Consider the following 62,843-nt stretch of genomic DNA (forward strand, 5'->3'; position numbering starts at 1 on the left):
CAGTAGCTACATGTATGTTGCGATCATCTTTTTAAGGAAGACGCGGTATAATAGCGACTCTGTATAAATGGCTTTCTGTTGTAATCCAAGATTAAGATACTGTTATATGATGTTCTTCGGGGGGGGGGGGGGGGGGGGGGGGGGGGGGGGGGGGGGGGGGGGGGGGGGGGGGGGGGCCATTATCAATACTTTTTCTGATTTAGCTAATCTCTATATTACCTACCGTTATCCAATTCCAAAAAGCGACCAAACAACATCATAGAATATAACTGTTACCCCTACTTGGGCCAACCACTCACCACATATAGGAATACGAGTAGAATTCATGTTTTAAGTGGTTTTGGAAGATCATTCACTTCAAATCAAATAGTTGTTTGTCGAATAGCTCGAATTTGTTTCCATATAATATTCTGCATCCAATACACTACGTGTAGCTTAGGGTGGAGTGAGAAGGGGGGAGGGGAGGTAGGGAGGCTGTATGCTGCGTAAGGTGGTGGGGGGGGACGGGTGGTGCGGTGGGGGAAGGGGCGCGGGGGAGCGGGAGATGTATTGTATAGTCTAGATGGTGGGGGGGGGGGGAGTTGCGTTGTGTCATTGTGAGGGGGGGATAGGGGTGTAACATGGAGGCGGCGCTTTGTGGGTGTTTACTTTTTTAGTATGTGATAATTGTATGGTTTTCTATAATCTAAATGATATATGCAAGCTCTATCATCAGGTATATATACATTATCTTAATAAAACAGGGAGGAAAGGGTATATACAAAAAATCTCTAAGCGCGAGCACCGTGCACTCCAATGCGGGTGGGGAGAAACCTAACTTTTGTGTGTTTATGTCCCATGGTCATGGGGGAGGAATTTATGTGGTATATTTACTAAGCTTTGGAAGAGAACGTTAAACTAATTTTGTACTTTCTGTCGGATCTGTCCGTGACCCGCGCATAAGTCTAAAATGAAATTTTGTATATTTTAATATCTTTGGATCCTCTTTAATAAAAAACTTTCTAGAGACTCCCCCTTTAATTTTTGGGGAAAAGTTCATGCAGAACTTTTTATTTTAGGCGAGAATTATGACTTGACAAGAAAACCATACAAACACACCAATATCTTGTGTCATCTGGTTTGGTGTTAATAAACGATAAAAACGGGAGGACTTCTGAAAGATTTTTTAACGGAATCAATGCGCTTTTAAAAAAAGCCGCATCAATTCCGTATCTTTTCCAAGTGTCCTGTTACATCCAACAACAAAAGAAAATTTAAGGGTACATTTTATTAATAAAAATTAATCAAGCATTTCGCCCTCTAATTTACTTACAACACTAACCAAAAAGTCCCGACTTGCAAAAAAAATTAATATATTAAAAAGTACGAATAACCAGATAGTTTTTTGAAATAGTCATTATTCAAATCGTATACGATCACTTGACTTTCCCCAGACCAGACAAATGGCTTGCCAGTCAAAAAGAGTGTCGCTCATGTTAGCCAGGAACTTCTAATCTACTTCCTTTCTCTTTTCTGCTTTTTCTAATCTTAATCTATCTCTCCTTCTCTTCTTTTCTCTGTCTATCTTCTATTGATTCTTACAATCTCCCCCCTTCTACTTCTGTATTACTACTTTCTAAATCCAATTTTCTATAACGGGGAAGAACTGTTGTTACTTATTATTCAATGAACAAGTGAAATGTTTTTAGTTATTTAAGAGAAAAATGAATTAAAGAGGTCCCCCCCCCACCCCCCCAGAACAATATATATATATTAATCGTCGTGTAAACAATACTTCCCATTTGGGGGGGGTCATTATATATGGAGATGTTAACCCAATAACGGCGATCGTTGACGCTATGGGCTTTGCCTAATTTCCGGGGGCCACCGGAGGGGATTTTTTTGAGGGAATTTGGTATTTACAACTTTCGGTATAAAATACGTGTTTGTCGATAATATAAAAACCATAACATCGTACTAAGACAAGATAATAAATTGTAACAAAATGTACCAATATATATATAATGGTATTGATAAATAATGAAATAGACAAGAACACACGCTGGTTGTAAATCGTTTTCGTTAACGAGATTGATGAACAAATAATGTTTATATTACATGGTAATCTCTGGTGATAGGTTTTAAAATATATTTATGCAGACATGTATGTGTGAAGATTTGCCTGGATAACAATTTTAGGAATTGTTGTTTATAGGTACTATTGAAATTTTTTTGATAAATCTTTATAATTAGGACAAGAATGATTGTACTTGACATAATATGCATTTATGTTCAATATCATATGTGTATACATGTATACATATCTATTAGTTAAAAAATCACCATGTACCGCCATAAACGAGTATAAAACTTAATACATGTTATTGTATGTATATTTCTGATATTTATGTTGGAAAAGCTCCATGTTCGTTAAAAACATGATGATAAATTTCTGGTGAAACTATAAACATTTGGTTATATGATTTCAAGGATTACAGAAAATTAAAAAAAAATAAAAGAAAGAATGGGGTTGAGGTTGCAATAAGGCGGTTTAATGTGTGTTAAAAGTTCTGAATGTCTAACATGCAATTATGTATATATTTTCTGTGTAGATAATGAAGACAGCTCCCTTAGTTAAATTTGTGATGTACATGTACATGTACATGATAGCTTGTTAATGAACCATATAATATGATGTCCAGCCGTGAATTTGCCTCTGAATCAAATGAATCAGAAACATGTATAATGAAAGACCTAGGTGTTTCTTATACAATCATATTCATGCACAAATAGCACATTCATATACATTGTATAGTGTACATGTACACATATTGTACATGATTGAATTTGAAGTCAATAAAAAATGACTGGAGTTCAAAATAGCATCCAGTAGTAAATAAGCTGACTATAGCATGTGATTATAATGTCATCAGAGTAATTGCAGTAAAATTCATTTTTTAGTATGTATATAGTCTAACCTAGTGGAAAATCTAACTTTATTAGTTGTATTTTGTTAGTTTATTTTTATATATTCAAGCAATCCTAATTCCTTTAGTGTGATCTTGCTCCAAACACTAAGTGAAGTTGCTAAGAGCTTGTACATGTAGACCTTGATTGACCTGGACTAATTAGAAGTTATTGTCAGTCTATTCCTTTCTAATTCAATCAAAACTTTGCAACTTAAAATAGTCAATAATGAATAATGCAATTTAACAACATGCATCACAGGCTTCATTTTGTGATAAGAAATAAATAAATTTTGAAAATATCCTGGTCTTGATTTTCTGTTAATAGTAAAGAAATTATGCTAGGTTTGTTCTGTCCTTCCCTTCTTGACAATAATTTCTTTCTGGTTCATAATAGGTACATTACAAACAGGCTTTATTTTTTACTGTCAGTTTTGATCTCAGAGAAACATGTAGTTGTTTTTCCCTTTTATTTTTGGGCGAGCTGCCATCACATCTTGCACTTCTGTCATCTGGTTGAAGGTCCCATACATTCTATAAAGAAAATATGGAGTAAATGTCAGTTATGTACATAGATAAATAATGTATACATGCATGTACATTAGCTCTTTCAGTGTAAGCCTACATGTAAAACAAACTAGTTCCAATTGCTTTCTGTCAAACACAAATTTATAACAATTACACATTTTTTGAACACGTTTATCAAAATCAAACCTCACTAGATACTAGGTTAGTCATTTCTTGAATTACAGGGGTCTAGGCATTTTCATGTGAAGAATAATGGTACTAATTAGTGCCAGAATTTATGTAGCCTAAATGTATTGGACATAATATATAATACATGCTTTAAAAAGTCAATTACTATTCTTTACTTACACCACTTATGATGTATTGGTGTGAATTTTATATAATTAAGACCAGCAGATAGGATAACGAGTACGTGACTAAGTGACTGTAAGTCTAAAAAAAATACAATCTTACACACACGAGCACTGATGAAGTAAGTTTGAAAGTGGCTTCTTTAATACAGTAATATCCATAGCATACAGTAAAAGGATATATATCACTGATATACATAAATACACAAATAGATATCGGAAAAGATATCACACTCCTGACGCTGTAAGCCTGTAACAGTAGCTACATGTATGCGATCATCTTTTAAGGAAACGCGTATAATACGACTCTATTAATGCTTCTGTTGTAATCCAAGATTAAATCTGTTATATGTTTCCCAATTTATCAACACTTTTTCTGATTTCTAATCTCTATTTTACTATGGTACCAATTCCAAAAAGCGACCAAACACTTATAGAATATAAAGTTCTGTTACCCCTTTGGGGCCCCACTTACCTTATAGAGACGAAGAGAAGTCAGTTTATGTGGTTTTGGTAGATCATTCACAAATCATAGTTGTTGTCATAGCTCGAATTCGTTTCCATATAATATTCTCAGCAATTCACAACATTTCTTAGTTTAAATAACTTCCTTATTCACTTCGAATCAGCAGTTGATGCTAAGCCGGCGAGCTTTCACTGCAAAGCTCGCTCCATTGCGGTAAACAACTTTTATTTCCGGACATGCGCAAAGTAGCATTTCTAAGCTTTGGAGGCGTTAACTTTTGACTTTCTGTCGGACCGCGCATAAGTCTAAAATAAAATTTTGTATATTTATATCTTTGGACCTCTTAACTTTCTAGACTTGTAATTTGGGGAAAGTTCATAACTTTTTAGGGCTATTACACCATATCTTGTCATTGTTTTGTTTTACGGACCCTGAAAGATACGGATCATGCAAGTGAATGTTTTGTTATGTGATGAAGTTAATGAGGCTTTAAAGTAAACAATACTTCCATTTGTTGAGTGTTAACAATACGGCGATCGGTTGTCACTATGCTTTGCCTAATTTCCGGGGGCCACCGGAGGGATTTTTGTGGGAATGGTATTTAAACTTCGTATAAAATTACGTGTTGCGATACCATACATACGTACTAGACAAGATATAAATTGTACAAAAAATGTACCAGATATATTAAATAATGGTATTGATAAATAATGAAATAGACAAGACACATCGTACTAGGGAGACAAAAAATGGTTATCTACATGGAAATCTCTGGTGATATTTTTTAAAATAAATATCTCAGACGATATTTGACTTGCTTGGATAACCATATAACTTGTTTTATAAAGGTCCAAAATAAATATAATAATAAAATCAAGTAAATATGCACGGAGAGCAAACTTGACATAATATGCATTTATGTTCAATATCATTTGTGTATACATGTATACATATCTATTAGTTAAAAAATCACCATGTACCGCCATAAACGAGTTTTAAAACTTAATACACTGTTATTGTATGTATATTTCTGATATTTATGTTGGAAAAGCTCCATGTTCGTTAAAAACATGATGATAAATTTCTGGTGAAACTATAAACATTTGGTTCTTGATTTCAAGGATTACAGAAATTTAAAAAAAATAAAAGAAAGAATGGGGTTGAGGTTGCAATAAGGCGGTTTAATGTGTGTTTAAAGTTTCTGAATGTCTAACATGCAATTATGTATATATTTTCTGTGTAGATAATGAAGACAGCTCCCTTAGTTAAATTTGTGATGTACATGTACATGTACATGATAGCTTGTTAATGAACCATATAATATGATGTCCAGCCGTGAATTTGCCTCTGACTGAATCAGATAACATGTATGGTCGTGAATCTATGCTGATTTAAATAATCAGTTCACATGCTATAATGAATAGACCTAGGTGTTTTCTTATACAATCATATTCATTAGTTAAAATAGCACATTCATATACATTTGTATAGTGTACATGTACACATATTGTACATGATTGAATTTGATGTCAATAAAAAATGACTGGAGTTTCAAAAATAGCATCACTTATAAATAAGCTGTAGTTCTATATAGAATGTGATTATTAATGTCATATCAGAGTAATTGTGCAGTAAAAATTCATTTTTTGCAGTATGTATATAGTCTAACCCTAGTGGAAATCTAACTCTTATTCAGTTGTATTTGTTAGTTTTATTGGTTTTATATTCAAGCAATCCTAATTCCTTTAGTGTGATCTTGCTCCAAACACTAAGTGAAGTTGCTAATAGCTTGTACATGTAGACCTTGATTGAACTGGACTAATTAGAAGTTATTGTCAGTCTATATTCTAATTCAATCAAAACTTTGCAAATTAAAAATAGTCAATAAAAACCAGTGAATAATGCAATATGTTCATGGACAGGCTAATTTTCTCTTAGGGGGGGGGTATATTGGATATCCGTATATATATGTGCAATCTGTGTATTACAAAACAAAGTTTTTTTTATTACACATAGGGATTTATGTATATTATAACGTGAGCCAAAATCTTGTGATTTGTACACTGACTTTTGACCCAAATAACCTTTGATCTAGCTCCAGTCTTGTTTGCTATTTATTTCTAGTATTTGAACATTTCTAAAATGAAAACAACATAATTAAACAACTCAGTTTCTAATGACATATATTATTTTTATTGGTTTAATTTTCATAAATTGGAATGACACATCCTTGTTCCATATAAATTATTCAAAAGCTATTACATACTAGGTATGTAAAAACATGCAATATTCATTATTATTCCTTTTTTCATAGTGTGAAGAAATAAATATAGTGAATACTTTCCTGGTGATAATAGTAAAGAATTCATGCTGGGTTGTACTTGTCTTAATATTGACATTACCAATCAATTTGTCCTATCCTTGATAATAATTATTTTCTTCCGTTCTTAACTACTTACAAAACAGGCTTTATTTTTTACTGTCAGTTTTGATCTCAGTGTGGTAAACTGTAGTTGTTTTTCCCTTTTATTTTTGGGCGAGCTGCCATCACATCTTGCACTTCTGTCATCTGGTTGAAGGTCCCATACATTCTATAAAGAAAATATGGAGTTAAATGTGTCATTTATGTGTACATAGATTTAAATAATGTATACATGGGCATGTACATTATCTTTCAGTGTAAGCCTACATGTAAAACTAAACTAGTTCCAATTGTTTTCTGTCAAACACAAATTTATAACAATTACATCATTTTTTGAAACACGTTTATCAAAATCAAACCTCATCAGCTAGATAAATAGGCTTAGTCATTTCTTGAATTACAGGGGTCTAGGCATTTTTCATGTGAAGATAATGGTATAATTAGTGCCAGAATTTATGTAGCCTAAATGTATTGGACATGAATATAAAAAAGTCAATACATATTTTAAAATTGTGCATGTCCGTGTTAATTTTAAATTTTACTAGAATACCTCCTTATGTTGTATTGGTTATATGTGCATTTTATTTAATTAAACCAGTGATTAGTGTAACGAGTACGTGACTAAGTGGACTGTAAGTCTAAAAAACAATCTTACACACACAGAGCACTAATGAAAGTAAGTTTGAAAGTGGCTTCTTTATACAGTAATATCCATAGCATTTTACAGTAAAAGGATTATATCACTGTAAAATACATAAATACACAAATAGATATCGGAAAAGATATCACACTCCTGGCGCTGTAAGCCTGTAACAGTAGCTACATGTTGTGCGATCATCTTTTAAGGAAAAACGCGTATAATACGACTCTATTATGTTTCTGTTGTAATCAAGGTAAATCTGTTATATGTTTCCCAATTTATCAATACTTTTTCTGATTTCTAATCTCTATTTTATACGTTCCAATTCCAAAAAGCGACCAAACACTTATAGTATATAACTGTTACCCCTTTGGAACTCAGAGACTTGTGAACCTTATAGAGACGAAGAGAAGTCAAGTTCAATGTTGTGTTTTGGTGATCATTCACAAATCATAGTTGTTGTCATAGCTCGAATTTGTTTCCATATATTTTTCTCAGCAATTCACAAATTTCTTAGTTTAAATAACTTCCTTATTCACTTCGTCTATCAACAGTTGATGCTAAATATTGTTGCGAGCTTTCACTGCCAAAGCTTTCCATTGCGGTAAACAACTTTTATTTCCGGACATGCGCAAAGTAGCATTTCTAAGCTTTGGAGGCGTTAACTTTTGACTTTCTGTCGGACCGCGCATAAGTCTAAAATGAAATTTTGTATATTTATACTCTTTGGACCTCTTAAATTTCTAGACTTGTAATTTTGGGAAAGTTCATAACTTTTTAGGGCTATTACCACACCATTCTTGTTTCTATTGTTTGTTTATTACGGACCCTGAAAGATACGATCAGGCGGCTTTAAAGCCGCATAATCCGTCATTTTCAGTGTCCAAATCAACTAAAAGGTAAAGCCGGGGGTACATATATCTATCAAAAACAACATTCAGTGCCGGAAATCAACTTAGAAATATTATAAAAATATTATTAACTTGTAATTAGGTATAACACCAAAATAGTCCCGAGTTCAAAAGAAATTAATGTATTAAAGTTCGATATCCAGTGTGTTTGAATATTCATTTTAATCGTAGACGATCACGTGACTTTACAGACCAGGACGTTTGGCTTGCCCAGTCAAAAGTGTGTCGTCTCATGAGGACGTAGCAGGAACTTCTACGGAAGAACTTGTTTTTATCATGAACAAGTGAATGTTTTGTTATGTGATGAAGTTAAAAGTCCCCCAGAACAATATATATATATTATCGTCGTTTAAACAATACTTCCATTTGGTCATTTTGAGTGTTAACAATACGGCGATCGGTTTGGTGACTATGCTTTGCCTAATTTCCGGGGGCACCGGAGGGATTTTTGTGGGAATGGTATTTAATTCGTATTAAAATATTGTTGCGATACTCATGTTACCTGTACGTGTAATGGTGATACCAAAAATCGTATAGATAAATTAAGGTATAAATAGTATATTGTAATTAATGATTGATAAATTGAAATAGACAAGACACATCCGTACTAGATAGAGACAAAAATGGTTATCTACATGGAAATCTTTGGTTTTATTTTTAAATAAAATATCTCAGACGATATTTGACTTGCCTTGGATAACCATATAACTTGTTTTATAAAGGTCCAAATGAAATATTAATAATAAATCAAGTAAAATGTGCACGGAGAGCAAATTGGTAATAATATGCATTTATGTTCAATATCAAATGTGTATACATGTATACATATCTATTAGTTAAAAAATCACCATGTTACCGCCATAAACGAGTATAAAACTGTAATACATTGTTATTGTATGTAAATTATCTGATATTTATGTTGGAAAATTAATGTCCATGTTCGTTAAAAACATGATGATAAATTTTGGTGGTGAAACTATGGGGATGAAACATTTGGTTCTATGATTTCAGGATTACAGAAATGATGTAACTCCTTTAAATCTTAAGTGGGGGTGTATCTTAGCAATAACAGGGGTAAAGTGTAAGGCGGTACAATGTGGTAAAAGTTCTGAATGTCTAACATGCAATTATGTATATATTATCTGTGTAGATAATGAAGACAGCTCCCTTAGTTAAATTTGTGATGTACATGTACCTGTAGTTTAATGATAGCTTGTTAATGAAACCTATAATATGATGTCCAGCCGTGAATTTGCCTCTGAAATCAAATGAATCAGAAACAATGTATTTAATGAAAGACCTAGGTGTGGCTTCTTAATACAATCATATTCATGCACAAATAGCACATTCATATATATTGTTTTTAGTGTACATGTACATATTGTAATGATTGAATTTGATAGTAGTCAAGCAAATAAAATGAATGACTGGATTTCAAAATAGCATTCCAGTAGTAAATAAGCTGACTATAGTTCATTGTGATTATAATGTAGTTTCAGAAACAGTAAAATTCTATTTTTTAGTATGTATATAGTTGTAACTCCTAGTGGAAAATCTATACTGTATTTAATTTGTCATTTGTTAGTTTAAAATGTTTTAATGTTGTTTTCTTTTAGTTGTTGATCCTAATTCTTTAGTGTGATTCTTGCTTCAAACACTAAGTGAAGTTGCTAATAGCTTGTTACATGTAGTTACCTTGATTTAACCTGGGGATAATTAGAAGTTATTGTCAGTCTATCCTTTCTAATTCAAATCAAAACTTTGCAACTTAAAATTAGTCATATAATGAATAATGCAATTTAACAACATGCATCACAGGCTATTTTCTTTTCTATTGATTATAATGGATATTCCTTTTAGATCATTGTGCAATCTGTGTATTACACAACAAGATTTTTTTTATTACACATAGGTAATGTATATCTATTGAGCCAAAATCTTGTGATTTGACACTGACTTTTGACCCAAATAACCTTTGATCTAGTCAAGTCTTGTTTGCTATTTATGCACTGTATTTGAACATTTCTAAAATGAAAACAACATAATTATTTCTACTCAGTTAAAATATTGTTTACTCATTGGATTAATTGGTTTAAATTTAAAGGTATTATTATCTAGTTGCATTCCTGTGTTCCATATAAATTTATTAAAATGCTATACATACTAGGTTATGTAAAACATGCAATAATCATTATTATTCCTTTTTCTATTTGTGAAGAAATAAATAATTTGAAAATATAGAACCTGGTGATAAATAGTAAAGAATTATGCTAGGTTTGTTCTAAATCCTTCCTTTTGACAATAATTTCTTTCTGGGTTCTATGGGTACATTACAAACAGGCTTTATTTTTTTAAATTTTGATCTCAGAGAAAAACATGTAGTTGTTTTTCCCTTTTATTTTTGGGCGAGCTGCCATCACATCTTGCACTTCTGTCATCTGGTTGAAGGTCCCATACATTCTATAAAGAAAATATGGAGTAAAATGTCAGTTATGTACATAGATAAATAATGTATACATGCATGTACATAATCTTTCAGTGTAAGGTATTTTCTCTCATGTAAAACAAATATAGTTCCAATTGTTTTTGTCATCACAAAACAATTACTCCGTTTATCTGTTTTTTTTTCCATCAAAGTTTATCAAAATTTTAAAGTCTAGATACTGGTAGTCATTTCTTGAATTTACAGGGGTCTAATAGGCATTTTATGTGAAGAATAATGGTCTAATTGTGCCAAATTTATGTAGCCTAAATGTATTGGACATTAATATATAATACATATTTTCTAAAAGTCAATTTACTATTCTTTACTTAACCCACTTATGATGTATTGTGTGAATTTTATATAATTAAGACCAGTTAGGAAAGGATAACGAAACGTGACTAAGTGACTGTAAGTCTAAAAAAAATATTAATCTTGCACACGGCACTAATGAAGTAAGTTTGAAAGTGGCTTCTTTAATACAGTAATAATCCATAGCATACAGTAAAAGGATATATATCACTGATATACTAAATACACAAATAGATATCGGAAAAGATATCACACTCCTGGCGCTGTGTAGCCTGTAACAGTAGCTACATGTATGCGATCATCTTTTAAGGAGTATAATACGGACTCTATTAATGCTTCTGTTGTAATCCAAGATTAAATCTGTTATATGTTTCCCAATTTATCAATACTTTTTCTGATTTCTAATCTCTATTTTACTACGTTACCAATTCCAAAAAGCGACCAAACACTTATAGAATATAAACTGTTACCCCTTTGGGGCCCCACTCACCTTATAGAGAACGAAGAGAAGTCAGTTTATATGTGTTTTGGTAGATCATTCACCTCATAGTTGTTGTCATAGCTCGAATTTGTTTCCATATAATATTCTCAGCAATTGCACAACATTTCTTAGTTTAAATAACTTCACTTACACCTTCGTAAATCAACAAAAGAAAATTAGGGTACATATATTATAAAAAGTTATCAACTTTCCCCTAATTACACACCCAAAAAGTGTCCCGAGTTCAAAAGAAATTAATGATTAAAAATTCGATATCCAGAGTGTTTGAATATGCATTTTCAATCGTAGACGATCACGTGACTTTCCAGACCAAACAAAATGGCGTGCCCAGTCAAAAGTGTGTCGTTCATGTTAGCAGGAACTTCTACGGAAGAACTTGTTACTTATCATGAACAAGTGAATGTTTTGTTATGTGATGAAGTTAAAGAGTCCCCCAGAACAATATATATATATTATCGTCGTGTAAACAATACTTCCATTTGGTCATTTTGAGTGTTAACAATACGGCGATCGGTTGACTATGCTTTGCCTAATTTCCGGGGGCCACCGGAGGGATTTTTGTGGGAATGGTATTTAAACTTCGTATAAAATACGTGTTGCGATACCATACATCGTACTAGACAAGATAATAAATTGTACAAAAATGTACCAGATATATAAATAATGGTATTGATAAATAATGAAATATACAAGACACATCGTACTAGATAGAGACAAAAATGGTTAGCTACATGGAAATCTACATGGTGATATTTTTTAAAATAAATATCTCAGACGATATTTGACTTGCCTTGGATAACCATATAACTTGTTTTATAAAGGTCCAAATGAAATATAATAATAAATCAAGTAAAATAAGCACGGAGAGCAAACTTGACATAATATGCATTTTTGTTCAATGTCATATGTGTATACATGTATACATACATATCTATTAGTTAAAAAATCACCATGTACCGCCATAAACGAGTATAAAACTTAATACATGTTATTGTATGTATATTTCTGATATTTATGTTGGAAAAGCTCCATGTTCGTTAAAAACATGATGATAAATTTCTGGTGAAACTATAAACATTTGGTTATATGATTTCAAGGATTACAGAAAATTAAAAAAAAAATAAAAGAAAGAATGGGGTTGAGGTTGCAATAAGGCGGTTTAATGTGTGTAAAAAGTTCTGAATGTCTAACATGCAATTATGTATATATTTTCTGTGTAGATAATGAAGACAGCTCCCTTGGTTAAATTTGTGATGTACATGTACATGATAGCTTGCCAATGAACCATATATATAGCTACCATATAATATGATGTCCAGCCGAGAATTTGCCTCTGAATCAAATGAATCAGAAACATGTATAATGAAAGACCTAAGTGTTTCTTATACAATCATATTCATGCACAAATAGCACATTCATATACACTGCATAGTGTACATGTACACATTGTGCATTGATTGAATTTGAAGTCAATAAAAAATGGCTGGAGTTCAAAATAGCATCCAGTAGTAAATAAGCTGACCATAGCATGTAATTCTTATGTCATCAGAGTAATTGCAGTAAAATTCATTTCCTAATTCCTTTAGTGTGATCTTGCTCCAAACACTAAGTGAAGTTGCTAAGAGCTTGTACATGTAGACCTTGATTGACCTGGACTAATTAGAAGTTATTGTCAGTCTATTCCTTTCTAATTCAATCAAAACTTTGCAACTTAAAATAGTCAATAATGAATAATGCAATTTAACAACATGCATCACAGGCTATTGTCTCTACAGATATATGGATATCCTTATATATATGTGCAATCTGTGTATTACACAACAAGATTTTTTTTATTACACATAGGGATATATGTATATCTATAGAGCCAAAATCTTGTGATTTGACACTGACTTTTGACCCAAATAACCTTTGATCTAGCTCCAGTCTTGTTTGCTATTTATTTTCTGTATTTGAACATTTCTAAAATGAACAATACATAATTAAACAACTCAGATAAATGACATATATTATTTTGATTGGTTTATTGTTCATAAATTGGAATTACATCCTTGTCCCATATAAATTATTCAAAAGTTATACATACTAGGTATGTAAACATGCAATAATCATTATTATTCCTTTTTTCATTTGTGTGAAGAAATAAAGAATTTGAAAATATCCTGGTGATAATAGTAAAGAATTATGCTAGGTTTGTGCTGTCCTTCCTTCTTGACAATAATTTCTTTCTGGTTCATAATGGGTACATTACAAACAGACTTTATTTTTTACTGTCAGTTTTGATCTCAGAGATACATGTAGTTGTTTTTCCCTTTTATTTTTGGGCGAGCTGCCATCACATCTTGCACTTCTGTCATCTGGTTGAAGGTCCCATACATTCTATAAAGAAAATATGGAGTAAATGTCAGTTATGTACATAGATAAATACTGTATACATGCATGTACATAATATTTCAGTTTAAGCTAGTTCCAATTGCTTTCTGTCAAACACAAATTTATAACAATTACACATTTTTTGAACACGTTTATCAAAATCAAACCTCACTAGATACTAAGTTAGTCATTTCTTGAATTACAGGGGTCTAGGCATTTTCATGTGAAGAATAATGGTACTAATTAGTGCCAGAATTTATGTAGCCTAAATGTATTGGACATAATATATAATTCATATTTTAAAAAGTCAATTACTATTCCTTACTTACACCTCTTGTGATATATTAGTGTGAATTTTATATAATTAAGACCAGCAGATAGGATAACGAGTACGTGACTAAGTGACTGTAAGTCTAAAAAAATACAATTTTACACACACGAGCACTAATGAAGTAAGTTTGAAAGTGGCTTCTTTAATACAGTAATATCCATAGCATACAGTAAAAGGATATATATCACTGATATACATAAACACACAAATAGATATCGGAAAAGATATCACACTCCTGGCGCTGTAAGCCTGTAACAGTAGCTACATGTATGCGATCATCTTTTAAGGAAACGCGTATAATACGACTCTATTAATGCTTCTGTTGTAATCCAAGATTAAATCTGTTATATGTTCCCCAATTTATCAACACTTTTCCTGATTTCGAATCTCTATTTTACTATGGTACCAATTCCAAAAAGCGACCAAACACTTATAGAATATAAAGTTCTGTTACCCCTTTGGGGCCCCACTCACCTTATAGAGACGAAGAGAAGTCAGTTTATGTGGTTTTGGTAGATCATTCACAAATCATAGTTGTTGTCATAGCTCGAATTCGTTTCCATATAATATTCTCAGCAATTCACAACATTTCTTAGTTTAAATAACTTCCTTATTCACTTCGAATCAGCAGTTGATGCTAAGCCGGCGAGCTTTCACTGCAAAGCTCGCTCCATTGCGGTAAACTACTTTTATTTCGGACATGCGCAAAGAAGCATTTCTAAGCTTTGGAGGCGTTAACTTTTGACTTTCTGTCGGACCGCGCATAAGTCTAAAATGAAATTTTGTATGTTTATATCTTTGGACCTCTTAACTTTCTAGACTTGTAATTTGGGGAAAGTTCATAACTTTTTAGATTTTCAAAGGATCACATGCGCAGCTGACATAACGAAATTGCAAAATGACCTGACTGCACTCCAAGGGGGGGGGGGGGGGGGGTGGGGGGTTTCCGTTCTATGGAGGATTGTGGGGGTTGTTTTAAGAAGAGCTTGCAAACAGTCATTCTATCCTTAGTATTCAACTTTAATTACTTGTGAACTCAAGAAGGGGGTTAATGGGTAGGGGCGGGGGAAAAATAGAAGTTATAGCTAAAGTTCAGTGAACTATCTGGGTATTACAAGTGTATTGTGCAATTTATACCTGGGGACAAAACAGGGATTGGGTGTTATTATGATATTTATATCTGTGGTCTAAATAATGTGGACTAAGGTGGGGGTTGTTATTTGCACTGTAGTTGGGAACATAATATGGGGGGGGGGGGACTTCCGTTGTCTTTATAAATGTATTATTAAATTATGGGTGTCACGTTTCAGTGTATTACATTAAGTCTATTGGGGGGGGGGGGTTGGGGTAATTATGAGATTTGCACGAATAATCCAAGTTTATACATGTGATTTTAAATTATGTGCACCTCAAAGGTAATCTATCTTGTGGTAGGGTTAAATATTGTGAAATAAATGTCTAATACATGGGGGAATATGGGATACATTGGGGGGGGGGGGGGGGGGGGGTCCGATGTAAATTAGTTTAAAAATATGATTCGGTGCCGAAGGGGATCTACCAGGTTTCTGATAGGGGTTAAATTTGTGCAAATTCTGTTAACTGTGGTACACCATAGAATATTAAATATTGTTTAGTTTGCAATGGGGGGCAATTCGTAGGGTGAGTAATTGACCTCCTTGTAAACTAAATGTAGTGATATACTTTAGGGGGGGACAGATGTCTACCAAGGAAAAAACTGAAAAATATTGTGATGTCGATGACGGTTGGATTGCTAGATGGAAGTTTAAATGCTAATGTGCTAAGCTAATACCTGGGGAAATTGTGAATAAATATCGGTCATAGCCTGGAAGTAAGGGCTGGGTGGGGGTTGGGAATAGTTTTATTTACTGGGTTATCCTAATAAAGATTTTACTTCAAATATAGAACCAGGAATACGAAATCCAAATACTAATCCGTCACATATCCCTCGTATATATTATCGTACTCGATGCACTCGACTCGCCATGTTCACGTGCCCACCTGTCCCGAACGAACGACGCTTCCATATATAAACTACCAAGGACACACGTGTCTATGAACGTGCAAAACCTAGTATATATTGAAGTGTTTTATTAGCTCGTATTGGACATATTTTGGAATCTAGCTGACAATACATTCATGTATTACTTCAACAAAACCTTGTCAGGTGAGTGCAGTGTTCATTTTCAGTTTGGCATTGTTTTTTTTGCAATACCGGAGCATGTTTTATGACGCAAGTGTATCAAGTCCCGTGCTTTATATAGGAGGTTGGCCAGTGAAGGTTACTAAGCAGAACAAAAGAAAAATGGCTACCACTACCTTGGATACGATACTGTCATAACTGGGGGATGTCTCAGAAACAGTTTTTGAAGAAAAAAATCAGTACATTTTTTTTTAATTTCAAATGCATGCTTTTTAATTTGCATTGTCAGTTTTAAGTACTGTTTCTTTCTCATATAACAGGTGCTGCCGACCCCGAACCGTGGAGACGAAAAGGCAAAATGGCTGTCTTCAAACAAGAGAGATTTTCTAAGCTATATAGGGGATGTCAACCGCGATACCTACTACGGCTCGTTAAAGGTATGTGGTTACTTATGTCAACCGTGATACCTACTATGTCTCGTTGGTGTGTGGTTACTTATGTCAACCGTGATACCTACTATGTCTCGTTAAAGGTATGTGGTTACTTATGTCAACCGCGATACCTACTACGGCTCGTTAAAGGTATGTGGTTACTTATGTCAACCACGATACCTACTACGGCTCGTTAAAGGTATGTGGTTACTTATGTCAACCACGATACCTACTACGGCTCGTTAAAGGTATGTGGTTACTTATGTCAACCGTAATACCTACTATGTCTCGTTAAAGGTATGTGGTTACTTATGTCAACCGCGATACCTACTACGGCTTGTTAAAGGTATGTGGTTACTTAAGTCAACCGTATGATGTCTTCGACTCGGGGACTATACCTCGCCAGACAACACTATAGGAGAACAGTTCCCTCTGGAAAGGGCCATAATAGAATAGTAGTTACTTAAAGTCAAACATACTGTGTAATTATGACCATTGTTACGTCTTCAAATATTGAATATAAAAATACCAAACCATCGTTACCGTTAATGGCAAACTGCTACGTATTACGATAACAATAGACTAAAGGTCACGGTTTGAACCACAGAGATCTGAGAATAAGCTTCAGTTTATATAATTATGGACCCATCACAGTACCTTAAGATCATTTTTAATACAAATGGGACTTACTATCTAAGGCTTATAGACCTCAGAGTTATAAAATAAGTTAATAAGAGTTTCTTTCTGTGTACAATAAAATAATATTTTAAAATTATTGTTGATAAGGCTCACCCTCATGTGTGCATGGTTTTACCGATATAAGTATGCAACACAAGAGTATAGGACAAAAACACATTTTTAGTGAATATAAAACATAAATGCTTTCTTTGTTTTGAAATTGTTTACTTTTTGTAGGAATTTTGATTAAGAAGAATGTTTAACAAAACATATACATATATTCTTGATTATAAATATTAAAGTCGGCCACCCGGCCACCAGACATCAGACTGCTGATAGATACACAAAGCCTTCAATTAAGCTTAATTTTCTAGGACATACAGTATCTGTTTTCTGGGGAATGGGACTGGGACATCTGCCTAACAGCTTGATGTTTTATAATGGATTAGTCAGAAATCAGAAATTAATCATTAGGAAATAACAAAACCAGAATGGAGTATCATAATGTCATATAATCAACAGATTTTTTTTTTTTTTTTTTTAAATTATATTATTATTTGTGGCATTACTGAATTCATCAAATTCATTTGAATTCATTCTAATTTTTCTGTTTCTGCTGCGTTGTATTTGCAGTACTTTGAGTACTTTGATTATTTAATAAACCTATTTCTGATAGTTCGTACAAATCAAGTGAGTAATGTGAAGTAAGATTTTCAGTGTTGGTAAATCGTCGCGCAAGTCAGCAAAAAGATTTTGATTAGAAAGAATGTATTGATGGTCAAGACGGCAAGGTGCGCGAAATAGTTTTAAGCGTTGTCAAATGTATACGTATATGCATTTGGTACTTGGAACCTGATGCAAAGCATTGGAAATATATTAAGAAATCGTCCATATATAAAGTTATAAGTAACTGGTGTGTGGCTGCTCGCGAACATCAAAGGTCCGTCGCTAAAATGTAGGTCACAGACCTGTTAAAAATCCAAGTTTTGCCAAAAAATGTATATGTGTACCTATCAGGTTTGTTGAATTTTGACATTATACGATTCTGACCTTCTTTTACAAACCACATGAATGAAATATAATCTTTACTTTCAGAAACAGTTTCATGAATGCTTTAATGCTTTTATTTTTTTAATTATCAATTCAAAAGGGCATTAGTTCAATCTAGAAAAGTCCGTTGTTTATGTGTTTAAGTGGTAACAAAGTGTGTGACACATGCATGTTTTGATCATCTACTGTACATGTACAATATATTGTACACTTATAATATGTCTGCTCGAGAGGGTGACCGCTAGTCTAGGTATGTTGCATGATTACTTGGATTAGTAGGTATCTGGAAATTTCCGTATAAATTCTAACGTTAGCCTTCACCTCTGTGCCACAGTGGCTGAGTGGTTAATGTGTCACTAACATTCTTACTTAAAGTGTACCCGGAACGAAACGTAATGTATATCTAAATTTACTAAATTCGCGTTTTCTGCATTTTCAGTTTTGACCAATTTATAATTTACCTACCCTAATATAGCAAATTGTTCCGGGTACACTTTAAGCCTCTAGCCCGAGATACTCTGGCCCTGACACCAGACTTGGACATTGTGACAGATAGATGTCTGGTTCACATCTATCTGTCATAATGTCTAAGTCTGGTGTCAGGGCCAGAGTATCTCGGGCTATTAAACCTCCAGCCCTGTGTCACAGTGGCTGAGCGGTTGATGTGTTTGACATTCTAACGTTAGCTTAATACGTCATGTGACATTTTACCTGTAGTGTATTTTTTAGATCGAACAAAAGTTATACGCGGCCTAGGTCGTGGCAGGCGGAAAGTGAACATTTTGGCAATAAAAAAATCGTATAGTTCTACATATACTGTTCACTGATTTGTAGATGTTGTAATTACAAAATAAAAACTAAAGAGTTATAATTTACATATAATTATTTTAAAGTAAAGAACGTAATCCCTGGCTCTAACACCTTGTCTGTAGTGCACTCCATGTCTACCTGTAGTCTAAACATTGTGCACTCCGTGTCTACCTGTAGTCTAAATATAGTGCACTCCGTGTCTACCTGTAGTCTAAATATTGTGCACTCCGTGTCTACCTGTAGTCTAAATATTGTGCACTCCGTGTCTACCTGTAGTCTAAATATTGTGCACTCCGTGTCTACCTGTAGTCTAAATATTGTGCACTCCGTGTCTACCTGTAGTCTAAATATTGTGCACTCCGTGTCTACCTGTAGTCTAAATATTGTGCACTCCGTGTCTACCTGTAGTCTAAATATGTGCACTCCGTGCTACCTGTAGTCTAAATATTGTGCACTCCGTGTCTACCTGTAGTCTAAATATTGTGCACTCCGTGTCTACCTGTAGTCTAAATATTGTGCACTCCGTGTCTACCTGTAGTTTAAATATTGTGCACTCCGTGTCTATCTGTAGTTTAAATATTGTGCACTCCGTGTCTACCTGTAGTTTAAATATTGTGCACTCCGTGTCTACCTGTAGTCTAAATATTGTGCACTCCGTGTCTACCTGTAGTTTAAATATTGTGCACTCCGTGTCTACCTGTAGTTTAAATATTGTGCACTCCGTTTCTACCTGTAGTTTAAATATTGTGCACTCCGTGTCTACCTGTAGTTTAAATATTGTGCACTCCGTGTCTACCTGTAGTTTAAATATTGTGCACTCCGTGTCTATCTGTAGTCTAAATATTGTGCACTCCGTGTCTACCTGTAATTAAATATTGTGCACTCCGTGTCTACTGTAGTTTAAATATTGTGCACTCCGTGTCTACCTGTAGTCTAAATATTGTGCACTCCGTGTCTACCTGTAGTCTAAATATTGTGCACTCCGTGTCTACCTGTAGTTTAAATATTGTGCACTCCGTGTCTACCTGTAGTCTAAATATTGTGCACTCCGTGTCTACCTGTAGTTTAAATATTGTGCACTCCGTGTCTACCTGTAGTCTAAATATTGTGCACTCCGTGTCTACCTGTAGTTAAATATTGTGCACTCCGTGTCTATCTGTAGTTTAAATATTGTGCACTCAGTGTCTACCTGTAGTCTAAATATTGTGCACTCCGTGTCTACCTGTAGTTTAAATATTGTGCACTCCGTGTCTATCTGTAGTTTAAATATTGTGCACTCCGTGTCTATCTGTAGTTTAAATATTGTGCACTCCGTGTCTACCTGTAGTTTAAATATTGTGCACTCCGTGTCTATCTGTAGTCTAAATATTGTGCACTCCGTGTCTTCCTGTAGTCTAAATATTGTGCACTCCGTGTCTACCTGTAGTCTAAATATTGTGCACTCCGTGTCTACCTGTAGTCTAAATATTGTGCACTCCGTGTCTACCTGTAGTTTAAATATTGTGCACTCCGTGTCTACCTGTAGTCTAAATATTGTGCACTCCGTGTCTACCTGTAGTTTAAATATTGTGCACTCCGTGTCTATCTGTAGTCTAAATATTGTGCACTCCGTGTCTACCTGTAGTTTAAATATTGTGCACTCCGTGTCTACCTGTAGTTTAAATATTGTGCACTCCGTGTCTATCTGTAGTCTAAATATTGTGCACTCCGTGTCTATCTGTAGTTTAAATATTGTGCACTCCGTGTTCTACCTGTAGTTTAAATATTGTGCACTCCGTGTCTACCTGTAGTCTAAATATTGTGCACTCCGTGTCTACTGTAGTTTAAATATTGTGCACTCCGTGTCTACCTGTAGTCTAAATATTGTGCACTCCGTGTCTATCTGTAGTTTAAATATTGTGCACTCCGTGTCTACCTGTAGTTTAAATATTGTGCACTCCGTGTCTATCTGTAGTCTAAATATTGTGCACTCCGTGTCTACCTGTAGTTTAAATATTGTGCACTCCGTGTCTACCTGTAGTTTAAATATTGTGCACTCCGTGTCTATCTGTAGTTTAAATATTGTGCACTCCGTGTCTACCTGTAGTTTAAATATTGTGCACTCCGTGTCTATCTGTAGTCTAAATATTGTGCACTCCGTGTCTACCTGTAGTCTAAATATTGTGCACTCCGTGTCTATCTGTAGTTTAAATATTGTGCACTCCGTGTCTACCTGTAGTCTAAATATTGTGCACTCCGTGTCTACCTGTAGTTTAAATATTGTGCACTCCGTGTCTACCTGTAGTCTAAATATTGTGCACTCCGTGTCTACCTGTAGTTTAAATATTGTGCACTCCGTGTCTACCTGTAGTTTAAATATTGTGCACTCCGTGTCTACCTGTAGTCTAAATATTGTGCACTCCGTGTCTACCTGTAGTCTAAATATTGTGCACTCCGTGTCTACCTGTAGTTTAAATATTGTGCACTCCGTGTCTACCTGTAGTTTAAATATTGTGCACTCCGTGTCTACCTGTAGTCTAAATATTGTGCACTCCGTGTCTATCTGTAGTTTAAATATTGTGCACTCCGTGTCTACCTGTAGTCTAAATATTGTGCACTCCGTGTCTACCTGTAGTTTAAATATTGTGCACTCCGTGTCTACCTGTAGTCTAAATATTGTGCACTCCGTGTCTACCTGTAGTCTAAATATTGTGCACTCCGTGTCTACCTGTAGTTTAAATATTGTGCACTCCGTGTCTACCTGTAGTCTAAATATTGTGCACTCCGTTTCTATCTGTAGTTTAAATATTGTGCACTCCGTGTCTATCTGTAGTCTAAATATTGTGCACTCCGTGTCTACCTGTAGTTTAAATATTGTGCACTCCGTGTCTACCTGTAGTCTAAATATTGTGCACTCCGTGTCTACCTGTAGTCTAAATATTGTGCACTCCGTTTCTATCTGTAGTTTAAATATTGTGCACTCCGTGTCTATCTGTAGTTTAAATATTGTGCACTCCGTGTCTACTGTAGTCTAAATATTGTGCATCGTTCTATCTGTAGTTTAAATATTGTGCACTCCGTGTCTACCTGTAGTCTAAATATTGTGCACTCCGTGTCTACCTGTAGTTTAAATATTGTGCACTCCGTGTCTATCTGTAGTTTAAATATTGTGCACTCCGTGTCTACCTGTAGTCTAAATATTGTGCACTCCGTGTCTATCTGTAGTCTAAATATTGTGCACTCCGTGTCTACCTGTAGTTTAAATATTGTGCACTCCGTGTCTACCTGTAGTCTAAATAGTGTGCACTCCGTGTCTACCTGTAGTCTAAATATTGTGCACTCCGTGTCTACCTGTAGTTTAAATATTGTGCACTCCGTGTCTACCTGTAGTCTAAATATTGTGCACTCCGTGTCTACCTGTAGTTTAAATATTGTGCACTCCGTGTCTACCTTGTTAAATATGTGCACTCCTGTCTACCTGTAGTTTAAATATTGTGCACTCCGTGTCTACCTGTAGTCTAAATATTGTGCACTCCGTGTCTATCTGTAGTTTAAATATTGTGCACTCCGTGTCTACCTGTAGTCTAAATATTGTGCACTCCGTGTCTACCTGTAGTCTAAATATTGTGCACTCCGTTCTATCTGTAGTTTAAATATTGTGCACTCCGTGTCTATCTGTAGTCTAAATATTGTGCACTCCGTGTCTACCTGTAGTTTAAATATTGTGCACTCCGTGTCTACCTGTAGTCTAAATATTGTGCACTCCGTGTCTACTGTAGTTTAAATATTGTGCACTCCGTGTCTACCTGTAGTTTAAATATTGTGCACTCCGTGTCTACCTGTAGTTTAAATATTGTGCACTCCGTGTCTATCTGTAGTCTAAATAGTGTGCACTCCGTGTCTACCTGTAGTTTAAATATTGTGCACTCCGTGTCTATCTGTAGTTTAAATATTGTGCACTCCGTGTCTACCTGTAGTCTAAATATTGTGCACTCCGTGTCTACCTGTAGTTTAAATATTGTGCACTCCGTGTCTACCTGTAGTCTAAATATTGTGCACTCCGTGTCTACCTGTAGTCTAAATATTGTGCACTCCGTGTCTACCTGTAGTTTAAATATTGTGCACTCCGTGTCTACCTGTAGTTTAAATATTGTGCACTCCGTGTCTACCTGTAGTCTAAATATTGTGCACTCCGTGTCTACCTGTAGTCTAAATATTGTGCACTCCGTGTCTATCTGTAGTTTAAATATTGCACTCCGTGTCTACTGTACTAAATATTGTCTCGTGTCTACCGTAGTGTCTAAATATTGTGCACTCCGTGTCTACCTGTAGTTTAAATATTGTGCACTCCGTGTCTACCTGTAGTTTAAATATTGTGCACTCCGTGTCTACCTGTAGTTTAAATATTGTGCACTCCGTGTCTACCTGTAGTCTAAATATTGTGCACTCCGTGTCTACCTGTAGTTAAATATTGTGCACTCCGTGTCTATCTGTAGTTTAAATATTGTGCACTCCGTGTCTACCTGTAGTCTAAATATTGTGCACTCCGTGTCTACCTGTAGTCTAAATATTGTGCACTCCGTGTCTACCTGTAGTTAAATATTGTGCACTCCGTGTCTACCTGTAGTCTAAATATTGTGCACTCCGTGTCTACCTGTAGTCTAAATATTGTGCACTCCGTGTCTACCTGTAGTCTAAATATTGTGCACTCCGTGTCTACCTGTAGTTTAAATATTGTGCACTCCGTGTCTACCTGTAGTCTAAATATTGTGCACTCGTGTCTACCTGTAGTCTAAATATTGTGCACTCCGTGTCTATCTGTAGTCTAAATATTGTGCACTCAGTGTCTATCTGTAGTTTAAATATTGTGCACTCAGTGTCTACCTGTAGTTTAAATATTGTGCACTCAGTGTCTACCTGTAGTTTAAATATTGTGCACTCCGTGTCTACCTGTAGTCTAAATATTGTGCACTCCGTGTCTATCTGTAGTTTAAATATTGTGCACTCCGTGTCTACCTGTAGTCTAAATATTGTGCACTCCGTGTCTACCTGTAGTCTAAATATTGTGCACTCCGTGTCTACCTGTAGTCTAAATATTGTGCACTCCGTGTCTACCTGTAGTTTAAATATTGTGCACTCCGTGTCTACCTGTAGTCTAAATATTGTGCACTCAGTGTCTACCTGTAGTTTAAATATTGTGCACTCAGTGTCTACCTGTAGTCTAAATATTGTGCACTCCGTGTCTACCTGTAGTCTAAATATTGTGCACTCCGTGTCTACCTGTAGTCTAAATATTGTGCACTCCGTGTCTACCTGTAGTTTAAATATTGTGCACTCCGTGTCTACCTGTAGTTTAAATATTGTGCACACCCTCAGTGTCTACCTGTAGTCTGAATATTGTGCACTCCGTGTCTACCTGTAGTTTTAAATATTGTGCACTCAGTGTCTACCTGTAGTTTAATATTGTGCACTCCGTCTGAAAGTAGTGGCACTCCGTGTACACCAAAAGGTGTAACTACTTTATAATAGGTTTATATTGTACGATAAACTGTTTGTTTTTTAGTTTAACGACATCAATTTGTTTACTGGTACGTGTTTGTTTTAAAGGAGTTTAACGACGTCAAAACATTCAGTACGGTGTGTAGACCAAGCGTGTGGAATGCCAATGAGAAGTTACCTCCCCTGAGTAGGTCCACGTTGGACTACAGGTCCCCGAATGTCCCCACAAGCAGTGGTAGTACTGCCACGCCTCAGCTGTTGGCGAAAATTAAGAGCAAGAACAGACGGAACAGGTGAGTGAAGTTTTCAGGTACCTTTGTTTGTCAGTTCATGTGCTTACAATATGGGTTCGGGCTATTTTTTTTAACAGAGAGTAGGATCATACGAAGAAAATCACAGACACACTCTCAGTACATGAAAAGTCCACAGATGAATATGTTTGAATAGTAACGGCGAACTCCATATATAGATGTACAACGTCCCGAGAAGAGAGACTTTTTATAGCCGGTGTAACGTTGAAAATGGACCTCCGTTGAAAATTGACCTCGGGTCAGTTTTCAACGTTGAAAACGGACCCCGAATGCCGTTGAAAATTGAACATGCCGTTGAAAATTGACAGTGTCTAGGGTCAATTCACAACGGCAGGTCTGTTGAAAAATGACCGTTGAAAAATGACCTTGGCAAACTATCAACGGATGGTCTTTTGAAAAGTTTGTACTATGTGGTGTTCACTTCCGAGTACCAGTGGATAGTGTTACAAAACTATAATTATGTGATATTATTAATTTGTTTCTTAATGATTTTTTTTATTATTATATTTTTGACGATTTTACGTTTGTCAGGTATTCGGTAATTGTTAATATATATTTATTCCCTGCAATACAAGAATACATGTGTTACACATCTGCGTACAATGGGGACAACCTACGTCACCGGAAGTGATATCGGGCACACAAAAATAAAGAAAAAACGCCCGCTTCAAGATGAAAATCGGCTGAAATTATGACATAAAAGCTATGCATCGTCTAAACCTATCGTGCATCAAAGACACTGTATTGTTAGAGATTCTATGAAGCTATAAAATATCGCCAAACTAGCTCAGATAATGCAAACACCTCGACACAATATTTTTCGACAGCAGGGATATCGGTCACATTTTATTCAATAAAACGTTAAAAGTTGTAAATAAATAAATTTTGCTGTCACAAAACCGTCCGTTTACTCATATGTAATATATGACTGTTGAAAGAAAATATTTCATTCATTATATTTGCTAGTGGAGAAATATAGACGGTGCTTTATTAGAAATTATGAAAGTGATATCGGTCACACTTAGAACTTTAGGGGTAACGGTCACATCCAAAGTTACGAAAACTGAATATTACAGCATTGTACATGTAGTCGTTATTTACGCATTCATGCAACTCCAATGGATACCCCGCCAAAATACTTTATTGAATTGATCTTTTTAACCCACCATCAGCAAATAGTTGGCGAGCTATAAAAATAGCCTTCCCCCCATTGCTCGTCATCCCTCCGTCTTTTATTTGTTTTTTTTTTCTCTGAAAGTACTGGAGGGGTTTCATATGTGGACCCAGCTAGCGCTATTTATAACATACATGTATTTCGGAATCAATTCGAAATCGATTTATTTCGATACCGCTACATGTATTTGCCACAGAGTATTAAGGATCTTTTTTAAATTTCATGTTTAGAAAGTCATCTTTCTGGATTCTAGCAGATGGACTTGTTGCTATGGTTCAAATTCCACATGTGAGCTTAATACTTAATGGACCTTTCTGGAATTTTTTAAGTACTACATGTATCTCTCTCTTTACTCTTGTTGTACATAATGCATCAATGGGAAAACGCGGTAGTCGACAACTTGAAGTTCGTTACCATGTGGACATACAATTATCAAATATCTTGTTCGATATAGATATTTTGATAATCATTTTTAACATAGGATTGTATTTGCTCATTTTTGAGACAGATAAGATAACAAAATAATGAATATTTGGCTATCTTGAAATTAATTGACTACCACGGTGCTTTTTAGTATTCATATACATATATTTACTTTTTCACTGCAACCCTAATATGTATACTTACCAAGCGCATTTGACATTCAGGGGTGCATGATCTGCTATCCGCTTATTTTTATGTGATGTCATAATTTTTTTCTTTATAGATACAAATATCTTGGGATGTTATCATACAAGTGATATTAAATGAAAATAAAATAAAAATATATTCATTACATTGCATTCAGTTGACAATTTGGTGAGTATGAATGCCAACTGGACATCGGCTAATTCAACATGAAGCGCTAAAGATATTGGACCAACATGTTAAATTGACCGATTTGTAAATCCAATGGTAAACGTCATGATATCTCTTAGCCCTCTTGTTATCAAATGATTTGCTTTTATAATTTGTTTGCATATGATCATTTGTGCTATTGTTGTTAAGACATATTCTAAGTACCTTTTCAATCGTTATTGTGTGTTAAATCTGTGGAGAAATTATTAGTGAACTGACATGTAGAACTGTACTAACGCTATCAGCTAAAAACCCTCAGTGATCCTGTCTATCATGTATTCACATATTTCTGTAGCTTATAGATCAGTATGCTTTTCCTTTTGTTTACATCGGATGCCTTTACATCTTTAAGTTTTAGGTAGTTTCTTGTATATTGTCACTGCGAAGTTTTTAAGTTATATTTACTTTAACACAGAAACGTACTTCAAAATAGTACAATGGTACTCCATGGAGATGTAATTTGTCTGCTTGTTAACGGTTACCTCAGTTCTACTTTGCTTCAGCAAACATTCCACGCAAAGACAATGCAAGAACAAAGGGTGTGTACAAATACATGTATAGAAAAACGAAACAACATACAGTGTACGAATAACCAAAGCATTCAGCAAAAAAATAGTTACGATAATAGTTAATGATGTATCATGTATCTCGGTAGTATTACCTCTTTACCTGAATGAGTAGTTAGGGAAAACAACGCTGCGATAGTTCAGCAATTTTTACGATGCGACAAACCATTTCAAAATCTTTGGATGTGACCGTAACACTGTGAACGACATCCTTTTTTAAAAACAACAAATCACCAACTAGGTTTTACTGGTATGTCACTTTTGTAGCGGATAAAATGAACGATAGCTAATACTTGAAATATAAGGTATTTTATATCAGTAAATAACAGTAAAGTTAAAAAAAATTACGCTTGACATATGTTCGGTGAATAAAATGAGACCAAATACCACACTGTGGAAAAAGAAAGACAGACGAATGACGAGCAATAGACGAAAAGCGATTTCAATAGCTCGCTAACCATTTGCTGTAAGGGGGTTAAAAATCGTCTTTCAAGATCAGATAAATTCAATAAAAGTATTTTGGCGTCTTAACCACAGTTTTCGTAAGTTTTGATGTGACCGTTACCCCTAAAGTTCTAAGTGTGACCGATATCACTTTCATAATTTCTAATAAAGCACCGTATATGATTCTCCACTAGCAGATATAATGAATGAAATATTTTCTTTCAACAGTCATATATTACATATTAGTAAACGGGACAGTATTGTGGCAGCAAAATTTATTTATTTGCAGTTTATAACGTTTCAGTGAATAAAATGTGACCGACATCCCTGCTGTCGAAAAATATTGTGTCGAGGTGTTTGCATAATCTGAGCTAGTTTGACGATATTTAATAGCTTTATAGAATCTCTAACAATACGCTGTCTTTGACGAACGATAGCTTTAGAAGATGTATTGCTTTTATGTCATAACTTCAGTCGATTTTCATCTTGAAGCGGGCGTTTTTTCATAGTTTGTGTGTGCCTGATATCACTTCCGGTGACGTAGGTTGTCCCCATTGGCGTATGGATCAGTTATGTTGTGTTCTGCGTATGGTTGTGTTGTGTTGTGTTGTTTTGTGGTTATGTGTTATTTGTTGTGTGTTGTTGTTGTGTTGTTGTGTAATGTGGTGTTGTTATGTTGTGTGTTGTGTTGTGTTGTTATGTGTGGTTGTGTAATGTTATTGTGTTGTGTGTTATTGGTGTGCTGTGTGTTGTTGTATGCTGTGTGGCTGTGTTTTGTGTTGTGTTGTTGTGTGTTGTGTTGTTCTGTGTTTGTGTAAGGTGTTGCCGTGAGATGTTTTTGTGATGTGTTGTTGCGTTATGTTGTGTTGTTGTCGGGTGTTGTGTATTGTTGTGTTGTTGTTGTTAGGTGGTGTTGTATAGTGTGTTGTGGTTTGGTTGTGTTTTGTTTTGTGTGATGTGTTGTTGTGTGATGTTTTGCCGTGTGATTTTGTGTTGTGTGATGTTGTCGTGTGTTGTGTTGTTGTATATTATTGTGTTTTGTTGTTTTTTGGTGGTGTTGTATTGTTGTTGCGTGGTTGTGTGTTGTGGTTGTGTTGTGTGTTGTGTTATGTGTTGTTGTGTGATGTTTTGTTATGTTGTGTTGTGTTATGAGGCGTTTTGTGTTGTTGTGTGTTGTTGTTAGGTGGTGTTGTGTTGTTGTTGCGTGTTTGTGTGATGTGTTCTTGTGTTGTGTTGTGTGATGTTGTGTTATGTGATGTTGTGTTGTGTGATGTTGTGTTATGTGATGTTGTGTTGTGTGATGTTGTGTTGTGTTGTTGAGTGTTATTGTGTTGTTGTTGGATGTTGTTGTACTGTTGTTACGTGTTTGTGTATTGTGGTGTGGTATTGTTGTGTGTTGTTGTGTTGTGTGATGTTTTGTTGTGATTTTGTGTCGTGTTGTTGTGTAATGTTGTCTTGTGTTGTGTGGTTGTGGTTTATGTGATGTACGTTGTGTTTAGTGTGATGCGTTGTTGTGTTGTGTGATGTGATATTGTGTGAGATGTTGTGTTGTATGATGTTGTTTTATTTTGATGTGTTGTGTGATGTGTTGTTGTGTGGTGTTGTGTTGTGTAGTGTTGTTGGTGTGTTGATGTGCTGTGTGATACTGTGTGGTTTCGTGGTATTGTGATGTCGTATTGTGTCGTTATGTAAAAATGAGTTCTTATGGGGTCACTTTTCAACCGGGTCGGTGTAAAAAGTCCGCTTAAAGTTCAATTTTCAATGGTTTTCGGGGTCATTTCTCAACATTGAAAATGACCCGAGGTCAGTTTTCAACGGGGGTCCATTTTCAACGTTACACCGGCCAATGAGATTTATACAGTGTGTATCAGTCACGAAACCAGTATGCAGATGGCTTCAAGATGTCATAATGGGGCTTATATCGTCTTAATGACGGCACTTTGTAAAGATGTATAGGATGATTTTGAAAGGAAAATTATCGCTCTTTCCAACGGTAGTAACCGTAATTATGACGATGTACTAGAAATGTGTTTTTAAAGCCGCTAAAGGTAGGCGGGTTAGAAATTTGGAGTCTAAGGCTTCCACCCTTCTCGTATGTATATAGTACCATATGCATTTAGAGTAGGATTTTTATCGTTTTTCAATCTAGACCTTTTAAATGTCTAAAAATGGTCTTAGGGCACTCTGGTGGGTCCATGATTATATATTCTGTAACTAATTCTCAGATCCCTGTGCTCAAGATTATTTTATTTAGCATACACTAGTCGGATTATGTGTTTATATAAACGCATGCTTAGTCATATTGAGTTTATTTGCCACTTTTAATGTGACTGTTGCTGTGATAGTAGTTTTAAAGATGAAATATAAAAATACTTCTTTTTATCGTTGATTTAAGGGCATACAAGGAATCTATGTTGGTAACGGAAGCTATGCACGCATTCCAATGGCCGACCCGGAAGCGGATGAAATCCATGTCCGTTGTCTGTCATACAACAAAATTACCAGCCGTCAAATAGTTTGTTTTTAATATTGTACGGAAATAAACAAACGGGAAAGTAACCTTGTGATTGTGTTATCTATCATACCAAGTTATTAGTTTAAACAATGGAGATATACATACACATACACCAATACATACAGCTAGGATCACAGGGACGTGGCACAATTTTTTAACCAATAGTATACATATATAATATTATAGTATCAAGGGTATGAACTCTGCGGTCGAGAAAAACGGACCTATTTTATAAACCGTGATTATTTTAATAAATGGGCTCTATACACCATTGACGCATATATCTTACCTTAAAGGGACAATTCATTCTGAGAGAACATTAAAATTTGTACATATATCGGGAAAAAACCCAGTTCTAAAAGAAATTAGATCAACCGGTTTTACTGTGATATGTCAGAAAATCCCATGGGGGTGAAATGCGTGTGAAATGTTCAAACTCGCTCGCTGTCCGCCATTACACATTGTGGTCAAACATCTTGTATGCCGAACCCAGTCCCTTGCTCGTAGAGTAATGCTACTTTTGTCTAGAACTGCTCAAATCGCTCTGATAGATGTGTGTTTACCTTATTAGGTGAATTGTCTTGCCTGAAAAATCATTATACCACCTCCACAGTGGTTATGTAGTTTATTTGTTTAACGTGCGTGACTTTGGCTCGGGTATGGGTAACGTACATATTGTACCTGCTTAATCATATTGATCAACGATTTGTAATTACAACGGTATCAATTAAAATACTTAACAATGTCGTGGAATTTGTCAATATTTTATATTATAGGTTTCATGAGAAATGTACAACAATACATTTATGCCATGTTTTGTTCTTGGTTATGTAGAAGAATAAGCCTGAGTGAATTGTCCCTTTAAAGAGAAAATAATTTATCTTTCCAAAGTTTTGAGAAAGTTATGGCTTGATGAATCGGGAAATTTACTAAAAACATTTCCATGTCCGGTTGAAATGTCGTCTCGCCTCTAATGGGTACCTCAAAAACCAAGCCAAAATCTCAAAATCTACGCTTGTGGTGGTAAACAGTACCCATAACTGTGTTCATCCACAATCTCCTGTGGATGTGTCATGACCCGTACTTTGTAGAAACTCCATTTAAACATCGTGTAGGTCACTTACTTTACCATCACCGTCTTGTTCATTTTTCTCTCAGAATGCTTCTCGATTTTATATATAGTGACTGCATTCTGCAAATTATGTAGTGTTGTGCATGTGGTAAAATCGAGAACTTGGCGTTCCGAACAATACAAAGCGGCCGCAAAATCTTCAAACTTTGAAAATGACATGGGATTAAACTTATTGTGATGGGGTTGTGAACAGGTTAGTGTTGATATATGTGAAGAATAACATCTTATTGTATTATCAGCGCGGTGACACATGCAGCCTTTGCCCTGAACAAATTTTACATAACTTTTACCGAAGGTGGTGAAAAATTTGGCCAGCGATGCATTTCATTCCTGGTGTTTTTATATAGTATATAGGGGTATCTTTTATATACTCAGCAAAATAAGTTAAGGGTCACAACTTTGGGGCAATAAAAATTACTAAAATATATAACGGGAATATATCTACTTGATATAACTTTTTCAAGCGTTCATTTGACCATGATTTACACGTGAGTAAAAAGGTGAAGGTCAGGCCACGTAGGCAGTACACTCGGCCGAGTACAGGTACCCCGATATACAGTTTGGTAGCCGAATGGGACAGTGATTGTGACATGTGGGTAAATCATTGGAATTGCACAGTTTTTGCATTTTTTGAACACTAAACGTCATTCAAAGTGACATTAACACGAAATGCCTCAAAGACGTCACTTGAGTGAACAAGATTCAGGTACTGCTATAGGTATGCTCCAGTCTGGAATGACTCAACGAATTGTTGCTCAAAATTTCAATGTGAGTCAAAGTGTCATCGGGAGACTGTGGCAACGCTTCCAGGCAACTGGTTCGGTACGTCAGCGACCCAGAAGTGGAAGACCACGATGTACGACAGCCCGTGAGGACCGTACTATTGTCCTACAAGCAAAACGTAATCGGTTTTCGTCTGGTGTTGAGCTGAATACAGACCTGCGCAACCACCAGGGACTGCGTATTTCCTCTCAAACCTATAGAAATCGTCTCCACGAAGCTAACCTGCGGGCTCGTCGGCCAGCTGTGAGGCCCATTTTGACCGCGAGACACAGAGCAGCAAGACTTGATTTTTGCACAAATCATGTTCACTGGCAACTGCGCCATATTCGACCAATACTGTTCACCGACGAGTCGAAATTTTGTGTGGACTTTCACGATGGTAGGAGGCGAGTGTGGCGAGAGAAAAACGAACGATATCGCGACTGCTGTGTGACGCAGCACAATCGTTTTGGTGGAGGTTCAGTAATGGTTTGGGGTGGCATCTCTCTCGACGACGGAAATCATTCGGAACGGAACGCTGACTGGACAACGTTATAGGGACGAAATCCTAGACCCTATTGTGCGACCATTCGCGGATGCATTAGGTCCCGATTTTGTACTCATGGATGATAATGCGCGTCCTCATCGTGCTAGGATCGTAAATGAGTACCTTGAAGCGGAAACTATCGAGCCCATGGACTGGCCCGCGGTTTCTCCCGACTTAAATCCTATAGAACACATCTGGGATGTCCTTCAGAGACAGATTCAGAAGCGGGCCGTTCAACCGGCGTCAATTCCTGAACTGGAAATCGCACTGTTAGAGGAATGGCGTAACCTGGCACAATTGACCATCCGTAGACTCATCCGCAGCTTCAGCAGGCGTTGTCGTGCCGTTATTCAGGCCAGAGGAGGTCACACTAAGTACTGATAATCGAATGAACTCCCCAGAATGAAATTGACTTTTCATCACCATATGTGATTTCAACTTTGAAAATAGGGTATGCTTTGTCGGATGCCTGTCGGTTCCAAAATGCAATATGCACAACTAGGCCCTAGGGAAACCTATATATGAAATTTGAGAAAGATCCCTTCAATACTTTTTTTGAGTAATAGTTTGAACCTGTCGGCCATCTTGTTCACCGATCGGTCCCAAAATGCAATATGCACAACTAGGGTCCTAGGGGAACCTGTATATGAAATTTGAGAAAGATCCCTTCAGTACTTTTTGAGAAATAGCGGTAACAAACTTTAACTATCAAAATCCAAGATGGCCACCTGTCAGCCATCTTGTTGACCGATCGGTCCCAAAATGCAATATGCACAACTAGGGTCCTAGGGGAACCTACATATGAAATTTGAGAAAGATCCCTTCAGTACTTTCTGAGAAATAGCGGTAACAAACTTTAACTATCAAAATCCAAGATGGCTGCCTGGCGGCCATCTTGTCGACCGATCGGTCCCAAAATGCAATATGCACAACTAGGGCCCTAGGGGAACCTACATATGAAATTTGAGACATGTCCCTTCAGTGCTTTCTGAGAAATAGCTGTAACAAACTTTAACTATCAAAATCCAAGATGGCGGCCTGGCGGCCATCTTGTTAACCGATCAGTCCTAAAATGCAATATGCACAACTAGGGCCCTAGGGGAACCTACATGTGAAATTTGAGAGAGATCCCTTCAGTACTTTCTGAGAAATAGCGATAACAAACTTTAACTATCAAAATCCAAGATGGCGGCCTGGCGGCCATCTTGTTGACCGATCGGTCCTAAAATGCAATATGCACAACAAGGGCCCTAGGGGAACCTACATGTGAAATTTGAGAGAGATCCCTTCAGTACTTTCTGAGAAATAGCGGCAACAAACTTTAACAATCAAAATCCAAGATGGCGGCCTGGCGGCCATTTTGTTAACCGATCGGTCCTAAAATGCAATATGCACAATTAGGGCCCTAGGGGAACCTACATATGAAATTTGAGAGAGATCCCTTCAGTACTTTCTGAGAAATAGCGGTAACAAACTTTAACTATCAAAATCCAAGATAGCGGCCTGGCGGCCATCTTGTAAACCGATCGGTCCTAAAATGCAATATGCACAACTAGGGCCCTAGGGGAACCTACATGTGAAATTTGAGAGAGATCCCTTCAGTACTTTCTGAGAAATAGCGGTAACAAACTTTAACTATCAAAATCCAAGATGGCGGCCTGGCGGCCATCTTGTTAACCGATCGGTCCTAAAATGCAATATGCACAACTACGGCCCTAGGGGAACCTACATATGAAATTTAAGAAAGATCCCTTCAGCCCTTTCCGAGAAATAGCGGTAACAAACTTTAACTATCAAAATCCAAGATGGCCGCCTGTCGGCCATCTTGTTGACCGATCGGTCCAAAAATGCAATATGCACAACTAGGGCCCTAGGGGAACCTATATATGAAATTTGAGAAAGATCCCTGCAGTACTTTTTGAGAAATAGCGGTAACAAACTTTAACTATCAAAATCCAAGATGGCGGCCTGGCGGCCATCTTGTTGACCGATCGGTCCTAAAATGCAATATGCACAACAAGGGCCCTAGGGGAACCTACATGTGAAATTTGAGAGAGATCCCTTCAGTACTTTCTGAGAAATAGCGGCAACAAACTTTAACAATCAAAATCCAAGATGGCGGCCTGGCGGCCATTTTGTTAACCGATCGGTCCTAAAATGCAATATGCACAATTAGGGCCCTAGGGGAACCTACATGTGAAATTTGAGAGAGATCCCTTCAGTACTTTCTGAGAAATAGCGGTAACAAACTTTAACTATCAAAATCCAAGATGGTGGCCTGGCGGCCATCTTGTAAACCGATCGGTCCTAAAATGCAATATGCACAACTAGGGCCCTAGGGGAACCTACATGTGAAATTTGAGAGAGATCCCTTCAGTACTTTCTGAGAAATAGCGGTAACAAACTTTAACTATCAAAATCCAAGATGGCGGCCTGGCGGCCATCTTGTTAACCGATCGGTCCTAAAATGCAATATGCACAACTACGGCCCTAGGGGAACCTACATATGAAATTTGAGAAAGATCCCTTCAGCCCTTTCCGAGAAATAGCGGTAACAAACTTTAACTATCAAAATCCAAGATTGCCGCCTGTCGGCCATCTTGTTGACCGATCGGTCCAAAAATGCAATATGCACAACTAGGGCCCTAGGGGAACCTATATATGAAATTTGAGAAAGATCCCTGCAGTACTTTTTGAGAAATAGCGGTAACAAACTTTAACTATCAAAATCCAAGATGGCTGCCTGTCGGCCATCTTGTTGACCGATCAGTCCCAAAATGCAATATGCACAACTAGAGTCCTAGGGAAACCTATACATAAAATTTGAGAAAGATCCCTTCAGCACTTTTTGAGAAATAGCGGTAACAAACTTTAACTATCAAAATCCAAGATGGCTGCCTGTCGGCCATCTTGTTGACCGATCGGTCCCAAAATGCAATATGCACAACTAGAGTCCTAGGGGAACCTACATATGAAATTTGAGAAAGATCCCTTCAGCACTTTCTGAGAATTAGCGGTAACAAGAATTGTTAACAGATGGACGGACGGACGACGGACCACGGACGAAAGGCGATTTGAATAGCCCACCATCTGATGATGGTGGGCTAAAAATGTCTTGTTTTCCCGCCAAAAATCGTTTCCAATGAATGAATGAAATGTTAATGATAATAAATTAATATAAAAATCATGTTCTAAGTGTTTGGTAAAAAAACAAGAGATCCCAGAGGGATCTTGGCGCCCACCAAAGAATGATCTATGTCTGACAATAGAAAGACGGATCTTTTCTCTGCTTTTCAACTTTTTACTACATATTACTACATATGAAATTTGAGAAAGATCCTTTCAGTACTTTCTGAGATATATAACACTAACAAACTTCAATAATCACTTTTCAACTTTTTACTACATATTACTACATATGAAATTTGAGAAAGATCCTTTCAGTACTTTCTGAGATATATAACACTGACAAACTTCAATAATCAAAATCAAAGATGTTTTTGACCGATCAGTCCCAATATGCAATATGCTGGTCCTAGGAGTACCAACATATAAAATTTGAGACAGATCACTTCAGTACTTTCTGAGAAATAGCGGTAACAAACTTCAATTACCAAAATTCAAAATGGTGGCCTGTCGGCCATCTTATTGACCGTTCGGACCCAAAATGTAATTAGGGATCTAACGGAACCTGCACATGAAATTTGAGACATATCCCTTCAGTACTTTCTGAGTAATAGCGGTAACAAACTTCAACTATCAAAATCCAAGATGGCGGCCTGGCGGCCATCTTGTCGACCGATCGGTCCCAAAATGAAATATGCACAACAAGGGCCCTAGGGGAACCTACATGTGAAATTTGGGAGAGATCCCTTCAGTACTTTCTGAGAAATAGCTGTAACAAACTTTAACTATCAAAATCAAAGATGGCGGCCTGGCGGCCATCTTGTTAACCGATCAGTCCTAAAATGCAATATGCACAACTAGGGCCCTAGGGGAACCTACATGTGAAATTTGAGAGAGATCCCTTCAGTACTTTCTGAGAAATAGCGATAACAAACTTTAACTATCAAAATCCAAGATGGCGGCCTGGCGGCCATCTTGTTGACCGATCGGTCCTAAAATGCAATATGCACAACAAGGGCCCTAGGGGAACCTACATGTGAAATTTGAGAGAGATCCCTTCAGTACTTTCTGAGAAATAGCGGCAACAAACTTTAACTATCAAAATCCAAGATGGCGGCCTGGCGGCCATTTTGTTAACGATCGGTCCTAAAATGCAATATGCACAATTAGGGCCCTAGGGGAACCTACATGTGAAATTTGAGAGAGATCCCTTCAGTACTTTCTGAGAAATAGCGGTAACAAACTTTAACTATCAAAATCCAAGATGGCGGCCATCTTGTAAACCGATCGGTCCTAAAATGCAATATGCACAACTAGGGCCCTAGGGGAACCTACATGTGAAATTTGAGAGAGATCCCTTCAGTACTTTCTGAGAAATAGCGGTAACAAACTTTAACTATCAAAATCCAAGATGGCGGCCTGGCGGCCATCTTGTTAACCGATCGGTCCTAAAATGCAATATGCACAACTAGGGCCCTAGGGGAACCTACATATGAAATTTGAGAAAGATCCCTTCAGCCCTTTCCGAGAAATAGCGGTAACAAGAAATGTTAACGGACGGAAGGACGGACGGACGGACGGACGGACGGACGGACGGACGGACGGAAGGACGGACGATGGACCACGGACAAAAAGCGATTTGAATAGCCCACCATCTGATGATGGTGGGCTAAAAATACTATACTCAAAACTTTTCACCCTTAACTTAATTTGTTGAGTGTATATATATTTACTATATATTATTGACAGAACGTCAAACTCTGTGTAACGTAAGAAACCATACTAAATATTCGAAACTTTATTACATGTTTTACAATGTTTCTGAGTGCATGTGTTCACCATAAGGTGAGTTTATAGAACTACTGTTAGTTTACTGATGTTTAATGTTAAAATGTATTCATTTAAAGGCCCAATATCCGTATCTTTCTTAGTTTTTTCTTGATTTAGAAGAATGTTGAAAAAAAATCCTGTTGTAAATCATGCATATAGACAGGACTAAATCGAAGTCAAGATGAGCGATAATGATTCGTAATATTTCTTTAAAAATCAAATAAATATTAACTATCGCTAGGTGGGTCCCACTTAGTCAAACAAGCCGAAGTTAGCCGACAATGTAACGTCTTTGCCGAGAACGTCATGTGACTACTGTAACTACGTAACGTCTGTCCGAACTCTTCCAAAAAAGGGTCATGAACTTTCCGACTTCCGTTCGGCAATACTCGTAACTTCTATGGCGACCAGTTTAAAATGAAGGCATGTTTACATGTATCGACTTTCAACAACTGCTGTACCAAAGTTATCAAAAAAACATTATGAATATTCTTTAATATATCTTAATTTTAACTACATCTACAAATACTAACAATATCGGAGTCGAATTTAACTTGAATTTTTGTTGATAGTTACGTATAGTGTGGCTTTAAATAACATAAATGTAATAAAATTTTGTTCAAAAAGTGTGTTATAGTGCATGAACCATGATTTTAAAAAAAAACGTGTTTCAATCAGCTTCTATTCAGAGTTGTTAGAGTAACGTCCCTTCGATTTACTTTGTGAGTGGAGCGCGGGGAGGTAACTCATAGATTAGAAATAACGGTTCTTACCGATTTCCTGTCGGGATGCAAATTTAATTCAGTTAATCATTAACTTAATATGGATTGTATAAATATCACGTATTAAAAACAATATTTTTAATAAAAGGGAAAAGGAAAAGAGACATAAGATAAATAATATAAGACAGTGTTTTATCTTGTCGCTGCAGAGTTCCGCTATTTTATCACTATATGCATGTCTGTGTAATATTGTGCAGGAGGGTATGTATATACATGTTACATAACAAAAGACCAACTGATGCAAATAACTTTGTCTATGTATTATGGATTGTTTCCACAAAGGAAAAGATATATTTAAGTAAATATATTATTATTTTCCATTTGGAATTTTAATTTCTTACCGAATAGCTGAAAGAAAATGCAACATATTTAAAATGAACAAATTTTTAACATTATTATGTCAAGTGTAGTGTACAATAACGTATTATATCCTCCGAGACTCAATAAAAAATAAATTTTATTATCTTTTTCAAGTGGACATTTTACAACGAAATGCTTTAAATAATCAACAATGAACGATACAAAAAGAAGCAGATCAGCATGAATTGCAGCAAAAAAAAAAGAAAGAAATTTTCTTTACAAGTGCCATGGGAATAGGCACATTTATTTCAACTTATGGAAGCCTTCTCCAACCAACATGTCAATATTTACAGATGATGACATAATATAAATAATAATACAAAATTTAATAACAAGATATACAATCATATTAACGATGTTGTCGTCCACTTGGCGACATTAAGTTCGATAACCTTTGTTTCGAGATGTATAAAAGGTATATATCAAGTAAGACCAAGGAGGGGCCGCGGTGGCCGAGTGGTTAAGATGTACCGACATATCTCCACCTCTGTGTCGCGAGTTCGAATCCCATGTGGGGCAGTTGCCAGGTACTGGCTGTTGGTCGGTGGTTTTTCTCCGGGTACTCCGGCTTTCCTCCACCAACAAACCTGGCACGCCCTTAAATGACCCTGGCTGTTAATAGGACGTTAAACTAATCAAACAAAAAGACCAAGAAGGTAAAAACCGCTTATACAAATAATGCAGTTTAATACTACGTAATCCCTTTTGTTTTATATTGCGTCTACTAGGAGACACAGGGAACGTTTTGTTATCATGTCGATTTTGTGTAATTTTCATAACGGCCGTACAAAAACCCGTTTTCCTTATTTATTGAATTCTTCTTACGATCTCGAAATTTAAAAAATTATGAATCTCGTGTACTTGATCTTGGGATGATTTATTTGTCATCAGGATTTGGTTTATTCGCTTCCAATTACCGTAGTTTAGTAATGCGATTGCGTATCTATATATCCATTGAGGTAAAGTGAACGTGCTATAAACAAAATGGCGGATATACGGCTGAAATAGGATAGAAAATACTTGCTCGTCCAACACACTTATGAATCTAAAAATGTACAAGTTACAGTCATCTATAGCCACCAATGTAATAGGACGTGGTACTTATATATCAGTTAGAAGGCTATGTGCATCCTTTTCATTCCGGAATTCGTTTTTCCGACAATGGTCTTAGCGTGTTTCGTTTTTCAGGATAGTCTTCTTCTTCCGGTTCCACTGTGATTGACGAATACTTGTTTTCCAGAAGAATCATAACAGCGCCAATAATCAATAAACACTACAAAATAAATTAAAACGTTATAAAAACCATTAATCAGTCAATATCATCCTTAGAAATGGAAGTTTTATGTTTTCGAAATTTTTAATGAAATGCATTCAAAATTTATTCGTATTTAATTTACGCATTATCCACCGAAACATTATGTATTATGCTTATTTCTCGGCAAGGACAAATATTAGATTATTAAAATTACCGTAAATAATCTGGAACGGGTGTGAATTTTACAATGCACTTCGTGTCAATTTCAGTTTGATCTAAACAAAAACCCAATGTGAATCCGGTTAATTTAGGCTATTTTATATGAAAACTATCTTTTTTTTACCTCTTAATTGAAAGAAAGGTCTAGTATTATAAACGACATGTTTATTTTTTCGATTTTATTCGTTTATTTATTTTATCTGTTAAATATTATTTTGATTAGTTACCTGAATGATATAGATCACTGGTAGAATTTGCCCAGAGCTTGAGGACAGAATGGCATCAACAATGGCGTCATAACAGTTCTGTCAATGGAAAACACGTGTGGAAACAATAATGATAAAACCATTTACAGATTATTCATAACTGTCAGGAGAAAAATGATCTAGATAAATACCTAGAATGGGGCGGAGACGAAACAGACGACGTCCAAAGACGATTCCGCTCACCTTATCCCTAGACTAATTTATTTTGGGATCTTTCGTTAGGTATATTGGACGATATTTGTTAGCTGGACTATGAAATGACGACAGAGGCGTTGAGATACATTTAACATTTAATTAGACATAATAACGAAACAATAGGGGGTGTCGAGTTTACACAATAACACTATAATTATACCAACAGTCTATTGCCGCCTGCGCTGTGACCCAATTTCCACATGGTGCACACACAGCCGTCACCACAGTTCCACACGTAGTGCACACACAGCCGTCACCACACAGTTCCACACGTATTGCACCGACATCACAGTTGATACACACGTTCATGACGTTAACTAGGCAACCTCCTTCAGTTCATTTCGAAGACACGTATCATACATACAGTTCATGGTTACATCGCTCCTTGAGCCGTTGTCTCCGACGCGCGTTCCTGTCACTCTCCAACTAACGCTGTCCTCCTTCTGAATTCAGCGCGTTCTCTTTCATCTTCACATCTGGTGAAAAGCGATAACTCCCCAGCGGACACAATATAGGGAGCACAACACCATCTTAACTATGTCCATAGTGGTGTATAGAAAAATCACAACAATTTATTCTGACAACCCCCTATTTCTGAAAATACTTAGCTTTATGTATTTTCATAACACTTAGAATAAATGTATACATACAAAAATCCTACATATCTCTAAGGACATCTATTAGTAGGGAACAGAATATAACAAAACTAATATTGCCTACTGAGATAATCTGCTGCTACATTTTCTGACCCCTTAATTGCCTTAATGCGAAACTTGTAGTTCTGTAGGAACAGAGCCCATCGCATAACTCTACTACTTTCTATTTTGCTCTTTTGGATAAACACCAATGGCCTATGATCTGTATACAGTATAAATTCACAACCGTACAAGTACATTTGGAACTTCTTCATGGCAAACACAATAGCAAGACACTCTCGCTCAATTACTGAATAGTTTCTTTCCCTATCAAGTAGTTTCTTACTTGCGTAGGCGACTGGAAATATACCATCAGTGTGTTCTTGAAGTAAAACACAACCTAAACCAGTATCTGAGGCATCTGATTGCACGATGAAAGTTTTGGAAAGATCTGGCAGCCTTAGAATCGGGGCCTGGGTAAGGAGGTCCTTGAGACACCTGAACGCCTCTTCCTCTTGTGGTCCCCAATCCACTTGATTCGGTCGGCCCTTTTTGGTGAGGTCTGATAGAGGTTTCGCGACATTGGCAAAATTTGGCACAAATTTCCGGTAATACCCGGCGAGTCCAAGGAAAGCTCTGACTTGCTTTTTCGTCTTTGGCTGTTGAGCGTCGCGGATCTTTTCCAACTGATCATCCTCCATGGCGATTGTCCCTTCGCCCACAGTGTGTCCTACAAATCCTAATGTCCTGTAGCCGATCATACACTTGGAAGGCCTAACTGTTAGATTCGCATCCAAAATCCTTATAAAGAGATTCCGTAGATCCTCAATGTGTTCCTTCCAGGTGTGGTTGTGACCAAGTATGTCATCTACGTAGTGGTCGGTGTTCTTGCTGCCGTCCAACATCTTCCTCATCATACGGTTGAATGTGGCTCCTGAGTTAACAAGACCAAATGGTAATTTCCGAAATTGGTAACATCCTTCCGAGGTCGAGAAGGCAGTCATGTGCCTCGAATTATCCTCCACTGGTATCTGCCAGTAACCCTTGCTCAAGTCAAATTTTGAGAAGTAATTGTCCTTGTTGAGTCTTGTCATTATATCCTCAATGTCTCCCATTGGCTCAGGATCAAATCGCGTAATGGCGTTCAACTTACGAAAGTCAATACAAACCCTGTTGGTTTGGTCCTTCTTCTTAACAATGACAATCGGTGCATTGTAAGCCGACGTCGATGGTTCGACTATACCCATTTTCACCATTTTCCTTACTTCTTCTTGAACTTCTTTCCGCTTAGCATAAGGAATGGGATACGGTTTGACTCTTATCGGATCATCACAGGTTGTCTCGATCCGGTGTTCCTGTAAATGTGTCGTTCCAGGTATATCGGTGAAAATATCCTGAAATTCCTCTAGAAGTGCAATCGCTTGTGATTGCTGCTCCTCCGTTAAGTCCTCACTTATCTGGACATCTTTGAAATTCTCTTTCCCGGAGAAGTTTCCAAGCTCTAACAGATTTTCGTCGTCCACTGCTCCGCAATCAACTGCATCCTCCGCCTCAATAACAGCTATCCCTGCTGCTATATCTCCTGCTGACCCTGCTTCATTATTTGTCTCATCTTGTTCTTTGCTGTCCTTTCTTTCAACATAATGCTTTAGCAAGTTCACATGGTACACTTTCACTTTACCACCAGCCTCAACTTTATAGTTCATTTGGTTCACAACTTCCACTATGTTGAATGGCCCCTTCCACTGAAGCAAAAGTTTGTTGTTGTCAGTAGGTAGTAACACCAGTACTTTCTGTCCGACTTCAAGTTGCCGATCCCTAGCTTTCTTGTCGTAGTGGTGTTTGTATGATCCTTGTGATTGGCGTAAGCTCTCACGAGCTATCTTGCAGGTTTCTTCTAACCTGTCTCTAAGGTTGAGAACATACTGGTAAGTATTCCTCGTTTCAGACTTCTCGTTAGCCTCATCTGTCCAGATTCCTTTTAACGCCTGCATGGGCCCCGCGAACTGTTCTCCCATACAAAAGTTCGAACGGTGAGAATCCGGTACTCGCTTGTGGGACTTCCCGGTAAGCGAATAATACTGCAGGGATATATCGGTCCCAATCCTTTGGTCGTTCTTGACACATCTTCTTTAACATGCTCTTCAGAACTCCGTTCATCCTCTCACACCAGCCATTACATTTGGGATTGTAAGGCGTTGTGAATAATTGTTTGACTGACACCAGTCTACACACCTCCTCCATGAGTCCTGAGGTGAACTGTGTCCCTCTGTCACTAAGTATCTCCTTCGGGAAACCAACTCTGCAAAATATTTCCAGGAGCGCTTCTGCTATCCTCTCTGTCTCAATCTTTGGTAATGCCGTAGCCTCAGGGTACCTAGTGGCATAATCCACTACTGTCAGTATGTAACGGTTTTTAGTCTCCGATGCCGGATAAATCGGACCAATCAAATCCACCGCTACCCGTTGGAATGGTTCCTCAATTAATGGCATTTCTCCTAACGGTACCTTGGTCACCCTGCCCTTCGGAGTCGACTTTTGGCATATATCGCAAGATCGACAGTAGCGTGTTACATCGCTGGTCATACCCGGCCAGTAGAAACTTGTTGAAATCCTGTCGATAGTCTTCTGTACACCTAAATGTCCTCCGACAATTGACTCATGTGCGAGTGACATGACTTGCTCTCTATATGTCTGTGGAACAGCAATCTGTCGTATCTCCTCAATCAGTTCTCCTCTCTTCTGTTTGTAGACACGATACAATATGTTGTTCTTTATCTCCATTCGGTACTTATTACCAGGGTTGTCTCCCTTGGTTTTCGCTATCTCTCGCCACCTGTCCAGTGACTTGTCTGCCTTTTGGGCTTTCTCTAGTCCTTCAAGTCCGACAAGCTCAATCTCCTTCACTTGGATGTTTAACGGCCTTATAGCTTGTTTCTCCTTCTTTGCTTCAGCCCTGGTCACTACAGCAGCTGACTTGCATTCCTCTGAACGTGGCCTCCAATCAACATCCGCTGTTAACTTTGCCTCGTCCACATTACCGATCACGAGATCGTAGATTGGATCCTTCATACACATTACTTCCAACTCTCCTACATAGAAAGGGGTATCAACATCAATCTTAGCCAGTCTGAACTTCCGCTCTGTTCCATCAATCAGTATACATGAGAGTTCGCCATCGGTCATCTGGTCAGGCTTTACGAGTGCTTCCCTAACAGCTGCGCTGCTACAACCTGTGTCCCTTAAAACCTGCACCGGGTGATCTCCCACGTATCCAAGCTGAACAGGCATTCCACTGTCTTCCAGTCGTATACGGTATACGTCCCATTATCGCTGTGCTTGAATCTTCCTTACTGTGAATCTCACTCCTAATACAATCATCTGTTACTGCCCTCTCCTTCTGTGTTGATTTACAAAGTGCTGCCTTGTTGGTGTCCTTACTCTGACCACCTTTGTTAGGCCTTGATCCTATCTTGCCTCCATCTGCATGATCTCTCGCGATATGACCTTCACCTCCACAAATGAAACAGAGTCGTGTCATCTGACCTTTCACTTCTGTTGTCTTGTCATTCGCTTTCTGTTGCTGTGAGTTATTATTACGTACTTGTTGGTTCGGCTTACTCGAGTTGTATGTGGCCTTGCTAGACTTCGCAAGATTTCCTCCATGGGCCTCCATATATTGTTCAGCGAGTCGTGTTAACTCCTGAGCATCCTTAGGTGCTCTCTCCTTGAGAAAAAGTGCCATGTCTGACGAACACGCTTGGATAAACTGCTCTCTTATTAGCAGGTCTGTTAATCCCTCAAACGATTTCACAATCTCTGACATTTGAGTCCATCTTGTCAGATATCGAGTTAATCTCGCCACAAACTGAAACGCAGTTTCACCTTTCTCAGGTTTTCCTTCTCTAAACTTCACACAGAATCCTTCCTCTGTTAGCTCATACCTTCTGAGGAGTGCCTTCTTCAACTCGTCATAATCGTTGATCTGTGTCGATGGCATGCTTGAATAGACCTGAAGTCCCTTTCCGGTAAGCAGAGGGCTAAGGCTCACAGCCCAGATATCATTACTCCAATTCTGTGCCATAGCAAACTTCTCAAAACGTTCAAGAAAAGCATCCATGTCATCCTTTTGTTCGTCAAACTTTGGTAGCTTGGGTCGCAATGACATTGACCTTGACTCCTCTGTATGTGACCTTGACCTCTCGTTCCTTTCCTGTTCTGCCTTAAGTCTAGCCGTCTCTACATCATTCTCCATTCTAAGCTTTTCGAGCTGAAACTGTCTATCTCTCTCGGCTTCCTCAAGTTCACGCTTGCGTAACTCCTCCTCCTTTTGTTCCTTCTCATTTTCACGCCTCCTTGCTCTTTCCTCCCGTTCTAAGTACTCCCTTTCCTTGGCTGCCACAAACTGCTGTAATTCAGCTTCTTTATAACCAAGCCTCTCCCCAATACTTAACCACTTTTCGTAATCCATGGTATATTTCCAGTCGCTTACACCATGTAAGTATGGACAATAAACCACAAATAATCACTGTTATGATGATTCTACTCAAAAATATCCAAATTTCACAAATTCTGGAATTTTGAACTCTAATAAACACACACACTTTTGTGCGCTAATCCTAATATGTCTAAAATATCCGTGTATATTACCCGACCTATTCTACCCTGTCTAGAATAACAGTAAATCCACAGTATTTCTATAAATAGACATGTGTACATGTACCCTGACAGTATGATAGCTTAACAATAGCAACCAACCTACACTCTAGTGCAAAATAACAATTGATAATAATATGCCCAACCTATCCTGACTCTCAGAATACAGTACCTGAACCGTTTAACGTTCCCAAATTTGCGTTTTGTTTGCGTTTGTGTTATTTCCGTTAGCAATCGTTAGCGTTAGCAATCGTTTATCGTTAATCGTTAGCGTTTGCGTTAGCAATCGTTAATCGTTAGTTGCGTTTACAATCGTTTGCGTTAGAAATCGTTTGCGTTAATCGTTAGCAGGACCCACTTCCGCTAACGTTAGCCACTAAAAATAGAACCAAATGCCGGTGAGATGCTTTGACGATCCGGATATGATATTACGTTTACCGCTTCGTGTAGAAGCGATTATCATAACATCTATGAAATAAAAAAAATATGAATAAAATGTATTGTATTGCATTTTATATCTCTTTTGGATGCATATATGTTTGTTGTAGTTACTATGATTTCTGCGAAAGCAATTCAAATATTAACGAAACTGTCTTACAGAATATTAATGTCAAAAGCATAATTTTTGAAAGAATCCAGGACAACTGAAAGATTACACAAGAATATAGCTAAAACAGATAATAAAAAATATAAAAATGTTATTACAGACACGCTGCATAATATTCGTCTTGTTATGTTAAATTTTATCAATGTACGAAGAACGCAAAAAAAGACTCGGGAGATTTGTAAATAAATTCGTGAAATTTAAAAATCATAACGAGTTTGAACACGGGGAATAGGTGAGATTTGGCATTTACATGTACATATTTTTAAACACAATTAATTAGTACAGTACTTGTATCTACATATATATATGAAAATGGAATAAAATGATGTAAATGTTTGTAATGTACGAGTATACCTACAACTACATGTAGAACACGTGTAGAGAATTCGAACTGTGCAGGGGTACGTTACATTGTAAGCCTTCACACGTACATGTACTGTACGTGTGTCAAATCAGGCACGGGTATACGTTTAAGCTCATATCAATAAAAACTGGACAGTCACGGGCACCTTCTCACATGTGTTCGTTGTTATTTGTACCTGGAATGTTTTCAATTCCCAGCGTGACGCGCACGGGTATTTTACCTGTACAGGTATATACAGTGTAGGTCACGACTGGTGTTACCTTGTGTCGACCCCCTGTAGCTGGCCACGGGCGGAGTTCACCTGTAATTAACACCTTCTTGGGAGGGAGATTAACTTTATACCCAACTTACCTGTGCCCCGTACAAAAATGTACACTGTGACAGTACATTTCACGGACATATATATACTGTCGTATTTCAAAGTTTTGATGTGTGCAATATGCTTTCCAATAGATTACGTTGGAATGAATTAGCTTACACTTGTACATTGTATGAATAATTAATTTGTTTAAACTGTAAATTGAAGAGCTGCTTGATGTGAAATGTGATCAAATAACTATATTTCTTACGCCAGTTACAAATATACGTAGAAAATTGTCGCAATGCAATTTTACAGTTATCTTCAGTGTACATACATGTATGCATGTGCATCACTATCTTCATCGTTGTTGTCATCAATGATTATGCATAATTTGACTTAATTTGAATATAACTAAATGGAAGTGAAATATTTTCGTTCTTTATATCTTTATTATATGCATGAACTATAAAATGAGAGAGAACTGCAAATGGCGAAACACGAATTCAAATGTTCAATCTTTATTACAGTAGCTGTGGCGTGTGTACGTGCATTTGTAAATGTACATGTGCGACCCTAAAATCGATGCCTAGTCAATTGTAAGCAATGAGCTTTTATGAATGCACACCCTAGTTATATACAGTGTGTAATCCGTTATGAAACAAATATTCCGAGAATACAATTTTCCATGATAAGCGGAAGAGCCTTTCGACAATCTGAAAAAACCCTGAAACTTGTGATTGATGCGGGAAACACTATAAGTTGTTAATTATTACCATTGTTGAATTATGAAATATCGATAATATAAATCAAACATATATAGATGGAAATTTGATTTACAGCATTTTAAATGTGTGAAAATGTTTCCATTTAAAGTACATGTACCAGTATACGCCTGATCGCTTCACTAAGTTATGACATTGTGACGGTAATATTATCAATAAAGTGTTGTTGTAACAATTTGTTTGTTATTTCTTAAAATGTCGGACAAATATGACACTTAGAATAACACAATTCTCTCTTAATACATACGGTTGTACAAGTAACTTGTAAACGTACATGTGAAGTGGAAACTTCGTATCGAGGACAGTCGTGTTTGACTTCATTGTGTGATTATCACTAAAGAGATGCTGTAACAATTTGTTATTTCTTAAAATACCGGGTAAATATGACACTTTAGAATAATACCATTCTTTCTCCACACATACAGTTGCACGACATGTCATTCATTTTGTAAACGTACATTTTGTACATGGAAACTTTGCATCGAGTACTGTCGTCTTTGACTTCATCGTGTCCATATAGTTTTCATAGGCAAATGTTTATATGATATACAGAAACTTTAATCCCGAACATACTCCAGTTTTTCTTTTACTTTCGTTTGTATTTCAAAACATCAAGATCCGTAATTCATTTACCGTCAAGCCGTGTCCGTGATTATAACAATGGTATTTCCGGTTTATCATAGCCGATCGTTTTGCGTTTTGCGTTAATCGTTAGCCGGTATTGCCTTAATCGTTTATCGTTAATCGTTAGCGTTAGCAATCGTTAGCGTTAGCTAACGGATGATTTTTTTGCGTTGCGTTTGCGTTAGGCTGGGAACGTTAAACGGTTCAGGTACTGTAATAGCATAATAAATATTATACAATCCGACCTATTTTGACACTCTCTAATGGTTCTCTAATGCTATCAGCTAGTCTACAGCTACTACTGAGGGTTAATGTCTAACTTCCGGTAGAGAGGTGACATGATACGCCGACTATCTACTCCTATACAAATATATCACACCATATATTCTAATGCATAGGTATATGAACATACAACACCTGTAGTCACTTTCATAGTCCAACAATTTACCCATGAAAAATATCCCGGAACGAGCCCCCAAGTTGTCAGGAGAAAAATGATCTAGATAAATACCTAGAATGGGGCGGAGACGAAACAGACGACGTCCAAAGACGATTCCGCTCACCTTATCCCTAGACTAATTTATTTTGGGATCTTTCGTTAGGTATATCGGACGATATTCGTTAGCTGGACTATGAAATGACGACAGAGGCGTTGAGATACATTTAACATTTAATTAGACATAATAACGAAACAATAGGGGGTGTCGAGTTTACACAATAACACTATAATTATACCAACAGTCTATTGCCGCCCGCGCTGTGACCCAATTTCCACACGGTGCACACACAGCCGTCACCACAGTTCCACACGTATTGCACCGACATCACAGTTGATACATACGTTCATGACGTTAACTAGGCAACCTCCTTCAGTTCATTTCGAAGACACGTATCATACATACAGTTCATGGTTACACCGCTCCTTGAGCCGTTGTCTCCGACGCGCGTTCCTGTCACTCTCCAACTAACGCTGTCCTCCTTCTGAAGTCAGCGCGTTCTCTTTCATCTTCACATCCGGTGAAGGGCGATAACTCCCCAGCGGACACAATATAGGAAGCACAACACCATCTTAACTATGTCCATAGTGGTGTATAGAAAAATCACAACAATTTATTCTGACAATAACTGGATATTTAACTAGCTCTCTCGATGGGTTTAAATAAAGGAAGATCATTGTTTCTATAAACGTGTTTCAGTTCAGAATAATATTGCTAGTTACACGCAAAAACAAATAATTTGTGCCATCTCAGTTTCGTAACATTGAGCAAAGTGACCGAAGCTACGTTTGCTGTACTCAAAAGGAATAATAATGGAAACAATAATTGTTGCTAATGTCATTTATTAATGACTTCTCCAATATTCAAATTGTGTTATTGATAACCCAGGGGTTTCCCTCTGTGAAAGGTTTTGGGGGTCCCAGTGGACTCGGAAGTTATGCATTTGAGAGTCTCTTTTCTCAGCTTCACAGATTTCTCATTTCTGTTATGAATTTATACACTTACATTGAAAATCAATTATCATTTGTCATATTTTAACTATTAAAGTCTGTTTGCTAAATACCTGTTGTTTATATGTTAACCATTTGTTTAATGAACAAATGTAAATCAGTGTTGTGTTGTAAAAACCACAACAAAATCATAAAATGTTGATGATTCAATAGATTCACTGTATTAACTTTAAAACAAGATAAGCAAACCGTAATTATGTCTTTCAAAAATACTAATATTACAAATAAATGTAAGCCAAAGTCATTGTGGTGTTTAATCACATATAATATTAAGTACAGATATTAATGTGGTCATCACTCTTATTGTTGGACCGGCCGCTATACTAGTTTACATTATGGTTAAAGTTCATTAAATGTATTTCCTGTATTCACAATATATATGGCATCGTTCAAACACATATTCACATATCAAATAAGTGTTCAAAATGACTTTTAGCAGATATCTTACGGAAAGTTTTGCAGGGTGCAGGAAATGTTCCTTAGATGATAATATCATCGTAGTCCTCATTAACTGAAAACGTTATTTTCAAAAACAAATGACATAAAAAGTAGCTGTTGTCAGAACAGGAGCTGATTAAGGTATTCATGAAAGAGACTCATTACAAAAATATATTTTACCGATTTTTCTGAGGATTGAACATTTCCGGGCCAGCAGGAACCGTTAAGGTGTAACTTCAGCAGATCCATATCACAACAGATGATATTTCCCGCTACCCTGATCGGTTTGTTGAGATTGTCAGTGAGAGTTTTGTACTCAGTCCACCCATAAACACCACAACAGTCGTACTGAAAGAAATAAAAAAGCGTTCATAGTGTCAGCCGTGAACTTTTGCTATGACGTCGATTGAAGTCAATCTAGAAACGCACTTGAATGAAATTTGACGATGACTTATATTTCAACAAATTTTATTGACAGGTGTTATACAAACGAATCAAATTACCAGACAGACCTAAATAAATTCTTTCCATTTGAAATGGGTTGACAGCAGACGAAATGAAAATTTCATGACAAAGGTCATGCATTGCGTAAAAATGAAATATCAAAAAGTGCACAACGAATTCCAAACATTTGAATGAAGTAATATTGATTATGAAAGACATGTTTCATGTCAATAATGTTGCTTGCGAGTTCGATGCTGTTTCTTTCAAATTCAATAGCAAAATAGAAACAATTTTTACAAAGACAAATTGTCAAATGGATTAGACATCAGGCATTGATTATAGAAGTTTTCTCCCTAAAACATGTTCCCATACAATCAGTAGTTCTATGCAACCTCTCAAACTTAAAAATCCGGTGATGACCCTTGGAAACAAGAGTCATATGTGCAAAGACATTATTTTGCACTATTGTTGCAATGCACTTTTAAACATGCCACATGCAGGTACTAGATTGTGCCGCTGAAATATGCCGACTATTATGAATGGACTAGAAAGTACTACATAGGAATGGCTTATTGCTCTGTATATATTGCTGGACCTTTAAATATTCTAGAAAGATAAGAACAATTGTCTAAAAGAACAATATTCAGGGGCTCGTTTAGACAAGACTATCAAAACCGTCACCATTGACATAAGGATGAGTGGTCTTGAAATGTTTATAGACCATCTTTAGTTTAGACAAGGCGTGGTTTTTGATGTTGTAGTATGTTTTTGTTGTAGCTTGGTGTAATAGTAGAATTATTGCCATTTTAATTTAAACGCTTGCTGCCTGAGACAAAGAACAAGAACAGGCTACCATGGATATGCAAGAAAGGGAAATTATTGTATGCGTTTCGGACACCATCAATAGACAAGAAAAGGATTACCTTAAGCATTAGGAAGGACCATCCAATACTGTTGTCATCTGTCTCGTATACGCCTCCATAATTCTTAAACGAACTGTACATTGATGCCTGAATGGACGTCTTCAATGGTATCTTGTCGTTCATAGTATCGCCAAGCTGTAATTAGCATCATAGTTTATCATCAGTATAATCTTGTGGATGAAAAAACGATTAAAATTTCATTTTATCTGGTAGATCATTCAGCGACAAATAGTCTAATCAGTGCACGCAAGCATAAATTAACATTATCTAACATTACGGATTAACAAATCAAATTGTATCAATACTATAAACTACAGTAAATGCATTGAGTTAGATATAAGAAAAACAACTCTTGATGTAGCTAGAGTGTCTGTGACACATGTTTTCATCTCCTTCCATATTATTCTGTATGGATATGCATGTGTCAACAATTTTTTTTTTAATTAATGATAAATACTTAGTGTTATACATTAAAAGCAATGCATTATGGTTAATTAATGGCGCCTGTATATATTGCAATGTGATAGAATTGTTTTATTCAAAAGGGGGACAAATGATGTAAACGATTCCTACCGAACTGTCTGTGAGCATGCCGTAAAAGATGAGCTCAATTAACAGTAAGATAACCATGAAGCCGCCATACTGAAAGAGAAAGACAATATGCATTTTGTTAAAGACAATCGCCATCCAGCAATAGGAAATTCGATTATCAACAAACAAATAAACATGTAGTTTGGACACTCGCCATCTTAAAACAGGAAATTCAGTATTTATTGCCTTATCAAGCAACCTTCTGCAACTCATACTCGATATTACTCCAGGGTTACTATCACTGATGTTATTCCCATCCCTGGTCTATCACTTGGTTAAACTGTGGACAGTTCTGGAGAAAACCCCTGACCAATCACCGGCCTGTAGTGACTTCATTTAAAGTTTTCAAAGAGATCGATACTCAACGCAGTCACCCACAGTGTACCATATACAATTCCTTTGATGTGCATCGAAATATCAAATTACTTGCGCTTTCTGTTGCATCCAGCTTTACTTTAAGATAGCCCATGGGTGGATATAACGTCAGTGATATTAACCCATGGAGTATCAATGATGTCTGACACTGGATGGACGTTTTACAGTATACGATTTTCATGGTGATTCCCATAATTATGTGTTCCATACTCACCAACAATAAGCCCCCGCTGCTTTTCTTCGCCCCCATGATGAGGCCTATCATAGATATTATCAACATAAGACCTCCTCCGATCCACATCGCCATGAAGAAAGTGCTAAATATATCAGCGTCCCGGATATGCCAGGCGCTGATGGGCCCGGTGTTTATGACAGGGGTGTACCTGGATACGATCGAGACAAGAAGGTCCTTCTCAGTCCGCTCATAGTTGTTACCAAGGTCATTATCATCTGGACTCACGTGCAAGTCACTCGCTAACCCGATCAGGAACAACCCGAAAATCTGAAATTATAATAACCCGAATAACATAATCTAAAATTTGGACATTGATGTGCATTGCAAGCTAACTGGATAGTGTTCAAGAAAGGAGATGATTGATCAGCGATATACAATGACATGAACAACAAACGAAATGCTTCCTTAAAAGTGTTATAACTATCTTTTTATTTGTTTTCATACTATATCCGATTTTCTGATTGGCAAATCCTTTTTCATCATATACTTTGAAGAAAAGATCCGAGAAAGGCGCGAAAAACCGACGTTATCATGACGTCACAATAAAGCCGTCGACGTTGCGTATTGATTTATAAAAAACAATCCATTGGAAAATCAATGGAATCGTACATATTTTATATTATTAAACAGTCTGAAAAATTAACTATAAGCATTGATGTAACTATTTTTAACTTCAGCGGGTTAGGAAATAAATTGTGTTTGCTAGCTTTTGTGAGAATCCACTAGAACTACGCGGATTCACACAGTTTGCAAATAAAATTTTATCACAGATATTATCAACAAATTCTTACCATTTGTTTAATGGTAACCATGACAATTATTGAAATCAAACACATCAAGTACAACCATACCATTATGAAATGTTTCGAGGCAAAAAGCACCAAATAAGGTTAATATTCTAAAATATTTAAGCATTGATGTCACTATTTTTTAAATTCATTTAAGCATTGAAGTCACTATTTCTTAATTTCATCGAGGTATGAAAGAAATTCACACAGTTTGCAAACAAAATTTATTTCATACCCCAATGAAAATAAAAAAAAAATGGTAACTTCGATGCTTATAATGAATTTTCCAGGCTACTTTATAAAATGAACTACGTCTATACGTACGATTCCATTGATTTTTTCCAAGGGATTATTTTTTCCAAATCAATACGCAACGTCAATTTTTCTATTGTGACGTCACGATAACGCCGGGTTGCCGCACCATTCTCGGATTGTTTTTTCATCGTGGAATGAAAAAAATGAATAGGCCACTCAGGAAGTCAGAAACGAAGAGAGAAACGAGGATTCACACAGTTTGCAAATAAAATTTGATGTGCTTGATTTCAATAATTGTCATGGTTACCATTAAACACCGCCGAGTACTCTAAAATTCCCTTCCTTTAATTTGCTAAATATTAGTACCTATATTACACCTTCGACGTATACGCATAGGCAACATTTAAAGCAATATTGACTGAGCAAAACCCTTTATTTTTATTTTACACCTACCAATCCAGCAGCATTGAAAACGACCAGAACAATACGTGAAATTCCTCCGCAAACGCCGAGAAAGGACGCCATGGTCGCTACTAAAAGTCCAATACCGTCTTACATAGTTCTTGTTAACCTTAAAAAAGAAAAGTCAGTTAGAAAATATTGATAACGATATTTGGTTCTATTTGCTGTCAAAATATTTGGCAAACTTGGCATACGCAGTTTGAAAAAAAAATATGACAAGTGTGAAAAATATTTCGCAAATTCATAACGTTTCTTCATTTCCTCCTTCACTGTAAACTGAAGTCGTAAAGTAGTGTTGTCATATTAGACTATTTTTTTTATAATTTGATTATTTTTTTCCAATCAATTTTATGAATACATGAACATATATTGACATGCAAACTCACTCACTGTCATTCCCCAATCAATATTATAAGTACTTTGAGTTATATTCACATGTAAACTCACTCGCTCACTATCATTCGTCATTATCTTTATAGCAATATATATACGTATACATACATACTTGGTACACAACATATACACCTTCTCACACACCATCACACACTTGCACACCATCTCGCACACCTACATACACATATTAACTAATAGACATGTGATACAAATACAGACAGAAAGACATACAATAGAGACAGGCACAGAGACATAGATAGACAAAAAGATAAAAAAAAGATAGAGAAAAAGAGAGAGAAGGGGGATTGATTTGATTTAAACATAGTTTATTTGTAAATTCATACACAAAAAGGATTGGGCACAAGTTCACAAACTTATATTAAGCCCGCTCCAATTATTATCTATTATATACAACAACAAACGGATGACCTTAACTATATACAAATATATATACAGAGAGAGAGGGGGGGGGGGAGGAGAGACTTATTAGCATACACAACATATATATATATATATATATATATATATATATATTTAATATAGTAGATGGTCCATCCCGGCTCAGGTGACAATCAAGGGGGATGGAATAATGATTATCATTACAGACTACTAAAATTTAAGTAAAAAAGCAAATGTTTTTTCAAAGCCTAGGAGACAAAATATGTCAAAATATATGAGAGAGAGAAACAGAGAGGAGAAAGAAAATAAATTAATTATACATTAATTATAGCAAAACAAGTTTTTCCCGTTTTTGCCATTCCTTTTGAAATTTCTCTACATAAGCATTACCTTTGTTATAAGCCAAACATTTTTGAACATTATGATAGTCTTGAATAGCATTAAAGGGACAATTCAATCTTAGAGAACATTAAGATTTGTACATATATCGGGGGAAAAACCAGTTCTAATGGAAATTAGATCAGTGATATGCCTGAGAAGCCCATCAAACTCGCTCGCTGTCCGCCATTACACATTGTGGTCGAACTTCTTGTATGCCGAACCTTGTCCTTTGCTCGTAGAGTAATGCAACTTTTGTCTAGAACTGCTCAAATCGCTCTGACAGTAGTGGTTTACATTATTAGGTGAATTGTCTTGCCTAAAAATCATTTTATTACCTCCTTAGTGGTTATGTAGTTCATTTGTTTAACATGCGTGACTTTGGCTCGGATATGAGTACAGAGTACATACTGTACCTTCTGAATCGTATTGATCAACGATTTGTAATTACAACGGTATCAATTAAAATACTTAACAATGACGTGGAATTTGTCAAGATATTGAGTTAAATGTTTCATATGAAATGTAGAACAATACATTTATGCCATATTTTGCTTCTTGGTTTAAAAGTAAAAGAATTAGCCTGAGCGAATTGTCCCTTTAAGAGCATCGGTGATGTTGTTATCTTCGGAAGTAATGTCATTACATGCACATTGCTATTGCTTTAATTATTTCATATTAAGAAATTATCTTGTTTTGCTATAATCTGAAATTGGTCAATTTATTGAATTACTTATAATTAAGATTTTACTTTTGTTAATCTTCCCGTCGGCTCCTTTCACGCAAAGCATATATTATGTACTCTACCGTAAAATAATTATTTTCCCCCATTTAATGAGTATTTCCCCAAAACAATAGAATTGTTAATTCAATATTGTAATCAGTTTATTATTTAGAAAATAACTTGTATTCGAACTACTACAATGTAAATTATGATTTATTAATTTCGATTGTATGTTTTGAATTATGAAACATCATTACCAATAAACCTCTGAACCTTATTGATGGCTTGACTATTATTACAGAAACAACTACACATATATAGACCAACTACAACCGAACAACAAACCACAAAAAAACTACATAAAATATTACTCAAATCAAAAATTGAACTCCATTTCTTTTGTCCTGATGGTACGATATTGGTTTTTATAAGACTATTATAAAACACTTTGGAACCTTTAGATTTGCTAAACATTTGCTCATAATATAATGGAATAAATGGACAGGGTATTTCTGTTTTAGGAAAACCTGGATTGCGATTGAATTGTTTTACTGCTGATATAACACTGTGATACTGAAGGAAGTTAGTCTCTATGTGATATTTTTGAGTAAATTATTCAATAGTTTAAAATCTACCAGAATCATAGTCTCTTATTAAGTCCTTTATATTTATAACTCACTTTTTATACCAGTCTTTAATGAAAATTGACATTCTATCAATAATAATTTTGTCATTATTCCATAGTTCGGTTCCTGATCATTCAAATCCCATTCTTTAGCCAAATACATGTTTTGAGTCTTTCAAAACATCTAAAAAAACTTGTTTTTACATTTCAGTTCACATTTTTATACAGTCTGAACCAGTTTGAATCAAAGTCATATTAGAATATTGACTTTAAATGAACAAAATCTTTGTATTAGGTTAGCTCAGATCGTACTTGACTGTGTTAACACATTTTGTAAATATTTCCATATCATCTTATCATTATTATCATAATAAGAAGCTTGAGTTTGAAAATCAAATTAACGAAACCTACATGTAATGTAACAGGTACGAACAAATGCTTTAAGCGGTTCGGTAGAGTAAGCGCTCTCAGCCTTACCAGAGACCGCTTTGTAAATCTAGGTCATATCTCAATAAATCTTCGTCACGGTACATGTATATACACGCACGCGCACGACCTTGCGCGTACGGACATGGAAAAAAGATATCGGTGTATCTATTGACTACGATCTAACTTTTGATTATCGTATAAGCGAAAAGATCAAGAAGGCCAATCAGATTTTCGGTATATTCCGAAGAACTTTTAATTCTATGAATACAAAACCATTCATTCCGCTGTAAAAAAAATCTGGTGAGATCGTAACTAGACTATGCAAGCTCGGTTTGGGCTCCATACAAGATCAGGGACATAGATAGTCTCGAAGCGGTATAGCGAAGAGCAACTAAAAGCTTTCCAGGATTGCATAATTTAGCATATACAGAAAGACTCAAAATTCTAAACCTCCCAACGCTATCATACCGAAGGATTAGAGGGGATTTGGTTGGGTTATATAAAATAACAAACGGAATCTAAAATGAAGAGGCATGCTCATTTTTAAAATTGTGGGATAATGTTGCAATAAGACAAAGTAGAAAAGAGAACACAAGAACGATATTTCCAGAGCAATCGAGAACACTACCACGAAGGAACACTTTTGCTATGAGAACAGTAAAGCTATGGAACAGTCTTGCTGTGGAAGTTGTATCGGCTCCAAACATTAGCTGTTTTAAAATAGACCAGATAAAAAGTGGAAAAATCACGATATTAAGTGATTTAACTACAAGTCTTCTATAACCGGAATATGATATAATTAATAACTAATACTTTGAGTCCGGTGAAGAGGAACTATTAGTAGTCCCTGTACTGGAAATCTTCTATATCTATATCTATACAGGTTAAATGAAATTTATGTGACGACAACGGAGTATAAATGAACATACTGTAATTTGCATGAATGAACAAAATTGTTGAACTTCCCAAATATACTTCAAATACATGCAACCACTACAGATAGAAACTTTCACTTACCGTTATTAAGTCTAATAAATAATTCTGAGATAGAAATGCACTATAAAATTCTTATATTTTTATTTTAACGATAATGACTGTTTTATCACTTTTAAAAGCCAAAAGACAAAAAATTACTAATATTTTTAAATGGCTATTCATATAACCCTTAATGTGTATATATGGAGTTATGGGTTTGATAAAATTGAAAGAAATTGACTTATCAGGTAACATAATGCTGATATGACTAACGGTACTATTTTTACCGACTTCTTCTTGATACAATTCAAAATGGCGGAGAAACATATAAACGCACATCTACGTTTAATTGTATAACAGTAAACAAATTTAGTGGTTTGTTTACGATATAACCAAATGTTGGTAAACTATGCCATTTTTGGAGATTGAAAATACATTTATCATACGTACCTTGCTAGAATCATGAGCATTCAGTTATTATACTACTAGTGATATTCCGTAAACGCCATTACCAAATGTATGTATGCGTGTTGTTTTAAAATAGGTTGAACGGGACATAATGTGTATTCATTACGCCTATTGTTCTTCAATAGAGACAGACAATTGCCTAATGTTTAGCTATAGTTGTGCGTACGGATTTAATTTGTGACTGCGAGAAACAATACGCAACAAAATAAAAAGGATCTTTGATAATCCACAAGATATTGGGCAAACGTCCAGGTAATGTTACAGTGTCACATACAGTACAAATATGCGTGTGTCGTAATTTACGGGCCGGGATCTGGCACATGGCGATTTGCAGACTTAAAAAATAATAATCTGACAGCATGTCTTGGTAATAATGTATTATTAGTAAAAATTAACAATTTAAGACATCTAGATCTATTATAATATTTTTATCAAAACAAAATGCGTGTGCCTGTGATCTGGCATAGTGCATGAGGACAATGAAAAGCAGTTTTTGGAGCTACATGTACATTATTAAATGTAGATCTATGTGCTGTACAGTCTAAACATGAAATTCATTTAACGTCATATTGATTTGTACTACTTAGTTTCTGCCAAATATTACGTATGCTCTATGATTAGGGTCAGTAATTTTATAAAATGAATTTGACTCTTTAATTGAGTTATCTAAGGCATGGAACCTTTCCATTCTAGAGGATCAATGGCACGTGCGTACACGTACATATCTACGTGATTATTTTAATAAATGGGTTCTATACAACATTGAACGGATAACTTATTTTGTAAGAAATAATTTATCTTTCCATTGAGTGCTTGATGAACAAAATTGGCCAAGTATTGACGAAGTTATGGCTTGATGAATCGGGAAATTTACGAAAATATGCTAGGTAGACATTTCCCTGTCCGGTCGAAATGTCGTCTCGGCTCTAATGGGTACCTCAAAAACCAAGCCAAAATCACAAAATCTACGCTTGTGGCGCTAAACACTACCATAACTGTGTTCATCCACAATCTCCTTTGGAGGTGTCATGGCCCGTACTTTGTTGAAACTCCATTTAAACATCGTGTAGCTCACTTACTTTAACCGTCACCGCCATGTTCATCTGTTCTTCGGAACGCTTCTCGAGTTTACCGACAAGCACAACATAACATAATTTGCATAATGTAGTCACGATATGTAAAGTCGAGAAGCGTTCCGAGAGAAAAATGAACATGGCGGTGACGGTTAAAGTACGTGAGCTACACGATCTTTAAATGGAGTTTCAGCAGAGTACGGGCCATGACACCTCCATAGGAGATTGTGGATGAACACAGTTATGGGTAGTGTTTAGCGCCACAAGCGTAGATTTTGTGATTTTGGCTTGGTTTTTGAGAGGTACCCATTAGAGCCGAGACGACATTTCGACCGGACAGGGAAATGTCTACCTAGCATATTTTTCGTAAATTTCCCGATTCATCAAGCCATAACTTCGTCAATACTTGGCCAATTTTGTTCATCAAGCACTCAATGGAAAGATAAATTATTTCTCTTTAGGGTAAGATATCAGTCAATGTTGTATAGAACCCATTTATTAAAATAATCATGGTTTTAAAAAAAAAATAGGTCCGTTTTTCTCGACCGCCGAGTTCATACCCTTGATACTACTATATTATATATATATATGTATACTGTTTGTTTAAAAAAAATCGTGCCAGGTCCCTGTGGGTTGGGGGATCTGTGTCCCTTTATAAAGTTAGTATACGTAGTTGTGTAGTATATAGTTCCGTAAGTTTAAACCAGCGGTGAGGGTCCTCCTATGTTCATATGTATACTTTGTTGTTGTTAACATGTTGATTGTTGATATTTAAGCATCTGCGGGTGCAATAAAATACCCTGTACCACAGTTCTGTGTTGTTTACTCTCTGACCACGCTATATTTCTACGGAACCCCCGGGTTGAACGGACATTGAACCTGGGTACAACGTAACATTACACATAGTAGTGACACACTACTATTCTCTGTAGTGACAGACGAACGTGGGACTTACACTATCCCTATTACAAAATGGTGCTGTGATAAGAGCCTGGGTAAATCCGTTTTTATTATAGCGCTAGTTATTAATTAATTATTTATTTCCAATATGTTTGGGGGTACATTCACAGCTCCGACAATGTTTGTCTGGTCCTAGACTTGCCGTCTCCGGTAGTATACCTTGTACACCAACTGTGTCCTCTGTCACTAACCACTTATTTATCTCACAATAGGTTCCACGGCTTATTTCAATTAACTGCTGGTAATTTAAGAGCCTTTTGCCGGTAGTCGAGTAGGGGTTTAACACAAACAGAATTACGCACAAGTTTTTGATCTTATCCCAGCTAGGTGACGGTAATGGAACGGGACGCACGTGCAGATTTACCGGGTGGGGCTTTACTTCACCTTTGACCCCAATGACCCCAGTCAACTCCAAGGGCCCCCGATAGAAGCATATAAGAGGTTTCTAATGTTAACCACCTAAACCCAGTTGCATGACACGTGACTGGGATGGGGTCGTTAAACAGTAAAGCTGTTTCATTTAATGTGCAGTAAGGAAGACTTGGGTACTCAAGTACGCCTATAGGGGTAAGGTCAGAGGGACAATATATTCCTTTCCTAACAAACACACACTATAACAGCTTGTCTACAGAGATACCCAGAAACTTAGGGTGGTTCTGTTAACCCTACTTATGAGGGACAGGGGGTGTTAAAAAACAGGTGTTCCTAATATCAGCACACACTTAGGCCCTAGCCCTTCTCAGGCTACATGTAAACGGAAAGAAAAAAAAAAAACCTCAAACCTTTGATGGAAAATACAGTTTTCAGGAACTTTATTATTCAGTTTGAGCATATCTCTAATCTGGAATGGATGGGATGATTTGGAGAAGGCCCAGCAGCTAATTAAGTGTTTAAGGGGATCCCGCCCCAACGCATATTATCAGAACTTGACAGTTAGTTTTTTTTTTTTTCAAATGTCCAGTTATATAGCTGTAAAGAATGCTTTGTTTAGAAGATTTTATTTCTATTTTCTATCCTCCAAATATTGTAATCCATCAGAAATTCCTTGTTTTTTTTCTTTCTACTACTTCCGAAGTGTCCATAAGCACTTCCTTTTGTATGGATCTGGTTTTGTAAAATTCATTTTAGCTGGTGTAGGGTAAAATTTCTTTCTTGCCGCAAAATCTGACACACCAAATAAATAATAGATAATTATTATGTATTTTTCAGGTTTACCCATCGTGCTCTCATCATATACACCG

At 36.5% G+C, this 62,843-nt stretch overlaps 3 protein-coding genes across 3 annotated transcripts; 1 reads left to right on the top strand and 2 right to left on the bottom strand.

Moving 5' to 3' along the window:
* The first annotated feature begins 15,662 nt into the window (after positions 1-15,662).
* LOC138320188 (uncharacterized) lies at positions 15,663-30,761 on the top strand. Its single transcript, XM_069263231.1, has 4 exons — positions 15,663-15,677; positions 16,744-16,860; positions 24,979-25,163; positions 30,598-30,761. The coding sequence occupies exons 1-4, from the start codon at positions 15,663-15,665 to the stop codon at positions 30,716-30,718; spliced, it is 438 nt and encodes a 145-aa protein (XP_069119332.1). The 3' UTR covers positions 30,719-30,761.
* An 8,712-nt stretch (positions 30,762-39,473) lies between these two features.
* On the bottom strand, positions 39,474-59,695 carry LOC138317233 (uncharacterized). Its single transcript, XM_069258785.1, has 8 exons — positions 59,552-59,695; positions 55,170-55,287; positions 53,653-53,940; positions 53,046-53,114; positions 52,473-52,607; positions 51,286-51,453; positions 40,958-41,035; positions 39,474-40,529 (listed from the first exon to the last, which is right to left on the bottom strand). The coding sequence occupies exons 2-8, from the start codon at positions 55,239-55,241 to the stop codon at positions 40,392-40,394; spliced, it is 948 nt and encodes a 315-aa protein (XP_069114886.1). The 5' UTR covers positions 55,242-55,287; positions 59,552-59,695; the 3' UTR covers positions 39,474-40,391.
* Positions 41,048-45,012, bottom strand: LOC138320131 (uncharacterized). Its single transcript, XM_069263191.1, has 2 exons — positions 44,062-45,012; positions 41,048-43,907 (listed from the first exon to the last, which is right to left on the bottom strand). The coding sequence occupies exons 1-2, from the start codon at positions 45,010-45,012 to the stop codon at positions 41,898-41,900; spliced, it is 2,961 nt and encodes a 986-aa protein (XP_069119292.1). The 3' UTR covers positions 41,048-41,897.
* Positions 59,696-62,843: the final 3,148 nt, after the last annotated feature.

This window comes from Argopecten irradians, chromosome 3, assembly GCF_041381155.1.
Source record: "Argopecten irradians isolate NY chromosome 3, Ai_NY, whole genome shotgun sequence".
NCBI lineage: Eukaryota > Metazoa > Mollusca > Bivalvia > Pectinida > Pectinidae > Argopecten > Argopecten irradians.

Coding starts and splice junctions, on each gene's coding strand:
- LOC138320131 (XM_069263191.1), bottom strand. CDS start 45,012: ATGACCGATGGCGAACTCTCATGTATACTGATTGATGGAACAGAGCGG. Junction 43,908..44,061: donor CCTCAGGACTCATGGAGGAG/GTGTGTAGACTG, acceptor ATATCCCTGCAG/TATTATTCGCTTACCGGGAA.
- LOC138320188 (XM_069263231.1), top strand. Junction 16,861..24,978: donor CCTACTACGGCTCGTTAAAG/GTATGTGGTTAC, acceptor TTTGTTTTAAAG/GAGTTTAACGACGTCAAAAC. Junction 25,164..30,597: donor AGCAAGAACAGACGGAACAG/GTGAGTGAAGTT, acceptor CGTTGATTTAAG/GGCATACAAGGAATCTATGT.
- LOC138317233 (XM_069258785.1), bottom strand. CDS start 55,241: ATGGCGTCCTTTCTCGGCGTTTGCGGAGGAATTTCACGTATTGTTCTG. Junction 53,941..55,169: donor TTTTCAATGCTGCTGGATTG/GTAGGTGTAAAA, acceptor TTATAATTTCAG/ATTTTCGGGTTGTTCCTGAT. Junction 52,608..53,045: donor GCATGCTCACAGACAGTTCG/GTAGGAATCGTT, acceptor TGCTAATTACAG/CTTGGCGATACTATGAACGA.